The 72,089-nt window shown below is 42.0% G+C and overlaps 2 protein-coding genes across 2 annotated transcripts in view; both read right to left on the bottom strand.

Annotated features, from left to right (window-relative positions):
• fmoda (fibromodulin a) overlaps window positions 1-2,695 on the bottom strand; it is a 22,499-nt gene extending 19,804 nt beyond the window's left edge. The window contains exon 1 of the mRNA XM_080209678.1: window positions 2,573-2,695. The gene's annotated coding sequence lies outside the window, so the exon portion shown is untranslated. The remainder of the gene's footprint in view (window positions 1-2,572) is intronic.
• Window positions 2,696-34,351: 31,656 nt separating this feature from the next.
• LOC145356817 (decorin-like) lies at window positions 34,352-69,239 on the bottom strand. The gene is made up of 7 exons (XM_080209724.1): window positions 69,029-69,239; window positions 56,461-56,573; window positions 53,783-53,996; window positions 50,515-50,628; window positions 48,983-49,076; window positions 42,971-43,109; window positions 34,352-34,546 (listed from the first exon to the last, which is right to left on the bottom strand). Exons 1-7 carry the CDS (start codon window positions 69,237-69,239, stop codon window positions 34,352-34,354), a joined length of 1,080 nt encoding a protein of 359 aa, XP_080065850.1.
• Between the last annotated feature and the right edge of the window lie 2,850 nt (window positions 69,240-72,089).

Genomic DNA, 72,089 nt, shown 5'->3' with positions numbered 1-72,089 from the left:
AGGGCTGGAAATTCAGCTCACACCTTCTCCTCTCCACCCCTTCCCATACAGATAGGTGTAGATGTTACAAAGATATTTGGAGGGACAGGTAGTATTGAGGAAGCGGGCGAGGTGGGTGGTTAGAGAAGGCTGTAGAAGGACTTGGATAGGTTAGGAGAGTGGGCAAAGGAGTGGCAAATGGAATACAATGTGGAAAAGTGTGAGGTTATGCACTTTGGAAGGAGGAATGGAGGCATAGACTATTTTCTAAATGGGAAAATGCTTAGGAAATCAGAAACACAAATGGACTTGGGAGTCATTGTTCAAGATTCTCTTAAGGTTAACGTGCAGGTTCAGTTGGTAGTTAGGAAGGCAAATGCGATGTTACCATTCATGTCAAGAGGGCTAGAATACAAGAGCAAGGATGTATTCCTGAGACTGTATAAGGCTCTGGTCCGACCCCAGTTGGAGTATTGTGAGCATTTTTAGGCTCTATATCTAAGGAAGGATGTGCTGGTCTTGGAAAGAGTGATCCCTGGATTGAAGAGCTTGTCATACGAAAGACGATTGAGGACTTTGGGTCTGTACCCATTGGAGTTTAGAAGAATGAGGAGGGATCTTATTGAAACTTACAGGATACTGTGAGGCCTGGATACAGTGGACGTGGAGAGGATGTTTCCACTAGTAGGAAAAACTAGAACCAGTGGGCACAACCTCAGGCTGAAGAAACGATCCATTAAAACAGAGATGAGGAGGGATTTCTTCAATCAGAGAGTGGTGAAACTGTGGAACTCCTTGCCGCAGAAGGCTGTGGAGGTCAGGCCATTAAGTGCCTTTAAGACAGAGATAGGTTCTTGATTAATAAGGGGATCAGGGCTTATGGAGAAAAGCCAAGAGAATGGGGATGAGAAAAATATCAGCCATGACTGAATGGCAGAACAGACTCGATGGGCTAAATCACCTTATTTTGCTCCTATACCTTATGATCTTATACCCAATCATGAGAAGTTCTTTCCCTAGGGTCTGCGATATCTTAGCAACAAATATCTAAAACTCCTGTGAAGTTGTTTTTAGAAATTGGAAAAATTTTGAAGCTAAGCAAAATAATCAGCGTAGGAGATCAAATTATTACCTATTTATGACTTACTTTAGGAAAGAGCAAAAGAAAATTCCCTGATCGCGACACTTTATCTCTTGCGCATGTATTATATTCCTGATGCATCCTTTGATATATTGCTACCAATTTTCAACTTGTTATGACTCTACAGGATCAGAGATTTTGATTTGAGAATTATTCTTCATCCTGAAACTTGAACCTATTTGCAGAGGGATTTGGAAAAATAAATAGCTCATTTCAAATTAAAATTAGAATGTCAAAAGAGCAAAGTTGTGTCTGTTTGATTCTTTGAAGCGATTATACATACATTGAATATTAATTTCAAGCAATACCCTTGGAACAGATTTTAGATTTTGTTATTTTAAAAATGCTACCTCAGGAAGCAGAGAAAATGGCCCATTTATAAATTGCTGGAAAGTTCCCCAAATTTTAATATGACTTCAGATAAGTTTGATAGTATCCTTCAGATTCCTTTTAGAATGTGGCTTTTGATCTACAGACATTAAATTCATCTAATCTTGGACCGGAAAAAGCAAATCATGTTTTGTACTTATTGATTCTTGACCTATTAAACCTGACTGGTCGTGACATTTTGCAGAATACAGGCAAACTTAACTTTTAAAATGGTATCTTTCGATACTTGACTGACAATCTTTCTCCATTCCAGATTTAACTTTTGCAATGAATTATATTTCTGAGGCTCTCTGCCACCTTCATTTCTCCAGAAAAGAATAGCTTTGAGACCAAACTGCAGCAAGACTTCCAAAACGCCCAGAAATTTGATTGTTGACCCATTATACGAATCATTATACGAATTATACGAACATAAAACTGGAACTAGTTCAAAGTTGCTTAATTTAAAATGTCACATTTTCCTTTTAAAATTGTCCAAAACAATTCTAATTTAATTGCTTACAGCCTGGATAATTCAACTTATGTACACTAACGCAGAACCTACAACAGAGAAACAAGCTATTTGTCTCAACCGATCTAGGATCTTCAGCCCTACTTCATTGCAGCTTTTTACCCAACTTTTTTCTCAATAAAACAAAATGCTTCATCAAAGCACTCCATATTATATAATTAACTTTAGGAGTGCAGAGACTGTTGTTATATTGTTCCAATCAAATCTTCCTCAGTTTGCCAGCATTATGAGCAGGTGATTTAATAGGAAGGCAAACAGCGACACAGGCATGGAATACGTTGTGTACATCTCCTGTGCAACATTCACACTACTATCAGGTTTTTTTTTAATCATTTGATATAGTTTAACTGTAAAATAACCTGATTCTTTAGCCATGTTGCAAAACAGAAATTGATGCCCTAATTATGACTAACCTCATTTGACAGGTTTTTTTCTTCAGAAGTGCACACACAAATTCTTCCACACACAAGATTAACTGAACACTTGCAGTAAGTAAATACTTCAAAGAAAATGCACAAAAGTGTAAAGATTCCACACTTGCTGGTACCAACCTGAATTCCCAGTTAAAAATCCTGCCGCTTTCCATCAACTCATTTCAAGGAGCCGTTTAAACTTCTAGACCTTTATGAATGACTTCACGCCAGTGACAGGATAAGCATTCTGATTACTGGACTGCTCCCAGTTATAACATACAAGTGTCCTTTTATAACTTGTGTCAACTTGGTACCACAGAAATTTGTGAGCTGTCTGTGAAAGAGATTATTATTTTTGCTTTTGACATTTCTTGATTAACTCAGTCCCTCTCATTAGAAATGTGAACTACAGTTAAGAGTGCTAGGGTGGAAGTTTCAAGCTGTTTTACACAAATGGCCTTAAAAAGAAAAACAAGCCTTTTGTGCAGCATGGAATTTAGCAGCAACATCTTCATCAATTTGTTGCGTCTTTAAGAAAATCAGTTGGCAAAATAACAATCCTGAATAATAAGCGTTAAGGAAGAGAATGCCTTTGCTTCGTGACAATGTCTCTTTGTAAGAGTTTGTTTCATGTTCACAGTTTTATTTTTCATTCAGAGTTCAAAGTGATGAGTGCCACCCTTCAATTCCCCAGGGATCTCTTTGATCTTGGCTCTGAAATTTCAGTTCTGTGTGCCCCGCTGTTGTAATTTGAGAAGTGTTTCAACAACAACACTGCCAAACAAAGTCCACTAATGGAGCCCACAAAGCCCAAACATTCCATTTATCTGACTTTAAATTAAAGAAAGATTTCAATTATAAACTCCAAGGATGTAATTAATTTCCATAAGAACATAAGAAATGGAAGCAGGAGTAGGCCATTTGGCCTTCGGGTCTGTTCTCTCATTCAGTAAAATCATAGCTTACCTTCTACCTTAACCCCATCTTCCCATGTTATCCCAATTTCCCTTAATTCCCTTAGTACCGAAAAATCTTGTCACAAATATACTCGACAACTGAGTATCCATGCAGACAGAGGATTCCAAAGATCCACAACCCTTTGAAGTTAGGGAATCTTTCCTCATCTTAGTCCTAAATGGCCAACCCCTTATTCTGAAACCATGGACCCATGTTCAAGATTCATCATGTTCAATATGTGCTTAATTGTCTCTCCATTCACATTGTCTGTACCTTTAAAGCATGATTACTTGTAAAGACTCGCATTCCAACCATTATCTTGTAAATTAAGTTTGTGTCTATATATGCCCTGTTTGTGAACACAACTCCCACTCACCCGATGAAGGGGCAGAGCTCCGAAAGCTTGTGCTACCAAATAAATTTGCTGGACTTTAACCTGGTGTTGTGAGACTACTTACTGTGCTTACCCCAGTCCAACGCTGGCATCTTCACATCAAGATTCACCAGCCAGGAGAAACAATTTCTCAGTATCTACCCTGTCAAACCCATTATGGATCTTATGGGTGAGATTCTCTGGCTTCCTCGCCACGTGTTTCCTGCCGGCGGGAGGTGACACATTGTTTGCTAGCCGTGGGATCCTCTGGGAATCTCCACTGATGTCACCCCATGCAGGCAGGAAATCCGTGGGTGGGTGTGCACTGACAGCAGGACTGGAGAATCCTACCGGCATGAACAGCCAAACAATTCCAGCCTACAACTTTCAGTTAGATCACCTCTCATTCTTCTAAGTGTGAGGAAATGTCGACCTAGTCCACTCAATGTCTCCTCAAAAGACAAACTTCTGATTCTAGACTGAAGATGTACATAAGGGAATGAAGCTGAGCCAAAGAATGAGATATCCTGGGGGCAGGTCAAAAGCTTGATAAAGGAATGGTTTTCAGACAGGCCTAAAAAAGGAGAGAGAGTTGTAGGGACTTGGAGAAAGTTGGATCTTGAGGGGTAGGCAGCCAAATACACAGACACCATAGCCAGAATTTTACCACAGCGCCCGCTCTGGAATTGGAGCAAGTGCAGCTGGCAGAATGGCATTCTCTATTGGCCTCAGGTGGGATCTTACAATCCTTGGGTGGGTGAGGCAGTAAAATTCCAGCACATAATAGGATGAAGAAGCTAGGCAAAATGTCAGAATGGGAGGGTGGGGTGGTGGGAGTGTCTGCAGTCTGAGCTTCACCTTTAGATTGGTAGAGGTTGTGACTGGATGATGGGAGTCTCACTGGGAGAGTATTAAAACAGTCAGGTCTAGATCTGACAAAGGTGTGGACTCAGGTTGCAGATTTAATGAGTTGGAAGGCCACAGCTTCATGGTACCATCACTAGACTATTGATCCAGAAACTCAGCTAATGTTCTGGGGATCCAGGTTCCCCATATTGAGTAGGACATCAAGTTTGTGAACAGTGTGATTCGTCCCAAAGTAATGGCCAGAGAGGACAAGATGAATGAGACAAGTATGGGGTTTTTGGTGGGGGTTCAGGACTATCCTTTAGGGTTTCTCAATGTTGAGAGAGTAAACATTCTCCTCATGGATTCATAGCACCAATTACTCATGGGTTTAAAAAAGGATATACTCACATGTCACTGGTACGGGTGGGATTCTCCGCCATGGTGGAATTTGAATTCAATAAAAACATCTGGAATTAAAATGTTACTGATGACCACAAAACCATTATCGATTGTCAGAAAAACCCATCTGGTTCATTAATGCACTTTAGGAAAGGAAATCTGCCATCCTGACCTAGTCTAGCCTACATGTGACCCAGGGCCATGACAACGTGGTTGACTCTCAACTGTCCTCTGAAATGGCCTAGCAAACCTCTCAGTTCAAGGGAAACTAGGGATGGGCAACTAATGCTGGCCAGCCAGTGATGCCCATGTCCCACGCATGATTTTTTAAAAAATGGTGCGGAGATGAAAGTGAGTGGATTTTGCAATGAAGAGAATAACAAGCCCAAATTTGAGTTTGGGGTTGAATAGGACATCAATTTTGTGGACCGTGTGATTCATCCCAAAGTAATGGCCAGAGAGAACAGCATGAATGGGATGGATATGGGGTTTTCGGTGGGTGTCTAGGGCAATCGTTTCGGGTTTCCCAATGTTGGGAGGATAAAAATTCTCCTCATGGATTCATAGCACCAATTACTGATGGGTTTAAATAAGAATGTATTCACATGTCACTGGCAAGCAGAGTTGTTGCTTATGAACCTTAAGTGGACTTCCTTTACTGTTGCTTAACAATTTGGCAAAGGGATCTAAGATTGACATGAGGCCAACTATTTCAATAAGTGACCTCACTCCTCTTTCAAACCATCACCCAGCTTGTCTACAAGGTCACCCATTTCAAAATAGCAGCACCTATAATGCAGCCATTGGGTGGGATTCCCCAGCCACGCTCATCCCAAAACCAGAGAATCCCGCCCGATGTTAATGGATCTTTGCGTGGTCTGCCCGTCAACTGTTACGATTCCCGTGACAGGCAGGACGAGAGAGCTCCCCTGAGAGACAGGATGGAAGGGATTTTATGACCTCGCTCAAGCGAAGCTCGTAAAATCCCGCCTGAGACCAACGGAGAATTTGTTCCGCGAGTCTCGCCTGCCCCGGAACCTGGATGGGCGAGGCGGTAAAATTCCGGCCGATGTTCAAATTGAAAATGTTCCTATTGGCTCTGATGTCCTACCCAGAGAAAAGGTAGAATGACAATCAATTTCCAGCTTGCTGGATAAATAATCTTGTTGGGAACAGGATTGGAATTATTATCATTTTGGACCTCCTCCACATTGAGGTTCAGTGGCATCTGACGATCAACTATGGCTGACTGATTGATTTCAAAAATTGGGACTCAGATGTGATCACTTTATGTAAAAGTCTCCATGTTTCTGGAATTTCAAATGTTTTGTCTGTCTACTTTCTCTTTTACACTTACTTTCCAGAGTGCATATTATTTATTTGGCTAATCTAGCAAATAACAGCTATGTATCTTGTAGAGAAATGTAATATTGATATCATAGAATAATAGAATCTCTACAGTGCAGGAGGTCCATCAGGTCTGCACCGATTCTCTGATGGAGAATGCTGCCCCGGTCCTATCCCTGTAACCCCACACATTTACCCCGCTAATCCCCCTAATTTATACATCTTGGGACACTAAGGGGCAATCCATCTAACCTGCACATTTTTTGAATGAAGGAGGAAACCAGAGCACCCAGAGAAAAAGTTAAATTTTATTTAAAGTTTATTTATTCGTGTCACAAATAGGCTTACATTCACACTTGAATGAAGTTACTGTGAAAATCCCCTAATCGCCACATTCTGGCTCCTGTTCGGGTACACTGAGGGAGAATTTAGCATGGCCAATGCACCTAACTTGCACATATTTGGAGAGTGGGAGGGAACCCATGCAGACACAGGGAGAACACACAAATTACACACAGACAGCAACCGAAGGCTGGAATCAAACCCCGGTCCCTGGCGCTGTGAGGTAGCTATGCTAACCACTGTGCCACCGTGATTGACATCAATAAACTCTCCAAAAATATCTGAGATAAGCAGATTAGTATCATGGAGTAACAGTGCAGGTCCAGGTCTTGCTAACCTCGCTGAATAAACAGATGATAGATTTTAAATTGATAACGAGAAACAGCTTGCATTTGTACAATTCATTTTACCTAATGAAGTGCCCAAAGATAATGCAGCTCACAAAAAAAAAGCCCGCTAAACTGAATGGCTGAGAGCCTTCCTTTAATCCCTGGTTTATGGTAAATTTAGCTATAAAAGCAAACAGCACTGATCTGGTGGTTTCCTGCTGGCAATTTTTTTTTAGCCTTTTACCACATGGTCAATTCCCAAAACAGTGGGGATTCATTGCTACAAAAAAGTTTAATGGCCTCTCTCAGGTGTACATAGTGAAATCTGGAAGGCACATGTTCAAGGTGCTTTTGATTAGATCTGTGCCTTTGCAATTGCAAGGAGAAGATGTTGGGGATTTTTAGATGGCCAATACAAACATCAATCCATTTGGTTAATTCATTGCTATAAATATACAGTACAGATCCACATAACAACTCTTAAATTAATGCAACATCCATCTTACTTTTGTCTGCTCTTTGTCTCTCTCAAACTTTGACAACCATTTTCACTACCTTCCGTAAGTTTTATGTGCACTTCATGCAGAGAACAAATGGGTGTGAAATGTTGACACTAAGAAATGAAACACATGGTCTTGGCATTGTTGGCAGTGACAGCATAGGACAGATGTGTGCAATCATTCAGGCACATGCAATTATAAAAGCAAAATACTGCAGATGCTGGAAAAACAGGAAATCTGGAAATGTCCAGCAGGTCTAAGAGCATATGTGGAGGGAGAAACAGAGTTGTCCTTTCAGATAGATGACATTAGACCAGAACTGACTTTGAATACACTGCGGCCCTGTCTGACCATGAGGTGGACCCATTAAGATCCAATAGCACTAACTTCAAGAAAGCAGGGGAGTTAAAGAGAGATCAGGAACTTCAATGTTGTATGAAGCCAATTTCCACACAAATATCAAGTAATGTAAGCTTATTTAATGCAGGAACCCACTCCCTCAGCTTAGAATTGATATAAGATAAAGCTATCATGGCCACAACTGTGTAACAAAGTTCTGACTGGAATATTTGTCCTCCACAAGATTGCAAGCAGAATAAATGAAGAGCACATTCAGTCGAGGGCATAGCTCTGGCATGCTCAATTAACACAATCTCATTACAATTATGCACTTTCCCTGGAGGCTTTTCCCTGCTCGATGCTCTTTAATTACAAAGCTGAAACATAAACACATATTCTTTTCATTACGAGCTTCCACCTCACTGAGAAAGATTCAGGCCAATCCCCATCCAACAATCTGCTCTGAAAATTCTACCCCAGCATCTGAGACAATCCACAACAATCCACAATATTCTAAATAAAACAAACCATAATATTCTACAGAAAAAAGTCAAGCCCTATCTCCCAATGCTAACAGATCTTTAAAAAAATTCAGGACCCAGGTTTTCATTTTTGCCAAAAACTAACCAGTTCTTCCTTTAGCCATACCTGTTCTGTGTACTACATTTAGCTGAAAACCACACCATAGGATTTGAGATATGCGCTGAAAATCTCCATACTCATTCACGGTTATAATTCTCTGGTGCTGCTGAAAGTGACTGGATGCCAAATTCTCCAGTCTCACTTGCAGCAGGACGGCATGGACGAGAGTGGAGAATCTTGCCAATACTGTTTACAGGTTCGCAGGGACTATAGCATTACCTCTGCCCACCTTCAGTGGTAGAGATGATAAAATCAGAATTACAACCGATGCTGGAATCAGACCATATTAAATTCATGCAGCAGCCCAGAATTCTGACATGATCCAGAGGATTTACACAGAATATCAGAGCTCCATATTCTGCTCTCACATCAAAGATCTCTCAAACAGCCACATTTCCTGTAGTTTCACCATACCCTCAAATTGGGGGAAATAATGCCCATTGTGCAAATTTAACAAGGCTGACAGCAGGGCCATGGCAACTTGGTTTGCAGTCTTATTGCTTAATATCATTCCATGTTAATTTCTAGTTGGTGCAGATGGACAGATACAATCCAGGTCACACTTCCACATGCTGGAAGTCAGTATCTTCAGACAATGATTCAGATGCCTGAAAGATACGTGAGAGTGATATGGTGCTAGAACTACTGAGATTTGGGTGACAAGGTGGCTTCGCAATTCCAGGGACCCAGGTTCAATTCCAGCCTTGGTTGACTGTTTGTGTGGAGTTTGCATATTCCCCATGTGTCCGCCTGTGTTTCCTCCGGGTGCTCTGGTTTCTTCCCACAGTCATAAGGAGTGCAGGTTAACTGGATTGTTCGAAGTAAATTGTCTGTAAGTGTCCTAAGATGTGTAGGTTAGATGGATTAGCCATGGTGGATGTTTGGGTTCTGAGAATAGGGCAGGGAAGAGGGCTTGGGTAAAATACTCTGTCAGAGAGTTGGTGCAAACTAGATAAGTCAAATGGCCTCTTCTGCACTATAGGGATTCTATGATTCTCTGATCTCAAAGCTATGTTGCAGCCATCTGTTTCTGGTACATGCATTTATGGATTTCCTTTCACAAACTCAAGACACCGAATGAAATACTTTTAAAACATGATTACTGTTGAAATGCAACACTGTGGGGTCGCACAGTGGCACAGTGGTTAGCACTGCTGCCTCACAGTGCCAGGGGCTCGGGTTTGATTCCCAGCTTGGGTCACTGTCTGTGCAGAGTCTGCATGTTCCTCCTATGTCTGTGTGGGTTTCCTCCAGGTACTCCAGTTTCCTCGCACAGTCTGAAAGACGTGCTGGTTAGATGCATTGGCCACACTAAATTCTCCCTCAGTGTACCTGAACAGGCAATGGAGTGTGACAACTAGGGGATTTTCACAGTAATTGTAACACTAGTGAATATATAAAATAAAATAAATAAGATGCTGAAAGTGAACTTAATGTGTGGAAGTTTGACTGGTTTGTATTCACCAACTAGCAATTAGCATTAACTACAATTAAGCAATGAGACTGCAAAGCAATTTGCCACGGCTTTGTTGACAGTCTCATTAAATTTGTATTCTGTGTATTATATCCCCAGCTTGGGGGTACAGTCCAATTTCCAGGTCAAAGGCCAGAATTTTACTGGCACATCCTTCCCAATTCCGGAGCTGGGCAAGGCTCGGAGAATGGAATTCTTCTTTGGCCTCGGGCAGGATCGTACAATCCTCGGGCAGTTGTGCCAGTAAAATTCTGCCCAAAATCTTTTTAAACATTAAACTTAGCTTTGTAGCGCCTTGCAATGGGGTCAACAGTTCCGTTCAAACGCAACTCTTCTTCACCATCTGAATTCAACCTCAGAGTCACATCGCTAACATTCAAATACTGGAGAGCGAATCAACACATTCGTCTCCTCTGTGTTGGGCTTCTGAAGTTTTCATTCAATTGTTTATTTCAATTTTGACCTCTCCCAAACGTATTTTCCCCAGTTCTTTCTGTTATTGACACATGTTTTCTTCCTTGATTTGAAATTTAAACTGAGCACATTTCTACCATACTTCCATTGCTCATAGTTAATTACATTCACAGGACTTCATTGTGTGAAAGAACAAGTGTTTAGAATCTTGGCAGGGAGAAGCTTCCAAAATGTCAATGCGCCAGATATCCAGCTGTCCATAATTTCTCTCGAGGTGGCTGTGAGAGCTCAGGCAAATTTTGTCTCCCAGGAAGGAATTAATACCCAGCGCTAATTGAGTTGAAGTAATTCAAGTGTGTTTTTCTGAGGTGCAGGTTTAGTTGCCCTCTTTACAAATGTCAGTCCTTAAAAGTTCTGATTCAGGGCAGTGGTGCTGAAGCTGACCAAATTTTCACAATCACTTTTCTGGTTCACTGTTATGAACTATTTCACTCTTCAAACATCATTTCACTTTCTAACATCAAGCATCTCTATTCCTCCAACTGCCTCCATGTTGATGGATCCAAGATGGGGTTGAGAATTAAACCAATTTGGCACTTTCAGAACAGCCATGCTCTGATTGACTTAATAGACCTCAGCAACACAGAAGATTAAGACTATCTTCACTTCAAAATGTGGTGTTTTCTTTTCCCTCATTATGCACTGTGATAATTTGGTTAGTTTACATTTCTACCTTTCCTCTCATGAGATAATGGAGCTTTTGGTGCAGTCAGCATACAGTAGTCACTCTATATCGTTTTGCACCAGTTTTTTTGTCTTCATTCTCCACATTCCTCTGCTCCAGGTCAGACAAGATACACATAAAGCATTGTCCTCCTGACACAGCCTGGTCCAACTTGGGTTTTGAGTTCAGATAAGTTACTTAGATCAATAGTAGGCAGGCTCACCTTTTGGCAAAAAGCAGTACTCAGAATAAAAGCTGGAACTAATGCGCTCTTCACTGCAATCTCCTATGAAGGATCTTCTTCCCTATTCCTTATTTGAGCACTATCCCAATCTTTATCTTCAAAGCATTTCTGTACAGTCATCATGCCATGACTTCAACCTTGTCTGTTGCTATGAACTCGCTGCTGTTTAATCAGAATGTCAAGGTTCTCTCATGCCAAGTAACATAATCTAAGTTTATTCACCAGGTCATTTTTGTACTTCAATCTTGCTGCTACGCTGTTTGACCACCACTGAACACATTGGCCCATAACATCCTGTCTCTACAGCATTGGATGTGGGGAGGTAGCCCAATGATGCACTGGGGAATCGCTCTAGGAAGCTCCGATGTAAAGACTTGCAAGCTAATTGTCCAGAAGGGTGATTGTGCTGGCCCAGGAATCATCTGACAAGGCAATTTGAACAGATGGTTCTGCTAGTTTTACCATCAAAGTTACTCTGAAAGAGTTAAAAGGAAAGAAAGAATTTCTAACTTTAGAGTAACTATTTTAAAGACCCTACATGCGACACACAGCAGCCCCAATCCTATCCCTGCCAGGGGAACCCCTGAACCACCCATTCCCCATTCCTCTGTCCCAAACAACCAGCCCGACACCAAACACCCAACCCCTACTCGGCTCGACCTTCCCCAAGGCACACTAGACAGCTAGTGCTATAAAAAGGGCACATGTCCTCCTTCGCTACTTTTCATTTATAGTTCGCTGCCGGAGGACCAATTCTTGTCTCACCCGAACTGAGTGTGGAAGGTTAGGCGAGACAGTGGCTTTGAATTTCCAGCAAAGATCAGTCGCTACAGAATGGCAATCTGCTAGTCATTGCCACTACAAGGAAGTCATGGGTCCATATTGTGCTTTAATAATGATTTAAAGGCACCAAACACTCAGGGGTAATTGCATAAACAGACTGTGGATTTATTTATTAAGACTAGGCACATGAGAACAGATATTTGTGAGTGGAAAGCTTGAAGACATCAGAGCTGTGTTGTATTCTGCTCATCGGCAAAAGCCTGAGACTGGATCACATTCTTCTTCCTTAAGGGAACATACCTCATTTCTACACAAACTATTTCCACCTTGAAAACCTGCTTTCACTCATTTACTGTTTTATTGACCAAACTTCACTTCCACATTGATCCCTTCTCATCTCATTGGAATTGTCTCTTTTCCAGTCGGGAACTTTAACCTTTGATTCTTCATTGCCCCTTTCCATAGTCAATTTACAGTTATCGTATTATGATTACTATTACCCATTCTCCCCCTAAAGCACATTCCATTTCCTTATTTCATTTTCCAGAACCATGTCTGCACAGTTTCCTTGCTCCCTGGGCAAAGAACATGCTGATGAAAGAAGCTCAGCAAACTGATGAAAGGTGGTATTGACAGTGTTATCAAACAGCATTTACTCAGCAATAACCTGCTCATTGATGCTCAATTTGTGTTCCGCAAGGGCCACACAGAATCTGAGCACAATACAACCTTGGCCAAAACATGGAGGAAAGAGTCAAACTCAAGAGATGAGGTGAGAATGGCTTTCCTTGTAATCAAGGTAACAGATGATCATGCATGGCAACAAAGAGTTCTAGAGAAACTGGGGTCAATGGGAATCAGGGGAAAACTGCTTGGAGTTATACCTAACACAAAGAAAGGTGGTTGTGCTTGTTGGAGTTCAACCATCTTAGTTCCAGGACTAAGTTCCTCAGGATAATGTTTTAGGCCAAACCATCTTCAACTACTTCATCAATGACTTCCCTTCCATCATAAGGTCAGAACTGGGGATGTTTGCTGATGATGCACAGTGTTCAGCTCCATTCGGGAATCCTTAGATACTGAACCAGGTCATGCTCATATAATATCAAGACCTGGCCAACATTTAGGTTGGGGCTATTAAATGAGAAGTAACTTTCACACTGCACATGTGCCAGGAAATGACCACTTCCAACAAGAGAGAATCTTACAATCTCCCCATGATATTCAACGGCATTATCGCATTGAATCCCCTACTATCAACATCCTGGGAGTTACTAGTGACCAGAAACTGAATTGGACCAGCCATATAAATGCTGTGGCTGCAAGAGCAGGTCAGAGGCTGAGAACCCTGTGGCAATTAATTTACCTATTGACTCATCAAAGCCTGTCAGGAGTGTGATAGAACACTCTCCACATGTGCAGCTCCAACAACACTCAAGAAGCTTTACCCCATTCCCAAATAAAGCAGCCCACTTGATTGGCTTCCCATCCAATACCTTCAACATTCATTCCTTCCACAACCGATGCACTGTCACAGTAGCATGCGTGTGTCATCTACAAGAGACATTGCAGTAATTCACCAACACCTCTATGACACCACCTACCGAACCTATAACTTCTCAGTTGAATCATAATATTATTCTTGATGAATGCTTTAATCATTCTTGAATTTTTAGTACGTTTCCTGCCCCTTTAAACCAGATTTCCATTATATACATTAGGCTGTAGCTTTGTGTGGCAATTTGGTCTACAGCTCATTAACATTATTTGTAATGCATGCAATTCATTAGTTAGCTTTGCATTTTTGCTGCTTTCTCTTCTAATCAAATTTATTTTGCTGTTTGTCTCTAAGCTTTCCATGCATCTTGCCTCTGCTGTTACGTCCTGCTTCCCCTCACAATGTTAATTTGGTTTAAATGCTCCCATATAATACGAATTGACCTCCCTATCAGTGCATTGGTACCAGCTCTGTTCACACTGGGCTTTTACAGATCCCGCTTGTCCTTTGATCAATTGAAATGCCCCAAGAATCTGAAGACCCTGCTCCTCCTCCCCCACTCTCCCACCAGCCACTCATTCTCCCCATTGCTGTGCTCACATACACATGGCACTGCGGGCAATCCAGAGGTTTCCATCACCGAGTTCCAATTCTTTAAAGCATTCACGAGCTCCCAATATACTCCATTTTTCAATGGTCCCAATTTTCCAGGCCTTTTGGGGATGCCTGGATGTGGAAGGCGAATTCCTGCCACCAAATTGTTTTTGTGAGTGGCAGGAACGTTAGTGGTTCAGATACCTGCCAGGATTCCAACCGAGACGCTTAAGCAGTTAACTGATGACCACCTCCGAGAGAATTGTGCCCACTTTTGAAATCCAACGGCCTCTGGTGGGCTCCAGATGGAGGGTCCCTCTTCTTTGAGCATTTCATGGCTCATTAAAAAGCTTCCTGATGACTGTGGCCCCCTAACTTCCCACTGGAGCTCAGCTTCCCCCAACAATAGAATCCTTACAGTGCTAAAGGAGGCCATTCAGCCTATCATGCTTGTATTGATAACAATTCCATCCAGGCCCTATCCCCATAACCCCATGTATTTACCCTGCTAATCCCCCAGACAGTAAAAGGCAATTTAGTATGACCGATCAACCTAACCGAAGCACCTTTTGACTGTTGGAGGAAATCGGAGCACAGGAAGGAAACTCACGCAGATATGGGGTGAATGCGCAAACTCCACACGGACAGTTGCCCGAGGCCAGAATTGAACCCGGGGCTGTGAGGGAGCAGCGCTAATCACTGCGCCACCATGCCGCCCAAACTCATCCCTCTTCGAAGTTGACCTATCACTGAGGCACCTCACTCCGCAACTGCAGCCTTAGCAAAGCAGGGACACTGAGGAGGCTGATGAAGTTTTCTTTTAAATTACTCCATTCTTAAAGTTACAAAGCTCAGAATGGACTGGCAAACCCAAATCAGATCCTTTCTTGTTCCAAAAATCAAGTCCAAATTGAATCCAGTTCAAGGTCCCCATCATAAGAGGGACAAATAATCTCCAAGCTGACAAGAAAAAGCATTGCACCCCATCTCGGGCTTGACCTGATACTTGATCTTAGCCAAAAGGCTGAGACTGATGCAGTTGCTGAGCTGCTGGCAAATTGCAGCACCAGCTCTCACCCTCAGCTAGTCTGATCCAATTCTCACCTGCATTCAAACATCTGACTCTCTATTCAAAGTGACAAGAAGCAAATCAGGAGTCCTGTTGACCCCCACAGCTGAGGTTCCATTAAGTAAACTGTAGCACCCTCTAAATGCCACCTTGGATAAAGTTAGTAAACTCCATTACAGGTTGGAATCAAACCTTCCTGCACTAATATCCCTCACTTCAATCAGTTCACAAATTGTGCTGGGCAAACGTGGGTTATTGACCAGTTAACAGGCATTGACTTCAACGTGAGTGTCACATAAATGAGGAGGAAAGAAAGGAAAAACCTACACATATCAAAACAAACCTCTTAGGTGACTGATCAGTCTCTCGATGATTGTGGGAGATGGAAGCGCTCGTGTTCATTTTTTCTGTGTTTGATTATGTGAGTCTGGTAACTGATCTTTGCTAACTGTGCTTGATTGGTTCAGTCTGGCTGTGGATTCAGAGCAAAGCAAACATGCAACACAGAATGTAATTCCAGAGATATTCCAGAGAACCTGTAGCACACTTAGGAACTAATGTCATCTCTGTATTGCTCCGAAGCAACACAGATATATAAAATGTGCAACAAATGCAATGTTTTGCCATGTAGATTTTAAAAGTTAGAAGGACAAAAAGTGGAAAATAGATAGGTGAGTCTGAACTGCAGCTCTCAGTGACTTAGTTCTGTTCTGAGCCTTCATCTGAAACGTATTCCTCTCTTCCTCGCTCTATCATGATTTAAAGTTTCCACTTCATCCAAGGAACTCTGTTTCTCCCTTTTCCTTCACCATTGCTCAGCCTGACTCCTTGATCTGCAGGTTTTGATTCCTTCCCCTTGGTTGTTTCCCATTTCCCCACCTTTACCTGGTCGAATCAACTCTACAAATAAAGCAAGTCCCTTTCCTCAGCCCTGCTGAATAAACCGAACAGCTGAAAATAACACCCAAAATATCAGTGAACAACTGCCAGAGGAAAATTTGGCAGAATGTGCAAAACCAAGTAATGTCACAAGACACTGATGGCCTGTTCCTCTCAATCTCACCATCAAGAACTCCCTGATTATCAAAAAGAAATAATAACTCTTTTTTGTAGTTAATGTCTCGTCCTTTTATATCCAGACATTTCCAAGTAGAAATTGGTAAGACTCACAAATTAGAAGTAATTTGTTTCGAAAAGGATGTCATATGGTTTGTTTCTCTTTTTGTCTTTTAAGACCTTCAGATTGTGGACAGTGGGAGCTGGCATAAAGAAATGACCTTTATTAAAAACATAGCTTCCAGAAAGTACTGCAGAGCCATTCCATCATGCGGATACAACATAGTCATCCATCTGGAAGCCATTTAGATGGAAACATTTTTTCCAGATAAACTCACACAGGGCACTCTGCATCAAACTCTTACTGATCTGGCCCCCAAAAAAATGCTTTAAAACGTCAAGGAGATCTGCCAGGCACATGTGAAGAATTATGAAAGGAGTGCCTGTTAAAGGGCCAGCTCCCTTGCAGATCCCATCAATAGCTATGAAAAATAATATGCGCTGAGTGATTTTCCAGCTTCTGACTGGGTTCTGGTGGTGGGATTAAGTGCTGACATGAAGTGAGTCATTTTTTTTTGAGGTTGCAGTAGTTCAAAGGTTCCACTTCCCAACACTGGTAATTTGAGTCCGCTTTTCTGGTTCCCTGGGTCTCCTCACGTTACAACACTCCTAATGCAGTCAATAACTATGAGAACTGAACTATTACTATCCCCACTGCAATAATTAATGCTCAGTTACCTGCTGTTATAGAGTAAAGATTGATGCATATTTTATTCAGCTTTCTGCTCATATCCTCTTTTCTGACAATGAACTATATATTTTGATTGAACACATTTCATGTCTGTCTAAAAACTTTTAAAGCTACCTCTTAATTTTTGGTTCCAAAATATTCATGAAGAGAAAACTTATGCTGAACATATTCAGCATTGACTTTAGAAACATCATCACTCATATCTAGTGAACTTTCAATCAAACATTTTATATATTGAATATGGAATCCCTACAGTGCTGAAAAGGTCATTTTGCCCATCTTACCGAGGCCTATCCGCTGTCCCACTCCCTTGACCCTTTGCATTTACTCTGCAAATCTCCCTAATCTTTGGAAATTAAGGGACAATTTAACATGGCCAATCCACCTAACCAGCAATCTTTGGGCTTTGGGAAGAAACCACAACACCCAGAAGAAACTCCACACAGACATGGGGAAAATGTGTAAACTCCACATAGATAGCCACCGAAGGTTGGAATTGAACTCAGGCCCCTAGTGCTGTGAGGCAACAGTGCTAACTACTATGCTGCCATAGTAGTTAATAATTTAGTTGCCTAATTGCTTCATTGTTCTCTATTAAAATGTCAACTGTTAATAATTTGCACTTTCTACGTACTTTTCTTTTACAGTACAAAGTTTTCACATCCCAGAAAATATGAACATTTGCAATTAGGAGCAGAAGGCCATTAGGTCCCTTAGTCCTTGGGGCAGCATGGTGGCACAGTGCTTAGCACTGCTGCCTCAAAGCGCCAGGGACGCTGGCTCAATTCCTGGCTCATGTCACTGTCTGTGTGGAGTTTGCATGTTTGCACCGTTTCTGCTTGTGTTTCCTCTGGGTGCTCCAGTTTCCGCCCACAGTCCAAAGATTCATGGGTTAGGTTGATTGGCCATGTTAAATTGACCCTTACTGTCAGGAGGACGAGCAGGGTAAATGGGGCTATGGGAATAGGACCTGGGTGGGATTGTGGTTGGTGCAGTCTCGATGGGCTAAATGGCCTCCTTCTGCACTGTAGGGATGTTATGATTCTTTCCTGCCCTGCCATTTAATAAAATTATGGCTAATTTGTTTGTGTTTTGAATTCCACATTTCCATCTCCCCTTTTGATTCCTTTAGCCTCATAAGAATCTGTCGACCTCTACCTTAAAAATATTCAATGGCCCCTCCCCCTCCACCATCTTTTGAGGCAGAAAGTTCTAAAGTTACACATTTTCTTGAGGGAGAAAAAATATTCTCCTCATTTCTGTCCAACAAGGACAAGATAGAAATTTTAAATAGTCTCTGCTAATTCTCACCCACGACAGGAAACATCCTTTCCATATTCACCTTGTCAAGATCTTATATACTTCAATCAAGTCACCCTCATTCCTCTAAACACCAGTGGAAACAAATCCAGTCTGTCTAACCTTTCCTTATAAGACAATCTGCCCATTCTAGGTATCAATCTAGTAAACTTCCTCTGAACCGCCTCCAATGCATTGGAAGATTTAAAGGAGTCAGCCTTGCAGAAGTAGCATAGTCTCTCTACATTAAATATTAGCCTTTAAGAAGCTTGTGGCTAAAAATTATTCCGCTTCCATTTTTGGGTGTGGTGGTCATGTTTTGCATTTGCGTTTGCCTGGCCTCTGAGACAGACAGAACACAAATTTGGTGCTGCCTTCCTCATTCCCTTGATTGCACTGCTCAACTGAATGTAACCCATGCAGCTGGTTGACCGAATGCCCTACAGGGGGATGAGGTTAGCACACCTTCCAGATAGTCTCCAGCTCTTAAAGGCAGATTGTCCCCTCTTAAATTGCAACGGGACCAACTGAACAGAATCTGTTGTTTGCTCTCGGCAGTGTGATTGGTTGCAAGACGAAACAAAAAGAAAAATTGGATGGTGAGGAATTGAGAAAGCTTCCATTGAATCCCTACAGTGCAGAGGGTGGGCATTCAGTCTGTTGAGTCTACAGCAACTGTCTGACAAAGCATCTTACCCAGGCTCTCTCCCTGCCCAATCCCTGTAACTGCACACATTGGCTAATCCATCAAACCAACACATCTTGGGTCCCCAAGGGGCAATTTAGCATGGCAAGTCCATCTAACCCGCACATCTTTAGACTGTGGGAAGAAACACATGCAGAGACGGGGAAAACTGCAAACTCCGCACAGTCACCCAAGCTGGAATCAAACCCGGGTCCCTGGCGCTGTGAGGCAACAGTGCTAACAACTGTGCCACTGTGCCGCCAGAAAGACTTCAGTGAACCAGGTGGCTCTTTACTTTGCATGATCATCATCAGCTTTTTAATGAATTCAAATTTCACCATCATGGAAGTGAGCTTCAAACCTGAATGCCCAGTGCTTTATCTTCTGGATTGCTAGTCCAACAAGCATACCACTACACCACTACCTCCTCTTAAATCAATTCCCTCAACTGGGAGAGGTCATTTTATTTCCAGGTTGATGGGTGCAGAATTAGAGGCTTAGTGATGAACATCAACGGGTGGGAGAGGCCATGTTTTCACAGGGGGCTAGGAAGGTCAATTCAAGAAATCTGATCCCAGGGACAAAACAGTGGTACCATAAAATGTTAAGTGGACTAATATGGGGAAGAATTTGAGTGAATGCATCCTGATGTGACATATACTCATCTCACCATTACCCTCTAAATCCTCTCAAGACATTATGTGTGCTCAAAGGGACATGGAGTAAGCAGTCCCAAGCAGTTGGGCTCAGGCCTGACATTTCAATATCTACTTCAGCCTCATGCATCTTCCAATGCTGCCAGCCTTACCCCCAACTCTCACACCTCACACGTATCTCCAGCCATTTTGCTGTGGCATACACACCACTCAATCACAGTGTTGTAGAATCACTGACATTCTTTTGGAGGACAGGTTCACAGGGAATAGAAGGGAGCAGGACAGAGTTAATGGGGGGACAGGCATGCTCATATCATCTAAGCTCCACAAAGCAAATGATTTGATTTGATTTTTTTATTGTCACATGTATTGGGATAGGATGAAAAGAATTGTTTCTTGCGTGCTTCACAGATAAAACATACCATGCATGGAGTACATGGGGAGAAGAAAAGGAGAAGGTGCATGATGTAGTGTTACAGTCATACCTAGGATGTAGTGAAAGATCAGTTTAATGCAAGGTAGTTCCATTCAAAAGTCTGACGGCAGCAGGGCAGAAGTTGTTCTTCAGTCGGTTAGTGCATGATCTCAGACTTTTGTACCTTTTCCCGATAGAAGGTGAAGAGAGTATGTCCGGGTTGAGTGGGGTTCCTGATTATGCTGGCTGCTTCTCTGATTATGATCTACATCATGGTGCTGTGATACAGCAAAGCAAATCCACTGACACCAATGGTACAGATATAATGCAATTATAGCCGAAGCAATGGGAATTAACATAATGTCATTGGAAATAGAAGCATGGGTAGGCCACCTGACCTCTCAGCTCAACTCCACCTTTTAATCAAGGACAAAAGTTCATGCTCCTTAGCGTCACAGTTATTCACCTGGACTGGCACCTGAATCATCTTATTACCATGGACAGAATTGATGTGCTTTCTTACTGATCACGATCTGTGTGATTCTTCTTACTCTCAGAGTGATCATTACAATTGTCAATTTAAAAATAAAGGCTACTTATTACCACACACTTTTACCAATGGTTTAAATGTAATGTCACACTCACTGAAATCACCCAAACTACCTGTCGTACAAAGATGGTTACAGATGAAGGAAAAATCAATACAGTTACAATTTATGATTGTCTCAGTCTCCTTTTGAGCAGGCCTGCAATTTCTGAGATGAGTTGAAGATTTGGTTTAAGTGAAGATCTTATAAAGCAGAGGGTTTTTCTCAATTAGCAAAGCCTCTTGTAACTGACTTCTAGGTGATTGACTCTCAGGTAAACTTTAAGTTTTAGCACTCTGGGAAGAGTCCTTCTCTCATTTTGAAGGGATGATTGTTGATTACATAGGTTGCTCCATTGGCATGCAGCTGGATCGATGGCTGGCTAATGGATCTCTGTTCCTGAAGAACAACTTCTTGCCATTACAGACACACCGACACACAGACACATAGCTACACAGACACATACCTGTTGTGCTGTTGGACAAACTCCACACAATCACCACTCAATCACATAGCAGGCTCACTATAGAATCCCTTCAGTACAGAAGGAGCCATTCGGCCCATTGAGTCTGTACTGACCACAATCCCACCCAGGCCCTACTCCCATACGTCCATGCATTTACCCTGCTCATCCCCTGACACTAGAGTCAATTTAGCATAGCCAATCAACCTAACCCGCACTTCTTTGGAAAGTGACAAGTGATAAGTTATAAATCCAAAGTCATTTCCCAAATGAGAAGAGTGGTAAATTTGATTACACATCCTGTGTGATGACTTTCACACCTCAAGAAATTGAGACAACCAGAGTCTTTATATCTGAATGACCTATTTAATTAATTTCAGTATTAATTTCAGGAAAAGGCATCAAGTCAACAGTAACCTGGAAAGTTCCTTGTGATCTTGAAACAGTGGAGTCTTTCAATCTATTTCCTATGTTTTTACACTCATTCTTATTGTTTAGGGCATAATGACATGACATTGAGACTGTTTGCTGAAATAGATTTGCTTGGCTGTAACGCGGCAATTATTGAGTAAATGCAGACTGAATAGAAATCACAGAAACCCTACAATGCAGAAAGAGGCCATTCGGCCCATCAATTCTACACTGACCACAATCTCAGCCATGCTCTAACCCCATATCCCTACATATTTTACCCAGTAATCCGACTAATCTATGCATCCCAGGACACTAAGGGACAATTTTTTTAGCATAGCCAATCAACCTAACCCGCACATCTTTGGACTGTGGTAGGAAACTGGAGTGCCCAGAGGAAACCCACGCAGACATGAGGAGAATGTGCAAACTCCACACAGACAATGATCCAAGCCGGGAATCGAACCCAGGTCTCTGGAGCTGTGAAACAGCAGTGCTAACCACTGTGCTACTATGCCACCCAAGTCAGGGCCAATTCTAACCAGGTGAAAGTGGAGTGAGCCTGCTGCACGACACTTGGGGAGATATGAATTTGGGAATGGTCTAATTTAATTAGTGCCAGCCTTCTTCCTGCTTTGATCATGCTGATGGGGACTCAATTGTGTTGTGATTTATTTGGGTCCTGGACCAGAACCCCAAGTTACATTCAGAAACCAGACAAGACCCCAACAGCTTTTCCTTTTTGGCATAAATGTGAGGGTAGGATATTTCTCTCCTGACAAAGTGGGGACCTTTTATAGTAAAACAAAATTTATTCAATAACACAGTTTAAAAATAACTCTAACAAATAAAGTAGCTAAACTATTAACAGTTGAACAGTGAAAGGAGGCATCTTTACTTCCTATCTTATGACTGTTCCAAATATGTTCCATTCATACATAGATCAAAACTATTTTTAAACAGATACAGTTAGAAAATCCAGGCAGACTTGTGTTAACAGTTTTGAAGCTTTCAAAAAGAGATTTTGTGCAGAGGTTGAATTCTCAGGAACAGACAGCGCATGACTTTGGCAGACCAGATAAAAACTGACCACTTTCTGCTACAGACCTAGCTCCTTCCATTACCATATCAACACCTGAGGGATACCTCATGACCCTTTCATTCAACCTAATGAAACAACACAGGAGAAATCTCCATCTATAAACAGAAGTACATTAGCTCTATCCTAAGTAAACATTACATGGATAAAATGAGCAATCATCCTGCTCTCCTAGAATCTAAGCTGCATGCTTTCCAAACATACTGACTGCCTGTAGAATGAAGCTGAATTTTTAAATCTTCCCCTTAAACATATATATGTATATTATGTGCACCAATTACGCTACTATCATCACAGTCTAATATTAATTCCTCGTTCACTCTTCCAGATATTTCTGTATTTTCTTTATTGATGTTGATGGATTACAAATTCCACATTAATATTAAAAAAAACCCATATAATTTATATATCATACAATATATCATAAGATAGATTTTCAAATATTGGTATTAATTGAACGGCAGTGATTGTTTAAAAGCTTCCTTTGTGGTGTCCATTGTTTTCCCCACTTTGGAAAGGATTGTAAATCAAATTAGTTCTGACTGAGCAAGAGAAAAGGGGATTATTGAAACCAAATAAAGGATAAATTTCCATGGAAAGTAAGAGGATTGACAAAATTCCATCGTGATTCTTGATACCTCAGCAGCAGTCTTAACGATATAAAAAATGGCATTCCTGCTCCTATTAAGATGATGAATGAGAACACAGAGAGCTCAAAAATTTGCACCTACCTGTCATTACAATTCCCATTGAGTCAGTAGCATTTCTAGGTTCATTCTGAAGTCCCCAGACACCAAAAGATAGGTTACCAGCAGAGATATATTTGCTGCCAACATCATTTGTCTTACTTGTGCTCTCTTCCATTTCAAAATGTTAATTTTCTAAAATGAAATCTGACATAAATGTAAGCACAGTTTAATGACTCAGTGACACAACTTTCAAGTAGTTGTTGGATAGGCACATGGAGCACACCAGAATGATAGGGAGCGGGATAGCTTGATCTTGGGTTTGGACATAGCTCGGCACAACATCGAGGCCGAAGGCTGTACTGTTCTATGTTTTATGTGAACCAAATGGAGTTTCATCGTCAATACTAGAGTTTTAATTCCAGATTTTTATTGAATTTAAATTTTGCAATCTGTTGTGGTGGGATTCGAACCTGGGTCACCAAAGAATTAATCTAGTCTCGTATTGCTAGTCCAGCAACACTACCACTGTGCCACTGTCTCCTCATATGGGGACTCCTCTATGCTGCTTGATGTTGACCACAGGCTTTCTGGTAGCCCTGCCAATTATCCAGTCTTTCCATTGTTACACCAATAACCTCCCTCTCTAGGCTGCTCCATCAAAATGGTTATCTGAATCTTCTGCAGCAAAATTCTTATGTTGCCTCACCCTCTGACGAGTTGACAGCCTGTTGTACCATTCTCTCTTTCCCTGGCTACAGGTCAGTCATGCCCAGCCTCATCGCAGGGATATCCCACTCTTGGCAATCGTCTAACCTATATGTAGTGTTGGTACCTGAGCTTGTAGGCTGCATGTGGTCAGAATAAGCAACAGTTTTATTTCATCGCTGTCTTTTTGCTCTTCCACTGGCCCTGTGGCAACTCCAGGCTACCTGAGAGGAAATAGGTACAAGTGTGGGGTTGTGATCAGGGTGGGGTGGGGAAAACAAAAATCTGTTTATACCATCTGCAGCTTTGTAGGTGAGAAGGATTAGGGATGAGAATTCTTTGTGTTTTCAGCTCCGCCACCTAATCCAGTCTTGGTCAAGATGATGACACCATCTTCTCCTTCAGGATGAGGGTAGGGTGGGCAACTGGTGATCCATCCCCTATCAGTTTGGTGCTGCCGCATCCAATTGTGCATGGCTTTTACCTAAAGAAAGTGCAAATTATGTCAGTGAACATGTTGAGCATGGCTGATGTTGGTCTGGGGGTTGAAAATGTGACAATGTGTGCAAGCTGTGTGATAGAGGTGTGAGACTTGCAGCAGTAATATGTGTGTGAGGGCGAGATAAATGTCTGTGTCTGAAGCTATGGATGCAGTTGCTAGATTGTATCATTCAAAACTAAACATGCTGACATTGACCACTCGTGGGAGGACGTTAAACATTTTGCAGCCAGGCCCTCAGGACTCTCGTCTTGGTGTTGACTGCACAGATATCAGCTCCTATATTGCCTGCACAAAGTTTGTCTAAAGCGCCTCCTGTCTTCCTGTGGATGGGTCGGACGATGGGTAGCATAGTGGCGCAGTCGTTAGCACAGCTGCCTCACAGCATCAAAAACCTAAGTTCAATTCCGGCCTTGGGTGATTTTCTGTGTGCAGTTGGTGTCTGTGCTGGTTTCCTTTGGGTGATCCGATTTCCTTCCACGTTCCAAACGTGCAGCTTAGGTGCATTAGCCATATTAAAATGCCCCCTTACGATGCCTAGGTGCGCAGGTTAGATGGATTAGCCATGGGGTTATGGGGATAGGGTGGGGGAGAGGGCCTGGGTAAAATAATCTGTCAAAGAGTCGGTGCAGACTCGAATGGCCTGCTTCTGCACAGTGGTGATTCTGTGGTCTCCTCCTCTCCACCACGTGCTGAGATGCAGCATCGAAAAATCTTGGAGCTTTCCACGTCGTGCTGTTCTTGTGTCTCTTCCAGGTCAGAATCCTGCAGCAGTCGCAGTACAGCTTTTCTTTAAGTGGTGCAGGCTGACCTTTAGTACTTCATGCTGCTTCTCACTCCGTTGCACCCAGTGTGATGTGTAGATAGCCCAGAGCACACTTAACAATGGCTGCACATTGCCATCATTTCAAATAGCCCACAGCCCCAAGGCTGCATCAGAAGGAGCAGCTGCCGGTTAACCACAGGCTGTGATCCCTGTTTCCATTTCTGGGTTCTGTCAATTATATTCAGGAGTGTTAAGCTAGTCTCCTGTTTGTGTCAGCAGCTTTAACTTTTGGATTACACTTTTATCTGTATATCACAAGGCTGTGAGGTGTTCGAGGTTCATATTTGATGGTGTGAAGAATAAGGAATCGCTCTCTACAGATTACTTGGGAGTATATTTTTCCATCTCAGCTGCTCTATAGCATTCCTCACTGACTGCTCCTTCATTGCATCCTGCAAAACAGTTAGTTACTGCATTTCAACATTGCACACAGTGTACTTTGAGTTGTTTCTGAGCCATGTGGTAAGATTTATATAAATCCCTCAGAGCTGTTGTAACTCTCTGTCTCTCATCATGTGTAAACAAAGTTTCAGGGGTGATGTTTGGCAGGATGGGGAGGCTTGGAGAGTCCAGCTCTGAAGTAGGCAGCACAGAGTGCGAATTCCCAGCTGTTGAATTTAAAGGTTATGAGCTGAAGTTATGAGATTTAATTTTACCTGGTTCAGAAACAAGTCGCAATTTAGAATCCCTACACTGCAAAAGGAGGCCATTCGAGTCTGCACCGACCACAATCCCACCCAGGTCCTATCCCCTTAACCTCATGTATTTACCCTGCTAATCCCTCTGACACTATGGGGCAATTTATCATTGCCAATCAACCTAACCTGCAAATCTTTGGACTGTTGTAGGAAACCGGAGGAAACCCACGCAGACACGAGGAGAACGTGCAAACTCCACATAGAGTCATTTAAAATAATACAAGGCACAAGTCAGGAGTGTGATAGTATACCCCCCCCCTTGCCTGGGCGAATACTGTTCCATAACACTCAGGAAGCTTGACAATGTCAGGACAAAGCAGCCCACTTGCTTGCCACCCTGTCCACTAACATTTACTCTCTCTACCACCAATATTTGATTTGTTTTGTTTTGATTTGATTTATTATTGTCACATGTATTAACATACAGTGAAAAGCATTGTTTCTTGTGTGCTATACAAAGCATACCATTCATAGAGAAGGGAATGAGAGAGTGTAGAAATGTAGCTGGGGTGTAGAGAAAGATCAGCTTAATGCAAGGTAAATCCATTCAAAAGTCTGAGAACAACAGGGAAGAAGCTGTTCTTGAGTCAGTTGGTACATGATCTCAGGCTTTTGTATCATTTTCCCGATGGAAGACGGTAGAAGAGAGAATGTCCGGGATGCGTGGTGTCCTTAATGATGCTGGCTGCTTTGCCGAGGCAGCAGGAAGTGTAGACAGAGTCAATGGATGAGAGGCTGGTTTGTGTGATGGATTGAGCTACATTCATGACCTTTTGTAGTTCCTTGCGGTCTTGGGCAGAAGAGGATCCATACCAAGCTGTGATTACAACCAGAAAGAATGCTTTCTATGTTGCATCTGTAAAAGTTGGTGAGAGTTGTAACCAACATGCCAAATTTCATTAGTATTCTGAGAAAGTAGAGACATTGATGGGCTTTCCTAACTATAATGCCGGCATGGGGACACCAGGACAGGTTATTGCTGACCTGGACACATAAAAAATTGAAGCTCTCGATCCTTTCTACTTTGTCCTGTTGATGTAGATAGGGGCATGTTCTCTTTACACCTACTGAAGTCAATGATAATTTCCCTTGTTTTGTTGACACTGAGGGAGAGATTATTGTTGCCACACCAACTCACCAGATTCTATATCTCATTCCTGTACGCTGTTTTGTCATTGTTTGAGATCCGACCCACAACAAACTTGAAAATTGAATTGGAGGGGAATTTAACCACACAGGCATAGGTGTAGAAGTAGGATAATAAGGGGCTGAGAACGCAGCCTTGTGGGGTACCAGTGTTGAGGATGATAGTGGAGGAGTTGCCTGTCCTTACAAACTGCAGTCTGTGAGTTAGGAAATTCAGGATCCAGCTGCAGAGGGAGGAGCCGAGTCCCAGGCCACGGAGTACGGAGATGAGTTTTGTGGAGTAACAAAACTGAGCTGTAGTAAATAAATAGGAGTCTGACATAGGTGTCCATGTTACCTAGGTGTTCCAGGGTTGAGTGCAAGGCCAGGGAGATGGCATCTGCTGTGGTGATAGGCAGACTGTAATGGATCCAGGTAGTCCAGGAGGCTGGAATTGATTTGTGCCATGACTAGCCTTCCGAAGCACTTCATAATGATGGATGCCAGAGCTACCAGCCGATGGTCATTAAGGCACGCTGCTTGGTTTTTCTTAGGTACCGGGATGATGGTCAGTAGCAGCAGTGTGTACATCTACAAGTTCCATTTCAGGGACTCACCAACGCCCTGCAGCACCTTCCAAACCCACCTTGGGTAGCATCTTCCAAACCCACAGCCATAATAATCTAGAAGGACAAGGTCAGCAGATATATGGAACACCATCACCTGCAAGTTCCCCTCCAAGACACTCACCATCCTGACTTGGGAGTACGTCACCGTTCCCGATCACTGTCGCTGGGTGAAAATCCTGGAACCCCCCCCCCTCACAGCACTGTGAGTGCACCAACACCACATGATCTGCAGCGGCTCAAGAAGACATTGAGGGATGTGCAATGAATGCTGGCTTAGCAAGCAATATCCACATCCCATAAATGAACTTGAAAATAAAATAAAACTCTGATTGCTGTGACTTTCTTAAAGTCACGATCTCCATCTATGGGCAATGACGTTTTGCTTAGGTGGCATTGTGAGATATCTTACGGCGAAAGATGTTATACAAATGGAAGTCCTTCTTGGCAGCTCAGTGGAAACCACTAAAGAGAATTGCAATTCTCTCTTTGCTATTTTGAAGTTTGATTCCAATGATCAATAATGTCTTCTTTTAATTCTCAAAATGGAAGATTGAACACATTAAAACTAGAAGCAGGAGTAGGCCATTTGGGCCTTCGAGCCAGGTTCACCATTAATCTTGATCATGGCTGATCATTAAATTCAATATTCCGATTCGCCCCTTCCTCCCACATTCCTTGACCCCTTTAGCCCCAGGAGCTATATCTAATTTCTTCTTGAAATTAGACAATGTTTTGGCTTCAACTACTTTCTGTCGTAGTGAATTCTATACATTCACCACCCTCTGGGTGAAGAAATTTCTCCTCACCTCAGTTCTAAAAGGTTTGCGCCTTATCCTCGAACTATGACCCCTAGTTCTGGACTCCCCCCACCATTGGGAACATTCTCTCTGAATCTACTCTGTCTAACCCTGTTAGAACTTTATAACACATTAGCTTTTGGTTGGATATAGTATCCACCAGGCTTCATGTGAAACCAGTGAGGGAGGGGGTCTAACTGAACAGCTCTCTCAGTGATCTAGTGTAGGTATGGTTAGTTGAATAAGCTCTTGTTCTTTAAGATTCTATGGAATTTAATAGGATCATTTATGCGGACATCAATTTAGCTGTCTCTATAATCTGGAATTATATTCAATTTGGAATAAGATCATTTCATTGTCCTTTCCAGTTTAAAATTGAAGCACTGAGCCAATTCTTCTTAAATTTATTCATGAAACAATCTTTTTATTTTATTCTACTGGTTTCAAATATGAAGAAATATCCCCCACTGTTTAAACAATGCTTTACATTCACTGCTGCCAAAATACTGTGCAAATTCATGTGATTTTATCCAAGACTTTGGCACTTACAGCATTCTCCTGTTGGAACATGCAGTACTATACATATTACCATTGGCTCATCACTGAAGCTGTAGCAACTCTATCACATGCATTCCTACTCCCTGAGGGATTCTGGAGCGTTGTGTACCTGGTGTTAATGATAAGAGGATGATGGTGTTGATAAATGCATGGTCTCTGTGGTAACATGGCCCACTTAATAGGTGGTCTTTCGTGAGTCATGTGACTGGGCCAGAACCAAATTTCCAGGACTGGAAATCTTCAGTTGTAGTCAGGGCATTGTCAGGAAGGGACTTGTATTGGTTTTGCTGTTAAATCCTTAGATGCACCCAGTTCTTCTCAGTCAATAAATCTCTTAGTTTGATACTTGCCACATTGAGTGGCCTCCAGTGGCGGATTAACCATTAGGCTGAGTAGGCTTAAGCATAGGGACCTGGAAGGGAGGGGAGCCCAAGAACAAAATAAAATGGTTTAACTCCTTTAAAAATAAATTTTCATAACTATATCCCGTGGGTCAATTAATATAACAAATACCTATAAATAGAGCTTCACCCCCAGACTTGAACTACGTGCAAATAAATACAAAATAAATGCAACAAAGAGTTTATTGTCATGCTATATAAGATGTACACGTACTTATTTTAGTGCATACTTAGTTACATATAGTACCTTTTTATAAGTTATCTAACGTCACTTAACTTCACTTTATTCTATTCAACGCAGGGGGGCAAGGTCAGCAGGCCTTACTAAAGCTCAGCCTAGAGGGGTCTGGGTAGTAGTTAATCTGCCACTGGTGGCTTCAAGTTACTGTACTGGCAACGAGGACAAACCAAATTAATCATTGAAAGCCTGCAGTGCAAAGTTAGAGGGGACTGAAAGCGATTGCTCGAAGTTGAAAGGAAAAAAGATACAGATTTGTTTTAAAGATGCCACTACTCAGGAAAATAAAGTAATTCAACCCCAAAGTCAAGATTAGGGGAAACATATTGGGAAACGGTTTTTTAATCAGTAAACAAAATTATGGTCGCGGAGAAGCAGAAGGTGACGCTGCTCATAATCAATGGCCAAGAGGCTTACAATCCAGTGAGGAATTCGACATCACCTGAAGATCCAAACACAAAATCTTCAACCAGCTGGTCAATTTAGTTATTTAGAATCATAGAAACCCTACAGTACAGAAAGACCACAATCCCACCCAGGCCCTACCCCCATATCCCTACATATTTACCCACTAACCCCTCTAACCTCCACATCTCAGGACACTAAGGGCAAATTTAACATGGCCAATCAACCTAACCCGCACAGCTTTGGACTGTGGGAGGAAACCAGAGCACCCAGAGGAAACCCACGCAGACACAAGGAGAATGTGCAAAATCCACACAAACAGTGACCCAAGCTGGGAATCAAACTCAGGTCCCTGAAGCTGTGAAACAGTAGTGCTAACCACTGTGCTACCATGCTGCCCTTTTATAGAAACCCTACAGTACAGAAAGTGGCCATTTGGCCCATCAAGTCTGCACTGACCACAATCTCACCCAGGCCCTACCCTCATATCCCTACATATTTTACCCACTAATCCCTCTAATCTACACATCTCAGGACACTAAGAGGCAATTTTAGCATGGCCAATCAAGCTAACCCGCACATCTTTGAACATGGGAGGAAACCGGAGCACCCGGAGGAAACCCATGCAGACACGAGGACAGTTTTCTGAATGGGCCACGCCCATTGTGCCTGTTTTGAAATCAGACTGTACCATGAGGATCTGTGGAAATGACAGGCTAACACTAAACACAGGAGCTCAGCTGGATCATTCCCCCATTCCAAGGATAGAGGACCTCTTCACCAGGCAACTTAGCATGGGTCCTCAATATACTATGCTAGGCCTAAGTCAAGCTTGTCAACAGCTGTAACTGGAAGAGGATTCCAGAAAGCTAGTCATAATAAACATCTACAAGGGTTTATGTCAGTATACCCAATTGCTATTTGGTGTTTCATCAGCCTGTGCCAATTTTCAGTGTACTATGGAAAGCTTTTTACAGTCTTGGGCACAGAATGACATGATACCTCTTGAAGAACATGGTGCAAACTCTGGAAACTAAAACAGATCTTTATGATCCGTGGTCTTCCTGAAATGTGGGGGTCAGACAATGGAACAGCATTCACAGCCAATGAATTTCAGATTTTGATCAAGTCTAATGTCATTCGCCATGTCAGGTCAACCCTCCACCATCCTGTCTCAAATGGGTTGGCAGAATGAACTGTGCACTTGTTCAAGGCTTCCATGAAGAAGCAGGCTTATAGGCCATTGCTACTGGGACTGGTACATTTTTTGCAGTCCTACAAAACTACACCTCACGTCACAACTGGGGTCACACCCGCAGAATTGCTATTTGGTCAACATCTTGTACCTGTTAGACTTAGTGTTCTCAAATTTGTCAGTTAGGCTGGAGACTAGGCAAGCGTCTTAGGAAGAGTATCATGACTCTCAGAAAGGGGACAGGTTGTTAAATGTTGATGACTTTTATCATAGAATTCCAACAAAGCAAAAGGAGGCCATTTGGCCCATTGAGTCTGCACCGACCACAACCCCACCCAGGCCCCATCCCCATAAACTTACTTATTACCCTACTAATCCCCTGACACTAAGGGGCAATTTATCATGGCCAATCAACCTAACACGCACATCTTGGAATGTAGGAGGAAACCAAAGAATCCAGAGGAAACACATGCAGACACGGGAAGAATGTGTAAACTCTGGACAGACAATGACCCAAGCCGGGAATCAAATCCATGCCCCCAGTGTTGTGAGGCAGCACTGCTAACCACTGTGCCATGGTGCTTGCCCATTCATTTTGGCAAGGACTTGCCTGGGTGCCAGGGAGAGTTGAGGGGAAGATGGGGTGGGTCTCATAAGTGGTGGCAAGTAAAGAAGCATATCAATCGCAATGCAGCAGAGTAGAGCCAGCTCTGGGAGACAAACAGGTGTGCCCTGCAACAAGTTTGTATATACCAGCCTCAGGACTAGATATTTAGACACCCATGGTGGGGCCAAGGCAGCCTTTGGCTTTGGGTGGTAGTCATGATATGGAGTTGCCGGCATTGAATTGGGGTAGGCACAGAAGTAGTCTCACAGCACCAGGTTAAAGTCCAACAGGTTTATTTGGATGAAGAGGCAATGATCCAAAAGTTTGTGTTACCAAATAAGAACATAAGAGCATAAGAAATAGGAGCAGGAGTAGGCCATCTGGCCCTTCGAGCCTGCCCCGCCATTCAATAAGATCATGGCTGATCTGTCATGGCTCAGTTCCACATTCCCGCCCTCTCCCCATAACCCTTAACCCCCTCTCTTATCAAAAACCCATCAACCATCTTCTTAAAAATATATAGCGAGGTAGCCTCCACCACTTCAACAGGCAGAGAATTCCAGAGATTCACCACCCTTTGATTGAAGAAGTTCTTCCTCAACTCTGTTCTAAACCGCCCCCCCCTTTATCTTGAGGCTGTGCCCCCTAGTCCTACTGTCTTTTTTGAGCGGGAAGAGTCTCTCCACCTCTATGGTAGTCATGATGTGGAGTTGCCGGCATTGAATTGGGGTAGGCACAGAAGTAGTCTCACAGCACCAGGTTAAAGTCCAACAGGTTTATTTGGATGAAAGGGCAATGCTCCAAAAGTTTGTGTTACCAAATAAACCTGTTGGACTTTAACTTGGTGTTGTGAAATACTTACTTTGGCTTTGAATACTGGGGCAGGAAAAGGAGGTGGCAAGGATCTAGCTCCTGAGGTGATTAGCCATTCCATCAGTGTATTCTCTATCATTGGCTGCTGATGAACCTCTGACAGATTTGTATATGGGCCCACAAGTCTCCAGATTGACTGACATAATGAACTGTCGTTTCCTGATGTCCCATTTGTAATATTGCTGTTTGTCTGCTTATGTATTAACTGTCTTTCTTTTTGTCTTATCATGAGTAGTCCAAGAAATTAGGAGGGGGAGGGATGTGTTAGCATAGCCCCTTTAATGGGCAACTCTTTGTAGACCATGTAAGGGGCCCGAACTGATGGAGCGCACAGAATTGTTTAGTTTTTAAATTAATTTATTTGTGTCACAAATAGACTTACATTAACACTGTTATGAGGTTATTGTGAAAATCCCCTAGACACCACACTCCAATGCCTGTTCAGGTACACTCAGGGAGAATTTAGCATGACCAATGCGCCTAACCAGCACGTCTTTTGGACTGTGGGAGGAAACTACAGCACCTGGAAGAAACACATGCAGACACAGGGAGAATGTGCAGATTCCACAGACAGTGACCCAAGCCAGGAATCGAACCTGGGTCCATAGCACTGTGAGGCAGCAGTGCTAACCACTGTGCCACTGTGTCAATCACAACTTGGGTCAATTTGGAGCAAGAGAATTCATTCCGGAGGCTGGAAGACTTCAGCTGGAGTCAGGGAATTCCTGGGTGTAGACCTGTATCATTAGACCACAGTTGCATATAGTTCTTCTCAGTCAATAAATGGTTAAGTTTGTTACTTGCCACATTGGCTGGAATTTTACCAGCATGCCAGCCCCGATTCCGGGAGCGGGCTTGGCTTGGAGAATGGCATTCTCCATTGGCCTCGGGTGGGATCGTACGAAACTTGGGCAGATGTGCCGGTAAAATTCCACCCATTGAGTCACCTTGAATTACTCCAGTTTCTAATGCATTAAATACACTGTTCACCATCAAATAATACCATAATGTCTATATGGACATTCTGTAACATTTTTTATTATGCAAACTGCAACGGAAAGCTTGCTCAAAAGCTGTTCTCTTTACAAATGCATGTCACTTGTGCATATTACAGTACATGATGCAAAACATGCTTGTGTACATTATCGGCTCAAGAAGTGGCAAACGTATTTTAAGAAAGTGAAAAACAAATCCACATAAACTAGTAGCAGAGTGAATCTAGTGAGTGTAAAAAGAAAATGCTGCTGCTATGTTTTTTACTTTCATATTTGCTATTCAGCAGTTTGGTTAAGAAAGTCAGTGGTGCAGATGGAAGTAAGTGATCTGGAGTTTGTTATCTGGCACCAGTTTCAGTCAATATTCATCATGAAGCTTTAGTTAGGTCTCTCCAGTTGGATAAATATCCAGTCCACAGCGCAGCGGAAGATTCCAGGTTCAATTTCCCAATATGGAATGGGGTTCCCGTACAGGCTGATCCTGCTGTATGGGCTCTTCATTGGATCATCGTTCTGAGGGCAAAAGTCACCGCCTTTTAGGTGAGCTATCTGGTTGTCATTGAGATAGAGGGCCTGTAATTAGAATCATAAATAAAATAAAGCCCACTGAATTCTGACTACAACAATGACTCCCAACAAGGTATGAAAACAGAACAAAGCTCTGTGCAATCACATTTATTAAGCCACAGAATTCTCATATTGTTACAGGAGGCCATTTGGCTCTTTTTTTTATTCATTCACAGGACATGGACACTGCAGGCTATGCCAGCTTTTATTGCTCATCCCTACTAGCCCTGCTTGCTAAGCTAAACGTCTAAGCTATTTCAGGGAGCATTTAAAAGTCATGTAGTCCAGACTAGGTGAGGACAACAGACTTCTTTCCCTAGAGGATATCAACAATGGTTCCATCATGGCGCATCACTAAACTTTTAATTTAAGATTTTTTATTGAATTCTAATTCCACCATCTGCCATGGTGGGATTCAAACCTGGGTCCCCAGAGAATTACCCTGGATCTCAGGATTATGAGTCCAGTGACAATATCACTGTGCCCATCACATTGAATCTCTATAAGAGTGAATCAACTTACCTCACTCCTACACATTTTCCCTATGGCCCTGTAAATGTTTTGTCTTCAGATAATTATCTATTTCTCTTTTGAAAGGCACGATGCAACCTGCCTCCACCATAATTTCAGGCAGTTTCAGGTCCTAACCACTTGCTGCGTGAAAAAACATTTTTTTCATATCACCTTTGGCTCTTTTGCCATTTACCTTAAATAGCCTCTAGTTCTCGATCCTTATGTCAATGGAAACAGTTTCTCCCTCCCTTCTCTGACCAGACCTTGCATTATTTTGAAATAAAGTGACAATCTTTTCACTGTACTGTTCTGGTTAGAATCCATCCAGTGCACCTCGCATGCATAATTCACAAGTGTGCTGAAATAACTAAGGATGGCACAGTGGTTAGCACCGCTGCCTCACAGTCCCAATAAATCCAGATTCAATTCCCGGCTTGGTTCACCATCTGTGTGAAGTTTGCACATTTTCCCCGTGTCTGCGTGGAGTTTCTTCGGAGTGTTCCGGTTTCCTCCCAAAGGTGTGTGCGTTAGGTGGATTAGCCATGCTAAATTGCCCCTTAATGTCAGGAGGACTAGCTAGGGTAAATGCATCAGGTTCTGGGGATAGGGCCTGGGTGGGACTGTTGTCGGTACAGACTCAATGGGCCGAATGGTCTCCTTCTGCACTGTAGGTTTCTATGAAACTAAAAGAGACTAAGACGTCTTGCAGTAAATATGTTTGACCAAAGCAGAATAGTAAATAACAAAACTCGTATTATCACTGAAAGAAATAAAGAATTGCATTTCGGAAAGACCTTCCAGGACTCCAGGACTTCCGGAAGTGCTTTGCAGCCAAATGTTGTAATGGGAGAAAGATGATAGCCAATTTGAACACAGCAAGTTCCCACAAACAGAAACATAACTGTGTTCCGGTGCTGAAGGTAGCCATTTGGCTTATCATTCTGCAACAAATACAGCAAATAATGACTAGAAAATCTGTGTTTGTGATGTTGGTTGAGGGATAAGTATTAACCAAGGGAATCAAATACAACTCTCTTGCTCTTCATAATAATGTAACGAAACAATTTCCATCTACCCGAAAGAGCAGACAAAACCATAATTTTATGTCTTATTTCGGCATTGGCATCTCTGATGATGCAACAACCTCTCTCAGTAATGCACTGGAATGTCAGCCTATATGTTTGTCGAATGGGATATGAATCTACAACCTTCTGATTCAGAGACAGATGGCTACCCCTGAGTCTCGGTTAGAAGTGTGCTAAGTAAAATAGCTAAATTAGTTGTATATAAATCAGAGGAGGTTATGATGAAATCGTGGTTACAATCTTTATAGAGACTGATGATTTTTAAAAAAGTGATTTGAACGAGTGAAAAGAATGACACCACAAGATTTCACATTTTGAAACTGACTGCAACAAGGGAGTAAAATATCACTATTACCCAAACACTTTTTACTTTGGTGAGCAACTTATACTATAAACTACAGAAAGGATTATTTCTCTTTCTATTTCAAAGAATCATAAAATCCTTATAGTGGAAAAGGAGAACGTTTAACCCACTGACAACAATCCCATCTAGGCCCTATGCCCATAACCCCACATATTTACCCAGCTACCTCCCCTGACATTAAGGGACAATTTAGCATGGCCAATGCAGCTAAACTGTGCACCTATGGATGGTGGGAAGAAATTGGAGCACCTGGAGGAAACCCACACAGACACGGGAGAACATACAACTCCACACAGTCACCTAAGGCCACATTGACCATGGATCCCTAGCACTGTGAGGCTGCAGTGCTAAACACTGTGCCACCACGCTGTATCACACATCTCACTCTCCATGGAATTGTAGTTCGTGTAGCAAACAGTTTATAGCTGCTCCCCTTTTCCAACGTGTTCCTGCACCCTAGTTTCACCGATTTATAACTTTGACTGACTATATCAAGGTAAAATCTGTTCTAGCGATTCTTCTCCATCCTCCCACCCCACACCCCCAAGTCATGCCAGAAAAACTTTCTCAGAATCCTTAGATGACTGCATGATGTATCTCTTTGATTTGAGGTGATCTGTCCCTATATCTGGCTATGGTAGCTCAATATCTAAAATAGCCTTTTCCTGTGCTGTCTGTAACATTTATTGATTTGTAGAGAAGCCTGTAACCTGATCTCAAAAATGGCTTCCTCTGCTACATTTGTCACAGCAAATGAAACACATTAAGCTTGCATTCAGGTAGAAATGCTGATCAACTATTCTTGACCCTAACTCTCTTTCATCTTCGCAGCAAATGGACAATTATAATAAAACAACAACACAATACCTTCAGTACCTTCCTGGGACTTTGGGAAACCCAGCACCTGTCCATTGTGAGCCCAGAGATGGCTGGCATTATCCCACCTTCTTCCTTGCATGTTCTTCCTTGTAAAACAATCAAAACCTTTCTCTAACAATCAAATCATCCCTACTTGCTGTCAGGTAGTCTTTGGATCAGGTTACACGATCCCTTACATTTAACTTAACTTTAAAGCTAATCCCAAAACATAATGATCTTGCAAACCTCATAACTGTAACACTTCCCAGAGCGCTGGTCAGACCCCACCTTGATTAATGTATTCAGTTCTCATTGCCAGGATATAAAGGAGACACTTCTAAGGACTGGAAGCAATACCACAAAATGATGGAGGGGATCTGAGTTACAAAGAAAGACTGAAGAAACCTGGTTTTGAAGCCAGAAAGGGGAAAAAAAAACTGGGTAACTATCTTCTAAAGACTCTATTAAAGGATAGAAAAAGTTCATCCAGAAAATACGTCAAATTGGGAGAATAAAATAAAGAATCAATGTTTTAAAACAAGAGTCAGCTCAAGAGTGAATCAAGAAATTCTTTCAACAAAAGGTGATCAACATGGGGAATAAACTTCCAGTCAGAGTAATGGAACCAAGAACAATGGGATATTTCAAGACACAAATGGATTCTTCATTGGGCAGTGTTAGGATCTTTTTTTGTGTTGTTGCCCTTTAAGGGGTGCTTCCCTGAAAGGGTAAGTGATCCATTGGTCCATTCGGGAGCCTTTTGGGATTCGCCCAGACTTGCCTGGGCTTGTTCCAAGAGTCAGAATTTACGGCATGTGGAATTTAAGACTTTTTTCCCTTGCTCTGTAAATGTGCATAGTTATTCTGATAATGAACATTTGTTAGTTCAGTGACCGGAGTTCGATCCTTACTTCTACACTACAATCTCTTTACCTGGCTGAGTGACTGCATTGCTTTCCTCATCCTTAGTTCAGTCATTTATTCACCAGTAATGTCCTCTGCCAAGTGGCTAGAACGACAAGTTGCTGGGTGATGAAGAAATATAGCTTAAGATATTAAATGTTTTTATCATGAGGACATTGCCATTCAGTCATTGACTGCAGCCAACTTAGAGTCTGGAGTTTTGCTCGAATATTCTAAACTACACTATAAAATGACACAGATTTTTGATTCCAAAAAAAGCAAAACAGTGATTATCTGCTTCATTCATGAGCCAAAAAAACTGAAAGGCTTTCCAGAGGAAACAAACAAAGTTGTTTTTCTTGTGGGGGAAATGCAAAGTCATCTTTGGACTCCCAACAAATCAGAAAAGCCAAAAGCAAGCTACAAAAATAAATAGTTTTTCATCTGCTCCCTCAGAACATTCACTTGGTGAGAAACCCGGGGGGAAGTAGAATGAAAAGGGCAGAAACAAAGCTTAAATACCCTAGAAGACCAAGAGGTAATCTTACAAAAGCAATAAAGTGATGATTGAAGGCCCTATCTAGAGTACTGTGCTCAGTTTAGGACTCTGTACCTCAAAGATTGTTCATTGTCCTTAGAAAAGGCGCAGGACAGATTTACCCTAATGATACAAAAATAGAAAGTGCTGGGAATCTTAGTAGGCCTCACAGCATCTGTGGAGAGAGAATAGAGCTGCTCTGACGAAGGGTCATCCAGATTCGAAACATTAGCTCTATTCTCTCTCCACAGATGCTGTGAGACCTACTAAGATTTCCAGCACTTTCTATTTTTGTTTCAGATTCCAGCTTCTGCAGCAATTTGCTTTTACCCTAATGTAATGATATCAGAGTTAAAATTTGAGGGTAGGTTGTGTAAATTTGGTTTGCATTTCCTCAAACCTAGAAGTTTAAGGAATGATCTAATTAAAGTCTTGAAACTGATAAAGTGACTCAATTGGTTAGACGTGGTGAAACTATTTATTGCAGTGATGAAATTCAGCCATAATCTTAAAACTGGGAGCAAAATGGGTTGCACGGTAGCACAGTGGCTAGCACTTCTACCTCACATTGCTAGGGACCCAGATCCAATTCCAGCCTTGGATGACTGTGTGTGTGGAGTTTGCACATCCGCGTGAGTTCCTCTGGGTGCTCCTGTTTCCTCCCACAGTCCAAAGATGTGCAGGTTAGCTGGATTGGCGAAGCCAAATCGCATCTTTGCGTTCATTGATATGTAGGTTGGGTGGATTAGCCATTGGTAAATATACAGGGTTACGGGAAATGGCAGAGGGGAGAGACTGCGTGGGACGTTCCTTTGCAGAGTCAATGCAGACTCGATGGGCCAGATGGCTTCTTTCTGCATTGTAGGAATTTTGTGGTTCTATGGTTTCAGAGAATAATGGAAATCAGGAACTCTCTCCAAGAAGTCTGTGGAGTTTCAGTTAACTTTTTAAAGACTTGGATCACTAAATTTCTGTGAAGTGTAAGAATGGATGTGAAACAAATGTGGGAAAAGGGAGTTAAGGTACAGAGCAACCATAACTAACTTGAAGAGCAGGACAAGCTCAAGGAGCTGACTGACCCACTCTTCCTCTTCTCTACATGTTCTTGGGTACGCTGGGGGGAGTGAGTTGGTTTTCAGAGCTCTGGTACCTTGTAAGTGAGGCAAAGACAACAGATAGTTTAGTAATCACTTCTAAATTCTTGTTTCCCACACTATTCTTGGACTCATTTTCTTCTTAAGGCAATGCAATCAAAACACTTTTCTTCATATTTTTCCACCCTCTTCTTAAGGCAATGACATGGTTCCACAGGCCCTGCTTTCCATTCTGAGATTGGTCAAATTAGCCCTTCTTCACTCATAAGCCTAGTTAATAGTTGCAGGCTGTTCACCATTGGGAAGTTCTGTAGCTGGAATCAATGGACAGAAAGCGGAGGTGGAAATTTTCACTGATCTTCCCTTCTTTTTGAACCCACAGAATTTTAGCATTTCCTCAGCTGAGATCAACTAGATCCAGTACAGTTCAACTGTCTTGCAGGCCTGTTTAACTCAATTCCACACTGACTCAGGAACTTACCAACTTTGGAACAAAGTGAACCAAAAGTTCTCAAGGGGAGTGAAAATTCATCTGTAACATTACCTCTCGATCTGCAATCTCAATTGGAATCAATAGGGGAGAGAACAATGACTAAGTGGTATTATCACAAGACTATTAATCCAGAAACTCAGTTAATATTCTGGGGACCTGGGTTCAAATCCCACCATGGCAGCTGGTAGAATTTGAATTCAATTAAAAAAATCTAGAATTAAGAATCTAATGATAACTATGAAACCACTATCAATTGTTGGAAAAACCCGTCTGGTTCACTAATGTCCTTTAGGGAAGGAAATCTGCTGTCCTTACCTGGTCTGGCCTAATGTGATTCCAGACCCACAGCAATGTGGTTGACTCTCAACTGCCCTTGGGTAACAAGGGATGGACAATAAATGTAGGCCAGCCAGCAATGCCCATGTCCAGGAATAAATAAAAAAAAATTGAGTGGAATCACAGCAGAAATGATAGGTTGGTGAGGCCTTTTGCCACCTTGCAAATGGAACTTTCCTTTCTCTAATCACCATCAGGGCTACAGTTGTCCTCTCCTTCCCAGCCCTGCATGTGCAATACAGACCAAGCAACCCAACATTCCTTCTTAATTCCCGCATTTGCCATGGTGTAAGCCCTGGGAGCTAGTAGTAATGAGGAAGTGCTTTCCTATCAGAATATTTGATTTGATTTATTATTGTCCCATGTATTAGTACACAGTGAAAAGTATTGTTTCTTGCGCGCTATACAGACAAAGCATGCCAGTCACAGAGAAGGAAGCTAGAGAGTGCAGAATGTAGTGTTACAGTCATAGCTAGGATGTAGAGAAAGATCAACTTAATGCAAGGTAGGCCCACTCAAAAGTCTGATGGCAGCAACCATTCTTGAGCCAGTTGGTACGTGACCTCAGACTTTTGCATCTTTTTCCCGATGGAAGAAGGTGGAAGACAGAATGTCCGGGGTGCGTGGGTTCCTTAATTATGTTGGCTGCTTTGCCGAGGCAGTGTAAAGTATAGGCAGAGTCAATGGATGGGAGGCTGGTTTTGCGTGATGGATTGGGCTACGTTCACAAGCTTTTGTAGTTTCTTGTGCTCTTGGGCGTCACCCTAAAGATAACAATTTGCCACCATTCTCTGCTTAGTTCTTTTGAAAATCATAATTTGGAAAATATTTACTGAGTATTTATGTATTACAACTTAATCATTAATTACTAGTGAAGTGATTCAGTTACTTTGCTTTATAACTGCTCTAATCAAAGATAAATTATTTAAAAAGGGAATTAGTTCAGCTTTGACTGATAAATAAGAAGAAACTGTCTACATTGGCAGGGGATTGGTAACAATAGGCTCCTTAGACTACACTTTCCAAACACACTACCACTACCATCTAGAAGGACAAGGGGAGCAGATACCTGGGGACACCGCCAACTGTAAGTTCCCCTCCAAACTACTCATCATCCTGACATAGAAATATATTTCTGTTCCTTCACTGTCGTTGTGTCAAAATCCTGAAATTCCCTTCCTAACAGCACTGGGGTGCTGGCTACACCACAGGGACTGCAGCAGTTCAATCAGGAAGCTCACCACCACTTCCTCAAGAGCATTTAGGGGTAGGTAATAAATGCTGGCCTAGCCTGCAAGGCCCACATCCCATGAATGAATGAAAAAATAAACATTTGAGACAATTGTTGAAAAGAAGCAGTGAAGGGATGAAGAGGAATTTCTTCATGCAATAAGTTTCTTTATGCAAAGGCCTGCCTTAAAGGATGATGAAAGAAAATACAATGGCAATTTTCAGAGGCGCATTGGATATATGCTGGAAAAGAAAACAAATTGCAGAAAAGCTCCCCTACAGAGAAGGTGCAGGGAGTCAAATTAATTGGCAAGTTCTTTCAAAGGACTGGTACAGGCCAAATAGGCACCTTCCGTGCTGTGTAACTCAATGAAATGTTCTCATAAAAAGCTACTGTGCCTGATTCTCCTTGGAGATCTCCCATGTAAGTAGTATATAGCTTCCAAGATGAAAAAGCAATTGCATGCACGTCACCTACCTAAGTTTGAATCCCAATGGCGAACAGGCATGTCCGAACACTTTTACTGAGTCAAAAAAATAACTTCTATGCTGGTTCCTTTTCATCATTTCATGCCTCCATAAACAGACACAATGGACAATAGAATCATAGAATCTTACAGTGCAGAAGTCTGGCCCATTTAGTCTGCAATGACCACAATGCCACCCAGGCCCCAACCTTATAACCTCATGCATTTACCCTAGCTAGTCCCCCTGACATTAAGGGGCAACATAGCATAGCCAATCCACCTAACCTGCACATCTTTGGACTGTGGGAAGAAACCGGAGCGCTCAGAGGAAGCCCATACAGACATGGGGAAAGCGTGCAAACTCCACACAGACAGTGACCCAAGCTGGGAATCGAGCATGGTTCTGCGGCACTGTGAGGCAGCAGTGCTAACCATTGTGCCGCCCGATGCATCAAGACCTCATTTCCCTCACTGCCATAAGGGAAAACTTATCAACTGGCCTCACATTCCAACGTTAACTATTTCATTTCCCGAATGTCAGTGCCTTACCATGATGTTTTTGTGCTGTGGTAGGCCCGGAGGAATGGAAAGCAATCTGTTGTTGTCCAGGTGGAGATCCTGGAGGTTAGGCATGTGGCTCAGAGTCTTATTCGCAAAATACCTGATTTTGTTGGAACTCAGTCTCAACCTGGTAAAAGTGAAAGGAAAAGGTGAGAACCATAAAGAGATCCATGCAGCACATTGATATGAAAACTCAGAAGAACTTCCTTACTAAATGATGGACAGATTAGACATTTGGAATATGGGAGTGATTGATTCCATAATGCTACTTTATTGGTGCTCCTCTGTATCCATGGGAATTCTGAGGAATCCCATTCACTGTAAATATTCATGGCAAATGAAAATGGACTTCCCCAATTAAAACATAGACTTAATATGATGACAATAAAGGACTTAGGATTATTGTTTTGGAGAAGAATAAAAAAGAAGACTTCTACCTGGAGTGGATGAAGAGTTTGTGGTGGAATTCGATTTTATGTGAAGGAATTGCTCTGCCCCTTTGAATTCTGGTGGTGAGGTGTTTGGACACCATACATATGAAAATGCCCAGTCTAAGTCAATTCTTGCTTAAGAATGATAATCCCTATTGAAAAAAATTGTTTGAGTGGTAATCTCACTGGGCTAATGCTCTGGGGGCATGGGTTCAAATCTCACCATGGCCATTGATGGAATTTTAATTCATTGAAACATAAGAACTAGAAGCAGGAGTAGGCCATTCGGCCCTTTGGGCCTGCTCTGCCATTCATTTTGATCATGGCTGATCATCAAATTCAATATCCTGACCCCCTCTTCCTCCCATATTCCTTTAGCCCCAACAGCGAGATCTAATTTCTTCCTGAAAACAGACAATGTTTTGGCCTCAACTACATTCTACGATGCTGAATTCCATATATTCACCACCCCCTGGGTGAAGAAATTTCTCTTCACTTCAGTTCCAAAATGTTTATCCCTTATCCTCAAACTGTGACCCCTAGTTTTGGACTCCCCCCACCATTGGGAACACTTTTTCTGAATCTACCCTGTCTAATCCTGTTAGAATTTTATAAGTTTTCATGAGATCCCCCCTTACTCTTGTAAAAGTGAAATCCAATTTGTAAATCTAGTGTATAAAGCTAGTCTTGGTAATGCTGACCGTATAACTTTTGTAAAAACCCATCTGATCGACTAATGCCCTTTGGAGAACAATATCTACGGCATCCCATGAAAGAATTAAAGAAGAACTTTTCCAAGCAACGATCCTTGAAAAATATGGATTGTCTTCAATGGAAGCTTCATTAGAACCAGAGAATGTTCACAACACAGAAAGAGACCACTTGGGCCATCATCTCTGTGTTAGCTGAAAAGCCAGCCTAATTTGACTTTCTAGCACTTCATTCATAGCCCTGCAGGTCTTGGCACTTGAGGTGCATTTCCCGACACTCTTTAAATGAGTTGAGGGTTTCTGCCTCTATTTGGTCATGGCACAGTGGCACAACACCTCACTGATACTAACAACACCTTTCTGGGACTTTGGGGGACACAGGATCTACTCATGATACAGTCTGAGATGGCTGCCATTATCTCTAAACAATTATACCTCGCGCCTTTTCAGTGAAACAATCTTGAGACATTTTTTCGAGTCAACAATCTCACCACCCAGGCTTATTGTTAGGCAGACTGCAGAGCAGGTCGCATGATCACATCTGCCTCACAGTGACAGAGACTCGGGTTCAATTCCATACTCAGGTCACTGTCTGTGTGGAGCTTACACATTCTCCCTGTGTCTGTGTGGGTTTCCTCTGGGTGCTCCCACAGTCCAAAGATGTGCAGGTTAGGTGGACTGGCCATGCTAAATTGCCTCTTAGTGTCAGGGGGATTAGCAAGGGTTACGGGGATAAGGCCTGGATGGGAATATTGTCGGTGCAGGCAACGATCCAAATCACCCCCTTCTGCACTGTAGGGATTCTATAATTCTACAATACCAGATCCCCACAAAGAGTAAAGTTTATTTCTTTGTCACAAGTCGGCTTACATTTACACTGCAATTAAGTTACTGTGAAAATCTCCTAGTCACCACACTCCAGCACTTATTCAGGTACACTCAGAGAGAATTTAGCACAGGCAATACACCTAACCAACACAACATGTCTTTCTTTTGGATTGTGAGAGGAAACCAGAGAACCTGAAGGAAACCCATGCAGACACAAAGAGAACGTGCTAACTCCACACAGACAGCGACCTAAGTGGGGAATCGAACGCGGGTCCCTGGCGCTGTGAGGCAGCTGTGCTAACAATTGTGCCACCAATCCATCCTCGGGTGGAATAAATGAGGTCCAGTGGGAACGGAAGAAAAGAAGTCACTTTTTTTATGAAAGGCCTTCTTCCACCCATGGAAATGACACGGAGGTGCTCCCGTTTATCAGGTCTCAATCAAGGTCAGTGCCTTTGGTGGCCCCTTTTAAGCAACAGTGGCCATCCTCTCTTCAGCTGGCCTACAGGAAGGTACCAGTGCAATTGGGAGTGTCTGGATGTTCCACTCTGCCGCTCTTGCGTTGGCAGAGCTGTACTTCAGGAATTCTGACCCTAATTAACCTAAATCACTCTGAATCCAAGCCAAATTCTGAGCAGCTAAATTGAAGGGAGATGATCATATTTGTTTGTACTCAGAGCTTTCTACATGTGCAGATGCCATCGCTTGATTTACTTGCATCCTTTGAAAGCATTTCCAGATCACAGCTGTGCGTGCATCAAACTTCCCACACGCATAATTGTAATTTTCTGAAAGATTTTACCATCTGCTTTTGTTTTTGAATTTCATCATTTTTGGATCAGCAGCATCACAACATAGCGTCAAAAAATGAATGGATCCCAACATCTGCCTTAAGCCTAAGTCACTCTCATCTTTGTTAACATCTGCAGTGATTGGAAAACAACACAACACTGCAAAACTTGATTATTCCCCAAGGACATTCCTCACGTGCACCTAGACACATACTGTAAGGGCAAACTAGGTTTATTTATTAAGCACAAGTAGTCTTACTGCAATGAAGTTACTGTGAAAATCCCCTAGTTACCACACTCCAGCACCTGTTTGGGCACACTGAGGGAGAATTTAGCACAGCCAATCCACCTAATCAGCACATCTTTCGGACTGTGGGAAGAAACCGGAGCACCCGGAGGAAACCCATGCAGACACAGGGAAGGATGTGCAAACTCCACATAGACAGTGACCCAAGATGGGAATTAAACTCTAGTCCCTGGCACTGTGAAGCAGAAGTACTAACCACTATGCCACCGGTCTTCTTTTCCCAGTGAGTGGTGTACCTGCGGATCAGACTGCCTGCTTTCATCATGACTGTCAATTCACTGAATTCCTTCAAACAACACCTGCCTAAGACAGGGATTGCCTTGTGTAGGAAGTTGTTACAGTTATGAGGTTTATAGTATTATTAGATTTTGCAACTGTAGATTTAAATGTGGGTAAAATGAAGGGGATCATGTGACCTGTTCTGCAGTCTGCCTGACAACAAGCCTGGGTGGTGATATTGTTGACTTGAAATAATGTCTCAGCTTGTTTGACTGAGAAGGCACTCGGTATAATTGTTTAGAGATAATGGCAGCCATCTTGGAGTATATCTTGAGTAGATCCTGAATCCCCCAAAGTCCCAGAAAGGTGTTGTTGGTATCTGACTGTAAACAGTTGTGCTATAAACTATCCATTTACTTCTAAGACAAAAAGAAATTGAGACCAAAGAGAGCCACAAGGTGCATTCCATGTTACCATAAGAAAGAGGGCAGAGGAAAGAATTTTTAAGATCAAGTTTGGAATTCTCCATCCATTCATGCCCTGCCACTGCTGCAAGTGCGGTCGGAGAATATGGCGCACAGCCAAGCCTCCACTCACTGCATCAGAAAATCCCATTGGTGTGAATGGCCAGAGAATTCCAGCCCAGGTTACTAAACAGCAATTTATTTAGTGTGGCCTGCAGACATCTGAGAGGCAGAGGGCAATGGATAGAGACAAACAATCCTGAATCTGAAGCAGAAAAATGCTGATTCCATTGTTCAACATGCAGAAAGCAGGTGGGAGGTGACTAAGTTTGTAAAGATTTAAAGGAGGCTGGAGGATTTGCCTAGCTTGAGCCTGTGGGAAGGAATCTATATTATAATCACAATGAAAATCGGTTCTGTGATTAGCAGCTATCCAGCTGGAAAAGTAAACATGGAACAACCCATTAGAAGCTGGAAGCAACTGTAAACAGCATACTATTTGGACTAAAACCTTGTGGAGCGTATGAGTGACTGGCATAAAATAGAATATACATTTCTATAATATAATGTACAAACTTCTACACAAAGAAAATAAGCTTTAATCAATGGTGTTCTTTTTGAGTAAATTGTTATGGAAAAAGTTTTAAAACACAATACTTTATTGGATCATTCAACTAATTATTGGAAGCTCAAAGATTTTTAAAAATATATATGTTTCTATGGATATTGTAATGTGATCACATGGATTAGTTTGGGTCACCTATAGGCAGTCAGAGATTATTGTTTTCTCTGCATTTCTCAATGGCTCCTTATCTCCTTTCTGTCTGGTTTCCTTCCTCTGCCAGGAGATTACATTATTCCAGATAAGTGAGGACTAATGTGATGGATTGGGCACCAGCACCACTGGGACTACAGGATAGACCAGTAGCTCTTTATCTGTAGTAGGTTCCCGATGTTCATTGATTATAAATGTTCAACATTGCAGCCTAGCCTAATTCTATATTATGCCCTTAACATTTTGGTAGATCTATTCCAGTGCAATGAAGTTCAAATGGTTAGACACTATAATTATGCTAGGGCTCAAGACATTACATCCTGAAGAAAAGGAGGAAAAAGAAAGGAAAAGAATTCACACTCTGTGGACTGACCTTTAAGAGATTGTTATCTAATTACTGTCCATTTTGGGAGAAGTGAATGTCCTCAGTTGGAATGTATAGTCCAGAAAATTTCTGAACAATTTTAGAATATGTTTGCATTGTCTGATCATTAATTACGTTTAAAATTTATCACATCCTCAAAATGGACAGGAACACATGCCTGAAATGCTTTATCATTGACTTAGTGAACCCCAGTTATTGTAAAACTTTCCTGTTGTCTTCAATCAGCATAGGAGGACAGCGGGATAGACGCATTCAATGGTCAGAAATGTCCCGTCCTGCTATGAGAATGATAGTGGGAGGGACAGAATATTCTGCGGACCATTTAAAGGTCCATTGAGCTCCAGGGGGACTTACTGGCCTTGGCAAGTGTGCAGTCAGAAAATTCCATCTGATATTTCACTATTCCCCAGAAATGGAATTCAACTTTCGCACTGTTGTTTTGATTTTGCTTTGTTAAAAAATGGGTTGGGACACATTAGGAGAACTTTAAAAACTCAGGGAGGGAATTGTCTCACCCCTCCCACCACGGGAATCGTAGCATGCAGGGGGCGGACCACTTATAGGTTCATTGACCTTGGGTGGGATTTTCCGGATTTAGGGGAGCGAGGCTGGAAAATCCCGTCCTAACTCTTTACTGAGGAAACTGTAAAAGTTGAAAGTGGAAGTGTAATTAGCAATATCAGCTGCAAGTTAGACTTTAGGATCGGATGTGTTGTTTCTTTATCTTAGCATGAATGCTTCACTTTTGAGCTTTATTCAATTTGAGAAAAATTCAAATTCCAAGAACTCAAATTCCAAGAATGTTTCTCAGATAGAGAAAGAAAAATGAAAAATATCTTCCATTTTTCTTTCTCTATCTTTGAAACATTCTTGGAAGAATCTTTGCATTTTTTAACTTTAAAATAATTGTGAAGTTTAATTCATGCTACCACAGAGCTGTGAATTCCTGATTCGGTTCTGCTGATAGATCACCAAGCTGAAACTCAATTTTTCACTCTCCTCAATCCTACCTGACCTGTTGAATGCATTGCAGCCTTGATCTGTTTTTACTTCAAATGATGCATTTCAGAGCTGATTTTAAATATTGTACCTGACCAAAGTGCTGAGGTTCTTGAAGTCATCCACTTCCACTTTGAGAATTTTATTGCGGTCAAGATGCATCTCAGATATTGAACTTGGCAGATCTTGGAAGCAGATCAAAATAAGCAGTGAGAATGTATTAATAGTTCAGTTAATGGCTTACACAGGGCTGTTCTCTTACTGTTGCCACAAGTAAGAGGTTTCAATATTGCACATTTAAGTGTTAGCTTGATCTCTGTGGTGGAGTCAATCATTAAGGAGATTTGGAAAGACAAAGCTCAACCCACCATTGTCAGCATGGTTATATGTAGGGGGAATCATGCTTGACAAACTTGCTTGAGTTCTTTGATGATGTAACCACAAAGTGGATAGTGGGGAACCTATGGATGATGTATATCCAGACTTCCAGAAGACATTTGACCAGGTGCCGCACAAGAGACTGATCCAGAAAGTGAGATCACAGGGGATTGGGGGTAGAGTACTTGATCGGATTGAGGATTGGCTGACTGACAGAAAACAGAGGGTTGGGATAAACAGGTTCTTCTCTGGTTGGCTCACTCAGAAGGGTTCAGAAGGGTGAGAGGGGATCTGATTGAGATATATAAAATTTAAAAAAGGATTGAAGGATTAAATATAGACCAAATTTTTCCTTTATGGGGCAATCTAGAACAAGAAGTCACAGGTATAGGTTGCGAGGCTGTCGATTTAAAACCAAGATGAGGGGGAACTACTTCTCGCAGAGGGTGGTGAATTTGTGGTTCTCCAATTTGTGATTCTCCAATCTTGTCCATTTCTGCTCCGCTGCAAGTAAGGATGAGGAGTTTGGTGTCCAGCCAAAATTCTATTCACTGCAGTGGCACGGGAAAAGCTGGCCATGGACGAGTTTGGAGGATTTTGGTGAGAATACGTAAATAGGTTGCCATGTGCTTTTTGACGAAATATATTGCTGCCCAATGAGCTGTTTTCTTCTGACAGATTAAGTGCAATTCAAACAACCGTGGATTCAATCCAAATCAGTATATTTGCGAAGAAAGGTACTTGGTTTTCAAAGCAATAGTCATGCAGAATTTCGAATATATTGGTCTAACATTAAAACGAACACTGTACAACCCAGTTCCACTGCTGATTATTCCATGTTTCCACTCAGTCTAGAACCACAGGGATTTCACTGAGTACCTGATCTACTAAGATCCAGTAATCCAAATGACCTGATTAAATCTGACAATCCACTCCTGTCTGACTCTTACAATCACCAGCTGCCCCATAGTGCGATGGTTCCAGAATCATTAAATGGTTTCAGGAGGGAGATAAACTTATTCTAATTAAAAGGGGGCATGGGGAACAGGTGGGGATGTGGATTTGGGATCAGGGAGAGATCAGCTATGATCTGATTGAATGGCAGAGCAGGCTCAAAGGGTTGGATTTACTTCTGCTCCTGACTCCTATGTTCCTATGTGTCATTGGAAACAATGAACTCTTGATCACGTTAGCCTCAAAACATTGCGAGCTATCTTGGGCAGTGAGAAATCCAAAATCGCTCACCTTTTGGAACTTCAGAAAGTCCTGTCTCAGTAATCCGGAGATATGAGAGTGTTTTCAATCCTTGAAAAGCTCCTTTTGCAATTCCTTTTGGCATCAACGGATTTCTACTTAATTCTATAGAGATTTAGAGACATATGTTAGAGGACTAATACTTTTCTCTGGTTATGTTTACTTTCTAAGATTTGAATCTAATTTAAAGACCATTTACAATTGGGCAACACAGAGAATAACCATTTAGTTCTCTCTGTCTGAGTCAGTTTACCCAAACGTTCGACATCTTTTGCATTTTCCAAATATCTTATCAATTTCCTTTTTAAAATCTATTGTGATTCTCCTTCTGCCCCTTCTTCATGTTTAAAGTTTATTTATTCGTGTCACAAGTAGGCTTACATTAACACTGCAATGAAGTTAATGCAGTGAAAAATCCCCTAGTCACCACACTCTGGCACCTGCAGTGAAAAATCCCCTAGTCACCACACTCTGGCACCTGTTTGGGTACACTGAGGGAGAATCTAGCATGGCCAATCCACCTAACCAGCATGTCTTTTGGACTGTGGGAGGAAGCCAGAGTACCTGGAGGAAACTCATGCAGACACGGGGTAGAACATGCAGACTCTGCACAGACAGTCACCCAATCTGGGAATCAAACCCCAGTCCCTGGCACTGTAAGGTAATAGTGCTAATCACTGAGCCACCTTGCTGCCTTTTCTTGAAGAACATTCATGTCTTTAACAACTACTTTCATCCTCTACCTTGTTCTTTTGGGAATGGATCCAAGTATATTTTCCATAGTTCCCAATTTACCTGACAATGAAAAATGAAAGTTTTTTATTTAAAGCAAATTTGAACAATTCATTCAGATTTTCTCATGATTGTCACTGTCCTAATGGGAGAAAAACTCATATTGTCTAGTCGTTTTTGGTAATTACCACCTCTCTCTGATCTGTACCCTTTCCAGAACCTTAACATTCTTTTCAGAACAATGGATCGGATTCTCCAATCTTGTCCATTTCTGCCCCGCTGCAAGTAAGGATGTGGAGTTTGGTGTCCAGCCAAAATTCTATTCACTGCAGTGGCATGGGAGAAGCTGGCCATGGACGAGTTTGGAGGATTTTGGTGAGAGTACGTAAATAGGTTGCCATGTGCTTTTTGACAAAATATATTGCTGCCCAATGAGCTGTTTTCTTCTGACAGACTATGTGCAATTCAAACAACTGTGGATTCAATCCAAATCAGTATATTTGTGAAGAAAGGTAGCTGGTTTTCAAAGCGATAGTCATGCAGAATTTCGAACATATTGGTCTAACATTAAAACGAACACTGTACAACCCAGTTGGCTACATTCCACTGCTGATTATTCCATGTTTCCACTCAGTCTAGAACCACAGGGATTTCATTGAATACCTGATCTACTAAGCTCCAGTAATCCAAATGACCTGATTAAATCTGACAATCCACTCCTGTCTGACTCTTACAATCACCAGCTGGCACAGATATTATCAACTACGAACTAGACTGGCTGAACTGTGATGTGAACCAACATTGACCAAGTCAAATTTCCCCAAGATATTTTTTAAAGAACATATCTTTTGCGCAAGGGATAAGTCCTGAGCTGTAATTCTACTGCGCTGTCATAGCATGAAGATTTTGCTTACTTTTCTTAAAGTTGTTCTATATGGGTTTTACTTACTCCCGCCTGCTGGATTAATCTATTTCTTTTCTTTCTTAGCATTGCTAAGCAACCCACTATTGGATCACATTTCTCAGGTTGCAAATTGAAAGGCCAAGAGAAAAAAAATTCTTCTTGACCAACAAACCAATAATCTGTTGTAATCGTGAAAATGATCAACCAAAAAAACCTAACTTTCTTAGTCCAAACAGGCTGGGTAGCGCAGGAGATGAAGGCCTATTTAAGGTATGTGATGGCAGTCTTAAAAATTCACTGTAAAATAATAATAGAGTATTGCAAGTATGAGGCTATCTGATAAACAAAGGATCAAATTGGTTTGTTCTCACTGGAATGATAGAGGTGGAGGGGCGACCTGATAAAAATCTACAAGGTTATGAGCGGTATGGACAGAGTGGATCATCAGAAGCTTTTTCCCAGGTGAAGAGTCAATTACTAGGGGGCATAGGTGTGAGGGGCAAGGTTTAAAGGAGATGTGCGAGGCAGCTTTTTTCACACAGAGGGTGGCAGGTTCCTGGAATTCACTGCCGGGGGAGATAGTGGAAGCAGAAATGGTAATGACTTTTAATGGGAAGATACATGAATAGAATGGGAATTGAGCGAGATGGTCTCCAGAAGATTAGAAGGTTTTAGTTCAAACGGGCAGCATGGTGGTGCATGTTTGGAGGGACGAAGGGCCTGTTCCTGTGCTGTAATTTTCTTTAATAAATGAACACACCCATAAATTAAAGGTTCAAATAGTTTTCAAAGCTTGCTGACTGTCTGTTTGGAATGATTCATTCTTGTGAGACTAAGAGTGAAAGGTGGCTAAAACACCCCCAGCCATATATATCTAAACCATTTACTTTTATAGAGAGGTTCAACAATTTCAGTGGTGGCAAGTGCCTAGTATGCGTTGCCAGAGAGGAGGTAGAAGTCAATACAATAGCAATTGTTTAAGAGGAGTCTTGACAGATATATGGAAAGGCAAGGATACGGACCATGTAGAGGCCAGAGGTCTTTGGTTTAGAAAGCTGTCATGTGTCAGGCTTGGTTGGCCAAAGGGCCTGTTCCTGTGCAGTGCTGTTCTTTGTTAGAATTATAGAATCACAGTGCAGAAGGAGGCCATTTGGTCCATCGAGTCTGCACTGACCACAATCCCACCCATATCCTTTCCTGCACATCTTTGGATGGTGGGAGGAGACCGGAGCACTTGGGGGAAACCAATGCAGACATGAGAAGAGGATGCAAACGCAACATAGACAGTGACCGGAGACCAGAATTGAACCGGGGTTTCTGGCGCTGTGAGGCAGCAATGCTAGCCACTGTGTCATGGTACTGCCCTGTTCTTTGGTAGCACGACTACTAACGTTGTCTTGAAAGCAGCAATCTATATTTCTTAAGCTAATGTTTGATCAACGAAGCCATGGGTTGTGTTAAAAAGAAGTTCCCACTTGGCAGGAATACTAAAATCCAGGAATTTTCACCCACATTAAAGCTGCAATTATTATCACTTTGAGGGCCTTTTCTAACAATTACATCTTCCTTAGTAACTGATCATTCGATCAAAAACATTCACACATGATTCAGAATTATTCATACCAAGAGCAAACATGTTGGACATTCCATCAAAGGGTTTCTTTTTCACATAGTTTATTTTGTTGTCACATATATGGAGTTCAAGGAGAGTCTTTGGCATGTTCTCTGGAACGCTACTGATAAGATTCTTGGAAAGATACAGCCGCCTGAGATTGTGAAGTGATGAAAAGGCCTTGGGGTGAATCTTCTGCAGCCTGTTGTTCACAAGAATTAAAATCTAAATTAAATTAGAAACAAACAAACAGAGAATGAATTGAGAATTCAGGAACAGACAAAGGTGTAATTTTCTTAGCTGCAATGATGATAGGGACCCTTACCCATTGCCAGTGAAAATCATGGGCATTCCATCTGTGCATACTTATGAACTCTGTTGGTTAGTTCAGCTGGCTGGGCAGTTGGTGTGTAATGCAGAGTAATACTAACAGCGCAGGTTCAATTCCCGTAGTTGAGATCATTCACAAAGGCCCTGCCTTCTCAACTTGTCCTGAGGAATGGTGATCCTCAGCTTAGGGGGAATGATGGCCTCATGGTATTATTGCTAGACCATTAATCCAGAAACTCAGCCAATGTTCTGGGGACCCTGGTTTGAATCCCATCACAGCAGGTGGTGGAATTTGAATTCAATAAAAGAATTCTGGAATTAAGAATCCATTGACGACCATGAAACCATTGCAAAAAACCCATCTGGTTCATGAATGTCCTTTAGGGAAGGAAATCTGCCGTCCTTACCTGGTCTGGTCTACATGTGACTTCAGAATCCCCTAAATATGGTTGACTCTCAACCGCCCTCGGGCAACGAGGAATGGGCAATAAATACTAGCCAGCCAGCGATGCCCATGTCTCACAAATTAATGAAAAAAAACCACTAGCCAATCTACTGTCATCTGGGACTATTGCATCTTTACTTTCACTTACAAAATTATTCCAGAATAAAGAAGTTTGATTTTATATTTTGCGTTATGAAGCCTCAGGACCCCTCCCCCCCACCCAAGCACGTTACAGTTAATAAATACTTTTGAAGTGTAGTCATTGTTGTCATGTGATATTGTGCACAACAAACTCCCACAAACATGTAGCAATGATTAATTTGTTTCATTAAGTATGGTTGAGGGATAAATATTGGCCAAGGCTTTTCTTCCCTTTCTTGAAATAGTGCAGTCAGAAAGACCTTTTACATCCATTTGACATTTCACCCAAACATTTGATAACTTTTCATCCAAAAGCCAGCACCTCTGATGCTGCAGTACACCCTCCATACTGCACTGAAGTGTCAGCCTAGGTCACATGCTCAAATCTCTGGGGCGGGGACTTGGTGGCACAGTGGTTAGCAGTGCTGCCTCACAGTGCCAGGGACCAATTCCTAGCTTGGGTCACTGTCTGTGTGGAGTTTGCATGGTCTCCTCGTATTTGCATGAGTTTCCTCCTACAGTCCGAAAGATGTGCTTGTTATCTGTATTGGCTATGCTAAATTCTCCCTCAGCGCACCTAAACAGGTGCCAGAATGTAGCAACAAGGGGGTTTTCACTGTAACTTCATTGCAATGTTAATGTAAGCCTATTTGTGAGACGAATAAATAAACTTTAAAACTTTACATTGAGCTCATAGCCTTCTGTGAGTACGCAATCATTGAAGCATGGTTGACATTGACCTCACAGTAAAAGGACCAACTACTGGTTTCCATTCTTATTGAAATAAGACTACCAATACATTCTATTTCACCCATTAAACCACTTGTAAAAGGAAAGTAGAAAAGCACATTGTTGCAGGTAATGGAAATATGAAATAAAAGCAGAAAATACTGGAACTATTCAGTGTAAATATGTTGGGTTCTAGAATCACTGACAGCGAAGCCTTTCAACAAAAAATAGTTTATTCACTAACTTAGCAGCTACTTCAGCACTTCTGCTCTGCCTGTGCTCCTGGGGGATAATTCCCACACCCCCGACATGAGACCACTTTTGCAGCCATGTCGTCACATTATCATGTGACCACTCAGTCAACACACAGGAAGTCAAGTAGCATCAGCTTTGGGCCATTGACCTTTAATACAAACTCTTCTGTTTAACCAGCTCTATTAACTCCAGTTCTCTCTCCACAGATGCTGCCAGTTATGTTGAGCATTGCCAATATTCTCTTTTTTTTTGTAAACAAAGATTATTGTCCAATTAAAAAATACGTAATCAGAAATACCACTTCATGTCATCGGCAATTTTAAGCTCTCAGGTTTTCCAGCACTCAATGCAGAGTGAATCTGGGAGTATGGTTTGCACTGTCACCCTGGCAGGGTGGGGCCTGATAGAGACAGCAAGGCAGGCTTCACAAATGGCTTCAGGATGTCATCTTTAAAAGGGCACCCTAATCTGCGCTAAAAATAAACTTTGCCACTGTACAGTCATGGAGGAAACACCCATAAGTGTCAGGACTCCCCCCACACCCCCTGCACACACACACACACACACACACACACACACACACACACACACACACACACACACACACACACACACACACACACACACACAAATATCGGGACAAATCCTTCCAACCACCACCACTACACAGGCATTGAACTTTCTTGAACAGCTTCAGTCAAATGGCAAAGATTTTTGGGGGGCACTCTCCGAACCCTCTCGGAAAATATCCGGCTCATTCTCACCAACGTGAATTTTCATTTTGCTTACCTGAAGGTTCTTGAGATTTTTGAAATCATTTTCCTTCAGCTCTCTGATCTTGTTGTTCTGAAGATCCAGCAAGGTAGTCTCTGGTAAAATGTATGCAGGTACTTTTGCAAGACCTATGCCAGAGATAAAGATTATCTTAGAATTATAGAATCATACAGCGCAAAAGAAACCCTTCGGCCCATTGAGTCCGCACTGACACATTAGAAATGCCTAAACTCCCATCTAATCCCACCTGCCAGCACTTGGCCCATAGCCCTGAATGCTATCTGAAGTGTTCATTCAGATACTTTTTAAAGGATGTGAGGCAACCCGCTTCTGCCACCTTCCCAAGCAGCACATTCCAGACCATCACCACTCTCTGGGTAAGAAAGATTTTCCTCACATTGCCCCTAAACCTCCTGGCCCTCCTCTTGAACCAATGTCCCCTTGTGACTGACCTTTCGACAAATTAAACAGTTTCAATCTTTGCCTCAGTATCTGAACCATGCAAGCTTCTGTAATAAAAGGCTGAAGATAGTATCTAAAGATAGAATTAATTTCTGGCTAATTTAATCTGCACTTAAATTCTAGGTAATGGGCCATAGTAACGTAAGGGTGGCCATATTTCCTTTTGCTGTATGAGGGATACCTAGGAGAACTCCTCATATTCAAGCCAGATTATAGAAATCACAGAATTCCTACAGTGCAGAAGGAGGCCATTTGGCTCATTTAGTCTGCACTGACTTTTCAATAGAGCCTCTTAGCCTGGTTCACTCCCAGCCCTATCCCCATAACCATGCTAATCCCCCTAACCTATATATCTTGGGACACTAACAGGCAATTTAGCATAAATAATCCACCTAACCTGCACATCTTTTGGCTGTAGGATGAAACCAGAGCACCAGGAGCAAACCCATGCAGACATGGGGAGAATCTGCAAACTCCACACAGACAGTCACCAAAGGTTGGAATTGAACCTGGGTCCCTGGTGCTGTGAGGCAGCAGCACTAACCATTGTGCCACCGTGCTGTACAGCAATCAATGAGAACAATGCTGTACCAATGTTCAAATTAAGATCAAGCTCATAAGAAAAAAGCGCACAAGATGGAGGAATTGCTTTGGGTCACTCTTAACTGAAGCACCAGCACTAAGTGCAATAAACAAACACTTCCCTCAGTCACATTGTGATCGATAATGGAGCTAATGCATTGAAATTATTACCTCAGGTTTAGCATCTCCAGATGAAAACTTGACAAAGTCACCTGAGAGGATATCTATAGGTGTGTCCATGGCACCCAGTATGGTGAGCCAACAGTCCCTGTTTTGCAGATACTTATGATGTGGAGATGCTGGTGTTGGACTGGGGTAAACACAATGAGAAGTCTCACAGCACCAGGACTTCAACTTGGTGTTGTGAGACTTCTCTTTGCAGATATTTAATCAGCTTTAGTGTGTTTTGCTTAACAAAAAATCTGAAACATTGCAACAGGTAAATTTTTCCGATCTCCCCTCTTCACCCCACTGCAGGTGTAGAAGTTAAACTGTTCAGATTGAAGTTTTGTGCTTTCTTTGTACAGTACTGGAAAATGTATATCAGCTTACAGATCTTCAAAAGGAGCCAATGTCTGCCATTCAGCATAAGCAGGCTAATCTTCATGTGGGTAGGCAGCATAACATTCTGTTTTTCAGCCTTCACCAGAGGGTGAGCAAGACCAGAGTTTTCCATAACAAATACCAAAAGCAAGATATGAGGATATACTATGCAAATGAAGGATTAACAGAAGACAGTTCTTCATTAAATAAGAAAGGGCGAAAAGCAAGGAGTTAATTGGCAAATATGTATAGGAATGAAAGATTAAAAAAATTGTTTGTTTCTGATTTGCTGTAATTGACTATAATTGCCAAGTTGTTTGTTTATGACTTGCAGGGAAGACTGTGAGCTTGTTTCTCCTTGTACACAAGTCATTAAAAGCCTCATATTGATTATGCACGGTGTCTAGTGCAGTTTGTGCCCAAGTCGACTCAGAGTGCCTAAGGTTGCTGTTACCAAAGATCTCAGATACAGGAGCCTGCCAAGGACAGGACAAACAATTAAAAGATCCTTGGACAGAGATTTTTGGTCTCCAGGCAGGTGCAGGTGGGAAGGGGTTGCATACTTACTACATTCAGTCTCCACATGTGTATTTGTCTGAAGAAGCTGAATAATATTACCATGGCCACTGAGGACAATTGAAATATTTGCTCCACACATTTGTCCTGTAAGATTGTCATCAACTACCGAAGAGTGCTTTTTTCTCAAAAACTGGAATCGTTTTAGTGATCATCATTAGAAGAACAAAAATGTTCCTGTGGCATTTCCAGAGTAAATATCTTCTCCATCTCTCCATGTGCGTGATGAAATGATGCAGTGGGTTTGACACCCTGGCAGGAGTACAGTATGAGTGATCTGGTCTGGCGGTTGGACATGGATACATTTACCTGACAATATAATTCCTAAATCATTTTAGAATAATGCGGCAATCTAATACTACCTGATGTTTATCCTTGGTTTTGTTTTAGAAACAGTATTTGGGGAAAGATTTTGAAGTGTATTTATTAATTCACAAATCGGCTTACATTAACACTGCAATGAAGTTACTGTGGAAAATCCAGTTTACGCATACACAAACGTGCAGATTTGCGGCATTTTCTTTTTGTGCCAATGCACTGGGTCCCAATTCTCGGCTCAAAGATGTTCAGATGCTGTATTGCGCACGTGTGACCCACTTCCTGTCCTCGCTTGCACGGAAATTCCCGAGGCCTGTCAGGAATTGGAGTCCATTCACTAATGAACTAAGTCTGGCTTTTGTAACAATTTGTTTTGAGTAGCACAGTGGTGGGCACTGCTGCCTCAGAGCGCCAGATACCCAGGGTCAATTCGGTTTTGGGTGACTGCCTGTGGAGTTTGCACATTCTCCCCATGTTTGCATGGGTTTCTTCCAGGTGCCTCAGTTTCTTCCACAATCCAAAGATATGCAGTTTAGGTGGATTGGTAAATGATTTAAAAAAAGCCCTTTTTTACCATCGGTAAATGGTAAAACAAATTGCCCTTTTGTGTCCCAAGATATGTAGGTTAGATGGATTAGCCATGGTAAATGTTGGGGTTATGTGAATAGAGCAGAGGAAAGAACTTGAGTAAGATACCCTGTCAGAGAGTCGGTGCAGATTTGATAGGCTGAATGGCCTTCTTCTGCACTGTAGGGATTCCATGATTCTATAATTTTGCAAATGTGACTTTTGGTTGACTCAGCAAGGAGGGGAGAAAGCAGTTAAACTTTTTAAAATGAAAATCTTGGAAAAAAACAAGTCTGTTTGTTCCGCAAACAGTGATATCTATTTCCGGGAGTTGACTATGCTCATATCAAGGTTGTGATGTGGATATGCTGGCGTTGGACTGGGGTAAACACAGTAAAAAGTCTGACAACACCAGGTTTAAGTCCAACCGATTTATTTGATAGTAAACTCACGAGCTTTCGGGGTTAGTCCCTTTGTCAGGTGAACGGAGAGGTCTGGCCTCACTGATTAGAATTACTGATTAGAATGCAAATCTAATAGATTATAATAATAATCTGTAAACTGTCTGTGCTTTATATGCTCTGTCTGAGGCCAGAACTCTCCATTCACCTGATGAAGAGACTAACCCCGAAAGCTCGTGAGTTTACTATCAAATAAATCGATTGGATTTAAACCTGGTGTTGTCAGACTTTTTACCATATTGAGGTTTACAGTCTAGACAGTCCCACCCTCCTAGCTGGTAACAGAATTACACGGGGAAAGAGAGAAACATGAGGAAAATGTTGATAAGACGTTAACACAACCTTCTATTACTTTGCTGCAAAAAAGAGGGAGACAAACATTAACTTAGTATCGAATTTCTACTGAGGATTGAAACTTCAATCTTCAAGCCCATAAAGATGATTGCCTCAGCTGCAAGCTGTGATGTTTAATAAAATAGAGCAAAATAACCCTTTTACAATCTTATCTGTTTGTTTACCTAGCTCCACACAAAGTGGCTTTACAAATTTTCACCAGGGTCATGCAAGGTCACAGTCACAGAAGAAAGCGGGGTCAAGTAATACAGTCTAATTTGAATCATGTCAACTCTTTAACTAATCCGGATGTCTGCCAGAATTGGATTTTAAGCAGCGTTAAGCTGCATATTTTTGAAGCTACACATTCTCCCACAATTAGTCACTTCCCTCCTTTTCTCCAAAACAGAATGAGGTTGATGCGATCATTAGAGCAGTAATTTTTCCTACTGAACATTGTGACTTCTTTCTAGTTTAAAAAAAGAAATTGCCCAGTTCCTTTCTGATCAGATGTTGTAACGATTCCTATTACAACATTTCTCACTTTGTTCATTTTTTTCCAACTATAAAGTTCTCAGGGTTTGCCATTGCTAAAAAGCCATCCCTGATTAACTGGAGGGAGGATCCTGTGAAAGTGTAATCACATTTACTAATATAAAACATTGGTTAGGCCACATTTGGAATACTGTGTCCAATTCTAATCGCCACACTACCAGAAGGACGTGTTGGCTTTGGAGGGAGAACAGCAATGTTTTACCAGGATGTTGCCTGATATGGAGGGCATTAGCAATGAGGAGAGGTCGAATAAACAAGGATTGTTATCTCTGAGGCTGAGGGACAACTTGTTAGAAGTTTATAAAATTTTGAGGAGGATAGATAGGGTGAACAGTTGGAAGCTTTTTCCCAGGCAGGAATGACAATCACAAAGGGCACAAGTTCAGGGTAAGGGGGAGAAGGTTCAGTAAAGATGTGCAGGGTAAGTCTTTTACACAGATTCCTGACTTGGGTCACTGTCTGTGTGGAGTTTGTACATTCTCCTCTTGTCTATGCAGGTTTTCTCCGGGTGCTCCAGTTTCTTCCCACATTCCAAAGGTGTGCGGGTTAGGTTGATTGGCCACGCTAAATTGTCCCTTTGTGTCAGAGGATTAGCAGGATAAGTATGTGGGATCACAGGTAAGGGCCTGTGTGGGATTGAAGTCATTGCAAACTCGATGAGCCGAGTGATCTATTTCTACACTGTAGGAATTCTGATTCTATGATTCAGATAGTGGTGGGGGTCTTGAATGCACTGCCAAGTGAGGTGGTTGAGGCAGATACATTCGCAACATTTAAGACTTATCTGGAGAGACATGAACAGGCGGGGTGCAGAGGGAGGAAGGCAGTTGGTCTAGGTAGGACAACGTGATCGACTCAGGCTTGGTGGGCCTACCGGCCTATCCCTGTGCTGTGTTGTGCTGTTCTTTGTTTGATTACAAAAATGCCATACACCATTGTTTCAAGATTTCAATCCTCAGTGCAGGTCGTAGAATGCAATCAACCCCTCAGCACCAGATTTAGTCTGACACAGAGATATCACGAGATTATTTTAATTGTTCAATTCTCTGCCCGTTGAAGTGGTGGAGGCTGCCTCGCTAAATATTTTTAAGACGCGGGTTGATGGGTTTTTGATAGGAGAGGGGATTAAGGGTTATGGGGAGAGGGTGGGAAAGTGGAACTGAGCAGCGACAGATCAGCCATGATCTTATTGAATGGCGGGGCAGGCTCGAAGGGCTGGATGGCCTACTCCTGCTCCTATTTCTTATTTCTTATGTTCTTATGTTCAACATTTGGTGGCCATTCCATAAACTGCCCACTGACTAAGTTTAGGAATACCCTCCCCAAAATCACTTTCCTCCTTTAAGGCATTCTTTAAAGCTGACCTATTTGGCCAAGCTTTTGGTCATCTGACTTAACATCTCCTATGTGACCCAGTGTCCTGTTTTGCTTTGTAATGCTCTTGTGAAATGGCTTGGGAGGCTTAATTATGTGAAAAGTGTGATATAAATGGCACAGTGACACAGTAGTTAGCACTGTTGCCTCGAAGCGTCAGAGATCTGGGTTCGATTCCCAGTTTGGGTCACTGCTGGTGTGGAGTTCGCACATTCTTTCTGTGTCTGCATGATTTCCTCCAGGTGTTCTGGTTTCCTCCCACAGTCCAAAGATGTGCTGGTCAGATGCATTGGCCATGCTAAATTCTCCCTCAGTGTACCTGAACAGACGCTGGAATACAGCAACTAGTGAATTCTCACAGAAACTTCATTGCAGTGTTAAGGTAAGACTATTTGTGACAACAATAAATAAACTTTTTAAATAAAAGTAATTGTTCAATGTAAATAACCTAATTACATGCCCAGCATGTACTGACTGGATAGCTATAATATTCCATTCTAAATATGTGCTATTCTTGGAAGTGCATGTTAGCAGTCTCACTCCTTTCTTCTCCACCAGCCCAAATCTCCCCATCAGGATTACCCGGCACAAGTATCAGACATGAGGAGTAAAAGTTACCATTTTAGCAAGTATCTCAATAATGATCCCATGGACAAGATTTTCCAGCGTCAGTCATCCCAAACCATAAAATCCCACCCGAGGTGAACGGAGCTTTCCATTGTCCGCCCTGAACCCGCTCCATTTCCCATGGTGAGTGGGGCGGTAAGATTCCAGCCATATACACGCTCTATTGATTGAATAATAGAATAGAATCCCAACAGTGCAGAAGGAGGCCATTCAGCCCAACAAGCCTACACCATCAACAATCCCATCCAGGCTCTATCTCTGTAACCCCACATATTTACTCAACTAATCTCCCTGACATTAAGGACAATTTACCATGGCCAATCAACCTAACATGCACATCTTTGGACTGTGGGAGGAAGCTGGAGCACCCGGAGGAAACCCATGCAGACATGGGTACAATATGCAAACTCCACACAGACAGTCATCCATTGCCAAAATTGAACTCAGTTCCCTGGCTCCGTGAGTAAGCGGTGCTAACCACCCTGCTGTCCATTGGAAGGCTATGGTGTAGTTGTATTGTCACTGCAATAGTAATCCAGACCCAGGATTATGCTCTGGGATCCAGGTTTGAATCCCATTACAGTAGATAGTGAAATTTGATATCAATAAAAAAATCCTGGAATTAAAAAGTCTAATGATGCCTGTGAAACCATTGTTGATTGTCGTTAAAAAAAACATTGTATTCACTAAAATCCTTTAGGGAAGGAAATCTGCCATCCTTACCTGGTCTGACTTATATGTGATTCCAGAACCATGGCAATGTGGTTGATCAATATGGCCAAGCAAGCATTCAGTTCAAGGGCAATCAGGAATGGGCAATAAATGCTGGCCCAGCCAGATGCCCAAACTCATTAATGAATAAAAAATAATAACCTTGATGGGTGAAGAGTGTATATGTGAAAGTTTAATGTAACATACTCTGTTGGACCTCAGTTTAAGAACACAAGAATTAGGAATGGGAATAAGCCATTCACCCCCTCTAAGATCATAGCTGATCTAATTGTGGCCTCAACTTCACTTTCCTGTCTAATCCCCCATAACCTTTGACTCCCTTGCTGATCCAAAATCTATCTCACTCAGCTTTGAACATATTCAATAATCCAACCTCTACTGCTCATTGGAAAAGAGAATCCCACAGACTGATGACCCCGAGTTTTAAACAGTGTCCCCTGGTTCTGGATTCCCCCACAAAGGCAAACATTCTCTCAACATCCATCCACTCAAGTCCCCTCAGGATCATCTGTGTTTCAATAAGATCAGATCTCAGGTTTAAAGTGATTTGCAAAAGAACCAAAAGTGATGTGAGAAAAATCTATTTTACACAGCGAGTGGTTCAGGTCTGCAATGCACTGCCTGGTAGGATGGTAGCATCAGGTTCAATCGGCGCATTCATGGGGGCAGTAGATGATTACTTGAATGGAAACAGTGTGAAAGGCAGGAGAATGACACTAAGCTACAATGCTTGTTCAGAGAGTAAGTGCAGACATAATGGGCCAGATAGCCTCCTCTGCGCCGTAACAGTTCTGTAATTCTGTGCTGCTTCTTAACTCCCATGAGTATCGGCCCACCCTGCGAAAACTTCCCACGTATGATAACCTCTTCATCACATGAATCAGTCAAGTGAATCTTCTTTGAACTGCTTCTTAAGTAATTGTATCCTTCCTTAAGTATGGAGATCAAAAGTGCACACAGTACTGTAGATGTAATCTCGCAGGTGTCACAACTTCAGCAAACGTTCTTTACTTTTATCTTTAATTCCTCTTGTGATGAAATGCAACATTCTATTTACCTTCCTAATCATTTGCATATCAACTTCTTGTGATTCACAGCCAAAGCTACTCATACCCTTCCAGACTATAGAGTTTTGCAATCCTTCCTCATTCAAATAATATCCTGCTTTTCTAATTTTCCTACCAAAGTAGACAAGTTCACATTTTCCACATTATACACCCTCTGCTCAATTTCTGCCCACTCACTTAACCAACCTAGAGCAAAGAACAATACAGTACAGGAACAAGCCCTTTGGCCCACCATCCTGTACCAATTCCTAATCCTTATTTGGATGCACTACTCTTTTTTTCTATTCATTCATGGGACATGTACATCATTGGCTGTCAGCATTTATTGCCCATCCTTAGTTGCTTAAGGGCAACTTTGAGTCAACCAAGCTACTATGGCTCTGGAGTCACATGTAGCTGATACCAGGTAAGGACGACAGATTTCCCTCCCATCTAGTGAACTAGATGGGTTTTTTTGACAATCAATAATAGTTTCATGGTCATCTGTAGAATCTTAATTCCAGATGTTTTTTATTGAATTCAAATTCCACCATCTGCTATGGTGGGATTTGAACCTGGATCCCCAGAGCATTAGAGTTTTTGTATGAACAACTTAGCAATAATACCACTAGGGTGTTGCCTCCCTTATTGCCCAAACGCGGTTTCTGTCCATCTGTTCACCTTCTGTTCATCAAAATCCCTCTGAAGGCTCTTTATATCCCTTTCATAACATCCTTCCCTACCTCTTTTGTGTCATTGGCAAATTTATCAACCACAAATTTGGTCCTTTCATCCAAATCATTGTTGTGGATCGGAAATAGTTGAGGTCCCATCTCTAACCCCTGTGGCACTCCGCAAGCAACAGTTGACAAATGTGAAAATGACACATTCATTCCCATCCCTGCTTCTCGTCAGTTCCTTCAAAGATTCTTGAAGATTAAGGGACTGTGGGTGAATGTGAACCCCTTGTAACACACATGCTATGTGAAGTTCACAGCCTTCAGAGCACTGCATGTTTGTCACGGATGGTGGAAATAGTGAGTATGTGGCTGGTCCTTTGACAATCACACACGCCCAAGCCACAATTGTGGCATCATTCAGTGGCACTCAGATTGTTATTTATAAGACATAGATACTTTTGTATATAAAAGAATGAAACTGATATTTGCACAAAAGGCTGAGAGGTGAAAATATGCTGGCTGGTGTGTAACAGAGCCAGGTGAAGGTTTCTTGTCTGTGCTGAGGTGGTTTTTCTGAGCCAAGGGTGCCAAGAGAGGGGCATATTTAAATTTGCCTTCAGAGGGGGGTGGCGACGATGATGAGCCGGTATCATTGCCGACTGTTGTCCATCTGTTGGAAAGTGTTGTGAAACTATGCCCTTTCACTTTTGAAAATGTGATTTTCAACTTCCAACTAACTGGATTGTTTGAAATTTGAAATGAAATGGAACAAGCTACTTAGAAATGCAAGGCTACCTTCCAAGGTGCTGATGAAAACTAACAAACCCAGAAACCCATCCATGCTGCTCACTGTCTCAGAAAGAGAAATTAAAATTGTGATAATACTGTTCCTTTAAGAAATGCATTTGCGTCACGTTTCTTGTGAAAGAGGTGTTAAGATTCAACTCTGTTTAAACGATGCCAATTAGTTTACAATCAGCAGTCCACATGCTGAGCATGCAGATGGATAATTGCTCCTAAATGCTGGGATATTTGTTTTAATCTGAGCTAATGTAGTTTTGTTATTGTTAGTTGTTACTGTTGAGTTGTTCCCTAGGCTTTCAGAGTAGGATTTAATTAAGTTGATTGACAAGAAGAACTTTATGTGAATGGGCAGAGCTAGGCTTACAGAGAGAGACAAGCAAGCAGTTGCTGTTTGAAATTGTACAGGGCTGTAACTCTTTCTTTCTCTCTTTCTTTGAAGGTTGTGACCAGAGATCTACAAAAGGCAAGAGGTGATTATTCCCTCTCTCACTGGAGTTCTGCTGCGTGAAGACAGGTTTTCTCTGGAGACTGCTGACTGAGAGCCGGAAGACAAGTGTCTTTTTGTATCTCTGTTCAGATAGGTTAAAAAGCTGGAATACTGGTAACTCATGTAAGCCTGTGTGATTAGCTAACTGATTTTGAAGAGGAGTTTACATCTATGAGGATTTGCCCAAACTGGAAGTTTTTAAAATTTATTTATTAGTCACAAGTAGGTTTACATTAACACTGCAATGAAGTTACTTTGAAAATCCTCAAGTTACTACATTCTGGCACCTGTTCAGGTGCATTTAGGTAGAATTTAGCATGGCAAATCCACCTTGCCACTAATACAGATAGCCAGTAGTTAAGAATTACAGCCTATAATATTTCATTGTTTCAACTGGTAAAAGTTTTGCTAATTCATTTTATTATTGTTAAACTGTTGTTTAAATAAAGTTTGTTTTAATAAAAGCTTCCTAATTGATCAATAGAATCACACCTGGAATGAAACCCTTAGTCACAGAATCCCTACAGTGTAGAAGGTAGCCATTTGGCCCAACAGATCCATACCAAGTTTCCGACAGAACATCTTAAACAGGGTCCCCCCCAACCTATTCTCATTATCCCATGCATTTATTTCACTAATCCCCCTAACCTATACATCTTGGAACATTAAGGGGCAATTACGCATGGCCAATCTACCGAAATTGCACATCTTTGGACCGTGGGAGGAAACCAGAACACCTGGAGGAAACAGACACAGACATGGGAGAACACGCAAACTCCACAAAGAACTTATAGAATCATAAGAATCCCTACAATGCAGCAGGAGGCCATTTGGCCCATCAAGCCTGCACCGACAAAAATCCTACCTACGTCCTGTCCCCGTAATTCCTGATAATCGTCTGACTAAGGGCAATTTAGCATAGCCAATCCACCTAACCTGCATATCTTTGAACTGTGGGAGGAAACCGGAGCGCCCGGAGGAAACCCACACAGAGACAGAGAGAATGTGCAAAATCCACACAGACAGTCACCCGAGGCCAGAATCGAACATGGTCCCCAGCAGTGAGGCAGCAATGCTAACCAGTATGCCACCCTAATATTCCCACACTAACACCAAAATCAAAACCAGTTGGGATTTAGGCTAACTTCATAATGTATCTTGGAGTTTCTGATTCGGTCTAACAAAATGCCAAGAGTTGAATATTGATACAAGTGAAATGCAGGGAATGTCAAGAAAGCTTTCAGCAGAGGAAACAGACTGAAAAGTTGCACTCCTCTCCCTCTCTCCCTTTTGGAACAAACAGGTATATTAACTAGCTCTGACATCAACTTTGCCAGAAACCTACCAATAACTGAGAACTTGTAATAAATGTAATATGTTTTATATCTGACTGTGTTCACAATCCAAATTGGCCACAATGTTTAACAATCAATGTCTCTAAGACAAACAGAGGACACTTGAGCTTATATTCTTTTAAGCTATTTTTATTGAACTCTCACCTTTCTTATATCTGATACCTGCTTATGGATGAGATCACATTCTTAGTTTTTTCCTCAGGTAATAAATTTGGTCTTTGTTTAACTCAAGAAAACCTTATTTGATTGGCTCCTTATTGCTCACTGCATAAATAGTTAAACACTTCCTGATTTGTAAAAGGTATATCCACATGAAAATGAGATTAAAACTTTTGTTCAAAGTTGTTGAATACAGGGGAGCCAGTTCTATCCTTGAGCGGCTATAACAAAAGTGTGCATGCGTGTGTTCATGTGTGTCAGCATTAAGTGATTAAACTGTAATGCCATTGAGTTTTGCCCACTGCCTAGACTCAGAGAGAGAAGAATTGTGTGAACAAGATGCTGGAGCATCTTACAATGTAACCAAACATGAGGTATTTCATTTGGGAGAGGAAAAGAAAATCATGGATAAAAGAAAGAAATTCAGGATTTATATAGAGTTGAAAATCCCTTCAGATGCAGCAATGCCGAAAGAAAGTATTTTTACTTCAAAATGTCCTTGAGTACTCAAAGCAGGAGATCTTTTATGGGAGGTACGGAGGCACAGTGTTTAACACTGCTGCATCACGATTCCAGCCTCCTGAGTTCAATTTCCAGCTTGGGTGAATGTGTGGAGTCTGCACATTCTTCCCGTGTATGCGCGTGCTTCTTCGAGTGCTGTGTTTTCTTCCCACAGTCCCACCGACATGCTGGTTAGGTGCATTGACCATGCTAAATTCTCCCTCAATGTACCCAAACAGGCACTGGAGTGTGGAGATTGGGAGATTTTTACAGTAACTTCATTGTAGTATTAATGTGAGATTAATAAATAAACTTTTCTGAATGAACTACTTTTATATTGGAAGGGAGCCAATTGTAATGACAAACATGGGCAATTTCAATTGTGCTTTCCTGCATTATCAAAGGTTTGAGCTTTCCTTACCTAAATTTGAGCACTGCACCACGCTCATGTGACAGCGACACCTGGGTGGGCATTTGTATCGGTGGACGACAGGAATCTCAGGGGTTGGTCCGGCTGCAGATCCTGCTTCCTCTCCCGCAAAGTCAAAGAAGCTAGACTGCTTGAAGGGCTTTGCCTGGCAGAGCATGAACGCCACCAGACAGGATATGAAGACGTGAACAGCTCCACTCATGGCGACTGAAAAGAAGAGAACATCAGGATCTTAGCGTCTGTGTAAATTGTTGCTGCTCTCTCTAGTCTAAGGTTTAACTTACAACAACACTTCTAATTCTTAACTGTCCCATTTTGCATAATGCCAGACAAAACATGAACTTACTTAATTTAGTTTAAATAATTCATGTTCTCTCTTGTAGTCTTCCGTTTCTTAACTACAAACTGTCCTTCAAAGAACATGTTGGCAGCCAACGCCCATGTACTTCAAAGTTGAGGCCTGGGGAGATTCAGATGATCTACTTCATAGCATCACACTACCAGCACTTCTTTGCAACCTCCATCAGCTCGACTGTATTCTGGGATCTTGGGATCCCTCCAACTCTGATCTCTTGTGAATCCCCAGTTTTTATTGCTCCACCACGGACAGCCATGCCTTCATCAACCTATATCCTAATCTCTGGAGCTCCTTCCCTAAACCTCGCTGCTGCTCTAATTCACTCCCCTCCTGTAAGATGCACCTTAAAACCTATCTCTTTTGAACAAGTTTCTTGTGACAAAGAAACATAGGAATTAGGGGCAGAAGTAAGCAAATTCAGCCCTTCGAGCCTGCTCTGCCATTCAGTTAGATCATGACTGATCTCTCCTTGGTCTCAAATCCACATCCTTACCTGCTCCCCCCCCCCCATTTCCCTTTATCCCTTTTTTATTAGAAATATATCTATCTCCTCCTTGAAACCATTCAACGTTTCAGACTCCACCATGCTCAGGTCCAGCGAGTTCCACAAATTCACCTTCTGCGAGAAGTAGTTCCTCCTCATCTCAGTAACAAATCTATCACCTTGGAACGTACATCTGTGACTTCTTGTTCTAGATTGTCCCATAAGGGGAAACATTTTGTCCTCATTTACTTCATTAATCCCTTTTAAAATTTCATACATCTTGATCAGATCTCCTCTCATCCCCCTAAACTCCAGTGAGTATAAGCCCAAACTGTTTAATCTCTCCTCATGCGTCAACCCTTTCATCCCTGGAATCAACTCCGGTGAACAGAATCAATCTGATCACATGCCATGTTATCTCTTTATGTGACTCAGTGTCAAACATTATTTGCTAATGCTCTTGTAAAGCACCTTGAGCCATTTGTCCATGCTAAAGATGCTATACAAATATAAGTTGTTATTGTTGGTGTGACTGTGTCATCAGTTGTTCTTGCTGCACTGGCGGTTCAGTAACTACAAATCTAAAGCACTAATGGACTTGGATAGATTAACTTCAAGAAAATAGTCAATAAATAGTTGCAAAACATTGATTTTTAATTTTGAAATTGAGAATTTTCACTAGCTTTGAAATTTTATTAAATACAAAGAATTACAATCATGTTCCAGGAATTGTTTTCTCTGAGAAAACAAGCACATCATAAACACAAGAGCAAGTGTAAGTGAGGGAACAGGAAACATTCTATGAACCCATCCAGTCTGTTCCTCACAGTCAAAGTAGAGACACTCCCCATTCATCCAGAGCCATCCAATTTACCAATTTCCTTCAAATGTAATAAGTGAAACAAGCATACATTTTAAGATAGATTGGATAATGTGTCAATGGTCTCTCAACTGGTGACACATTTGCTTCCAAATTGTCAAATTCTGGATTCCACTTCAGGACTTATACAAAATGAACAAGGCAGATACTCCTATTGGGTTTTCATAATGATTGGGTAAACATTTTGTGGTCCATTTATTTAAACAAAGAGCATGAAAGAACATATATATTTGAAAACATCAGCAGCAGATCTGGACATGTCCGGCCTAACATTCCCAGTTAAACCTCCATTCCCAATTGCTGGGCAAATTTTTATGGCTTGCTTACCTGGTTCACACACCTGAAAAAAGTCTGACAACACCAGGTTTCAGTCCAACCGAATTATTTGAATTATTTGATTTATTTGAACAAATAAATCGGTTGGACTGAAAACTGGTGTTGTCAGACTTTTTACTGTGTTTACCCCAGTCCAACGCCAGCATATCCACATCATCACACACCTGAATCAGGAAACCAATGCTTTGCACACTGTTTAAAGATACGGTATTTAGACGGTAGGTCAGCTGCATTCCAATTCAAACTGGGGACTTTTGTGGACATTCTGATAATTTCAATCCATACCCTTGGTCAGTTGCCTTTCCTGATTGTGCATAGCCGGTGCTGGACAGTCAGTGCTCTGTTCCACTCGCTGAACTAACAGGCTATATGCTGCAATCGCACTAAAAGGGCTCACCAGATTTTTACTTGAGCACCACTTCTGTCTGCTCTGTGCGTTCAAATCTTGTCTGAGCCGTCACCATGCTGTGATTTCAACACTGACATTGCAGCTTCATTTCAATCTGACCAAAACGTCCAGGGTCATCTCATGCCAAATGACAAAATCTAAGACTGTTGACCGGTTGTATCTGTGTTTAATCTTGCTGCCACGCTCTTTGACCACCGCTGAACACCATGTTGTGTTTTCATAAAGTTATAAATGCACAAACACTCATAAAAAATTAGAATCATGGAATCCCTACAAAGCAGAAGGAGGCCATTCGGCCCATCACATCTGCTCTAACTACACTCCCACTCAGGCCCCATCTCCATAACCCAATACATTTACCCTGCTTGTCCCCCTGACATTAAGGGCCAATTTAGCACGGCCAATCAACCTAATCCACGCATCTTTGGACTGCGGAAGGAAACAAGAGCACCCAGAGGAAATCGATACAGACACAGAGAGAACATGCAAACAGACAGTTACTCAAGACCAGAATTGAACCTGGGTCCCTAGCACTGTGAGGCAGCAGTGCTAACCACTGTGCCAGTGTGCAGCTCTGGGTTCATT

The sequence above is a fragment of the Carcharhinus amblyrhynchos genome, chromosome 22, assembly GCF_965287045.1.
Source record: "Carcharhinus amblyrhynchos chromosome 22, sCarAmb.v2.hapA, whole genome shotgun sequence".
Classification (NCBI taxonomy): Eukaryota; Metazoa; Chordata; class Chondrichthyes; order Carcharhiniformes; family Carcharhinidae; genus Carcharhinus; species Carcharhinus amblyrhynchos.
Note: the sequence above shows the minus strand (reverse complement) of the source record. Positions and strands in the feature narration are given on the sequence as shown.

Bases quoted from the DNA above. Each gene is read 5' to 3' on its own strand.
- LOC145356817 (XM_080209724.1), bottom strand. From the start codon at position 69,239: ATGAGTGGAGCTGTTCACGTCTTCATATCCTGTCTGGTGGCGTTCATG. The intron at 49,077-50,514 runs GTGAGCGATTTT...TCTGCTTCCAAG, and splicing joins ACTTTCTGAAGTTCCAAAAG to ATCTGCCAAGTTCAATATCT. The intron at 43,110-48,982 runs GTACAATATTTA...CACTTTTACCAG, and splicing joins AACCTCAGCACTTTGGTCAG to GTTGAGACTGAGTTCCAACA.